Genomic DNA, 72,089 nt, shown 5'->3' with positions numbered 1-72,089 from the left:
GACATTGTCCATAATAATTACTGACATGGAGCATTTGGATGGGACTAAAATCACTGAGAAGCTCTGATAAAAATAGCTCTCTATGTAAAACTAATCCCGTCCAAATAGTACTTAAGTATCCAAGTATGTTCATAAGTTAGTCTTTATATACAGTGTAAAATGCATTTTACTGGAGCCTATCATTAGGCTATTTCTCAAACATTCAGAATAATGTAAAGCAAATAAAATCTGTCGTCTTACCTTGAATGTTTGTCAGTAGAATCAGTGATATGAATGCAGAGTTAAACTCCATGCTTTACTATTTGTGTATAATCTGACATAAATTTGACAAGTTGACAAAATATTTACTAACAAAATCTACAATAACAATAATAATGTTCTCATCTCAGTCTCGATTCAGATTAAAGGATCTCTCTCTAAGAAAGTAATTGCTGCACTGTGTCATTTTTAAAAATGTGTCAGTATATATATGATCTCATTTCCTTCCTTTTTCTTAAGATGGTGCATTGAAAAACAGCCTCCTACACTTTCTACCCACACGCTGTTGGGTTTAATTTTTTAAAAATAAAAATCCACATTACTCACTTTTTTGTCAACTCCCCTTTTACCCAACCATGTGCTTTTTTTCTTTTCATGTCTCTCTCACACCTGATTCAACTCATCTTATCATAAGGAGATACCACAAGACCTAAATCAGCTGTGTCAGATGAGTTTTGTCAAATAATTGCCTGCTGAACACGCATCAAAAACTCTGATTAAGATTATGTGAATATCCGGCAAACGCAACAGTCTCTTTTATCATAAACCCTTTAAGACGCATCTGCAGCAGGCACTTATTTTGACAAGACACATGATGCACACAGGATCTCTCGAGGCACAGAACACGTAATTTGAAAAAAGGAACCATACACATGAAAGGCTACATACATGTTGTGATGAACTTTGCATCAAGCAAAGTTACCGGCCGCCACTGACTATAAGTGCGTTTTAATAAAAGTATTTAATGTTGACTCTAAAAAATACAGTTTACAGAATCTATGTTAGTTTAAGTTTGTCACACGTAAGATTAACATCAAGAGTATAACAAGTGTTTTTTCTTAGACAGATAGTAAAGGTAATGGTTCAGTTAAAGGACTGTGTTAAAAGTACCTGCTGTAAATACTATTAATAAACCTGTTGCCAAGACATAAGAGATATAAATTAGCTATCATTTTGACAAATGGCTTAAATACACTGTATACACAAAACCATATCCGCACTTCCGTGGCAGGCCATCTTTAGTCCCGCATTTCAGAATGATAAATGTCTAGAGGTCTCATTTCTTTGAGTTCGCGCCCATGTAGGGGTGGAAGGAAACAAAATTGTTGATGGCTTGGCAAAAAGTTAAATAAAGCATGGAACAGTTGACATACAAATACCACTGTGTACAGCAGACATTAAAACCATTATAAAAGGACACACGTTCAAATTATGGCAGGAATATTGGGACATATCAGACACTGGGAGTATGAGCAGAGGCGGCCTTAACTCTTTCACCGCCATTGACGAGATATCTCGTCAATTAAGAGAAAACGCTTCCCCGCCAATGACGAGATTTTCCGTCTTTCTGCAATACCGCTATTATCCGCAACTTATACAACCCAGAAGTAGCGCCTCACATGAAAGAGAAAGAACTCTGTGTATATCTCTATCGTAAAGCGTGTATGAACGTCCGAGGGAAAAGAGCAGAAATTAATTGATTTAAAATGAAAGATACTGTATGTGATTGCTTAGCGCCCACTGGCACTGACACGTTCAAACGTTCTTGTGCCGGGGCTGGGGCCCCCCTTGAGGGCGGGGTCCGTTTCAATTGAAACGATTGAAACATAGGTAAGGTTGCAACATAGGTAAGGCCGTCTCTGAGTATGAGACAGGGCAGGAATCCAAAGGAACAGATGGTAATTACAAGACTAAAAATTGGACATACTTGCTTAAATCAATCATTGCACAAAATAGGGAAGCACCTTACTGGATCATGTGGTTACTGTAATGCATAAGAGACTGTACACATTTTTATACACTGCAATAAATATATAGAGACTAGAAAAGAGTTGTAATATCAAATTGGGCAACAAAATGTGACATTGAGGTTATTCTAGAAATATAGGAATTTAAAGGCAAATACAACAACAAAATTGTTGTTTACTCAGAAGTGTTCATACATTGAATGTATAAGAGCAGGATCAGTAATGAGAGTCTGGAGTTCACTTTGTAGAAAGTCACATTTACAATATAAGACATAAAGCAAGAACTTTTATTATTCCTGAAAAAAATTAAACACATTTAGTTTCCTTGTGACACTTCAGATCGGCCTCATTGCAGTAAAATCTAATTACAGTAACACACAACTGTTATAACAACTAACATAATTAAGATAACATTTTATTCTGTAGTTGCATGAAATTAAAATATTAAACATGCAAACATACGTACGTTGTTGTGCAATTATTTGTCCATTCGTAAGTGGTTTGTACGTTTCCATTTTAGTACCTGGTTGATGATCTCACTTCCTCCCTTTTTTCTAAGTTAAGTCAATGTGAAGAAAACTATCTAGTACTTACTTGCATGCTCCTTTAAGTGTGTACTAAAATAGAGTCTGACACAAAGAATGAAGTCATTTCTTTATCAGTAAGCGGTCAGTTTTACCTTAGTAACTTTTACAACCCTGTTAACTAAATTCTAGACATTTCTAAATACAGTATAAAACCCGGGCTAACAAACTTATAACAATAACAGAACAGGTAACAGCATATTTTGACTACATTTAGCTTTCACTTTGTACAGGCTATGCTTAGGATGGCTAAATGCACAGGAGGGGGTCCCGGGGCAGTGGGATAGCGAATGTACCTGATGTTTAAGGTCCTTTATCTTGAACTGGCAGTGCATGTTCCTGGTGATTGTCTTTCATGTGAAATAATCGATACACACTCAGAAGTGAGTTTCCTAACAGCTTTATTGTCCTATAAAGGGCTAAGGAAAACAAGAATTTTGGGTCCAGAAGAGTTGGCAGAGTTTGGATACTCATCATGGACTGTAAAGTTTCCTTGCCCTTGTTTTCACGTCAGCAGTTCAGGAGCTCCCATATTGGCTGCAGCATCTGTAACTGAACATGTTACTTTCATGCCTAAGGTGGTGTTTACATTAGAGCATTTGCATAAAAAAAACGTTTTAAAATGAAAACGACCCTCTGAGACGTTAAGCACCAGATCCCCCATGTTTTAAAGTCTGGATGAGTGAACTGATTCATGTTATACAATTGGAAAGGATACATTCTCTGGACCTTAAATCCCAGCGGCAATTCCAAAAAGTATGACAACTCTTGTGGAGCTCCTCAAACCAGGACAGTGATCTATGATCACTCATTTTGATTGTACTGTTTTTCTTTGAAATGTAATTTTATGCCCTTGCAAGATCATCTCCTGCCTTGTTTTTTTTTTTTTTTTTTTTTTTTTTTTTGCTGTTATTACTTGTTTATTTTCCATTATATGTTCTTAAATGTATAATGTAATATGCAAAATTCAAAATAAAATAATTTAAAAAAGAAAGAAAACGGCCCTTATCTATACTTTCTATTAAAGGGTACATATCATAAAATTTGACTTTTCCATGTTTAAGTTCTATAATCGTGTCCCCAGTGCTTTTATAAACCTAGAAATTGTGAAAAAGGTTTTGGTAAACAATTCTGTGCAAGCATGTAAAAAAAATGAAAATTGAAATTTGGCTCCTCTTGTGATGTCAGAAGGGGATAATACCGCCCCTTTTATTTGCACTATCCAACCATGGCACTGCCATTTAGTGCAGAGATCAGCTCATTTGCATTCTAAAGGACACAGGCACATTTTTGCTCACACCTACAAAGTGGCAATTTCAACATGTTATAATAAATTATCTATTGGGTATTTTGAGCTAAAACTGCACATGTACTCTGGGGACACCAAAGATTTATTTTACTTTTTAAAAAAGTCTTTTGAATTGTCCCCTTTAATGTTAACTTGGCCTTAGTCAAAGCTACTCTTTAAAAATATACACCTTCTTAAAGCACTGTGTTTGAGCAAGGCTTTAAACGTCATTGGTGACATCACTTCACTAAAACAATAAAACATCCGGTGTTCTGAAGTATTTGGTGTCTGAGATCGGTTTCCTGTTTCAGAATGAAATCACTATTTAGATCAATATTCAGCCCCACAGAAATACAAAAGCACATCATTGTATTGGTGCCTTTACTCACTGGCATTCAGTCAGAAGGGTGACCCAAATAGATATGAAGAAAAAGTTGTTTACAATCATAACATGAATGTAATAACAGTAAAATTGCAATGTCAGACAAATGTGTGTAATTCCTTATTTAATAGAGTAAAGCATGCTGCGGTTTCTGTACACACTAGCTGAGAAAAACATTTGTTCACTAGTGATTCATTTATATGCTACCTTTAGTGGTGAAAACTTTTAACGTTATGCCTGTGAGATTGTTTTGGTGTCGGTGATATGAATAAACACACAATGTGCTTAAAAAGACTGTCGGCTGTGTAAGCTTCAAGCTTAACTCTTAAACGTCTTTTAAAGACTTTATGCGATCAACCTCACATGATTAACCAATAAAACTAATAATTCATGTATCTGAGCATTAGATTATTTAATGCATCACTGATGTCACTGCTGAGAGACTGTTGCTAGTTGATGATGTCATAAAGAGAGTTGTGACATCACTCCAGTAGTTCTGATGGACAGACAGCTGATCTACTCACAGACCTGCAACATCTAAGAATGACAAACACACAGAAAGAGATAATGTTATAAAATCTGACCATTAGTTTATTTAACATACAGATATTCAGATTTTCTCACCTCTATTTGTTTGTCATCAGTTTTGTTTTTAGATTTTAATTTATTCATGCTGATGAAAAACCTGTAGGGACAGAATTCAAATTTTTACAATCTGAACTCATATCTGAATGTTTACTGTTGTTAGGCATGCATGTAAAAAGAGACGACTGGTGACTCAGAGAAACAAACAAAAAGATCAACTTTAATTATAAAGTAAAGAAGAAATAAACAGACAAAGGGAAAACACACACTAAACACGTCTGAGGGGAATAATGTTGGGATAATGAGGATGATGGCTGGAGTGATAACAAACTCAAAAAAGTGAAGGAGCCTGGAGGATGATGGGTAACGTAGTCTAGAGGAAGGTAATGGGTGAAAACGGGAAACAGACCAGACTGGGGGCATGACTACTGTTTGTTATGCAAGTTTTAGGTTTTAGTTGAAATTTTTACTTACCACATCCACAGAGCTACTATAATGAGAAACTGAGGCAGAAACACCAACAGAGGGAGAAACACTGAACTGTCCACTGTTTCTGAAGAAAAAAAAAACAAGAAAATTCAGAACATAACTTAAGGACTATTTTTATATAATTTCGTCAGATGTATGATGAGATGTTGTGTTACCTCTTACAGTACATGAAAACTGTTTTATCTCCTCACTGTTGATTGAGTCCAGGTACAGCTTGTTTAATAATCTCAATCCATCTGTTACCTGTTGTCCATTCTTATACCAGATGTAAGTATGTTTGTTATCCAGAGTGCATCTGGTTAAACAGCTTAATATCACTTTTTCTCCATTTATCACAGGGTCTGGACTGCTTCTCACCTTTGTACCTGATAAACACAAACCTATTACTTTACTGATGTGAACAATACGTGTCCACAGTGACGTTAGCTGAGAGTTGGTTATATTCAAAATAATAAATATTCCATATTAAAGCATTGTGACCCCCCAATATTTTCACCCCACCCCCAGTGACAACAGTCTAGATCCAGTCTTGGTTTTCCATATTTCAGTGAATCTACTGATACACAAATCATTATTATGAACCCATGTAGTGAAACAGATTACCTGTAACAGTGAGAATGACTCCAGGTGAACCAGAGTAAGAGTTTGTGTTAGTGATGATCCTGAATTGATATTCACCAGCGTCACTCATGTTGACATCTTTTATTCTCAGTGTGTTGCCCATATACTCCACACGACCAGCAAACTGATGATCCTCACGCAGGTCCTGAATTTTTTCTCTTTTTTTGTTTGGTAAATGCCAGTATGTTTTCTCTGCTGTATATCCAGTGGGATGTGAGTATGAAGAGTGAATATCTACTGTTGATCCCACTAAAGCACAAACTCTTCTAGAGTTTAAGTCACATCCCAACAGCTACTGTTAGAAAGACCTGAAAGAGTCATAAAGTGTATGTACACATAGGCTTATTTATATAGCAGTAATACAATAAAAATGTTTGTTCATACGTAAGTAAATGTCACACTCACACACAGGAGCAGAGAAGATTTCTTTACTAAGAAAACATGAGTAGGCAGCAGATGACCCAGTCTTTAAGATATTAGATTCAGGTTTTTTTAGATGTTGTCCATCTTTTCTCCAGTAGATATGTTTAGGTCTCGAGGGTAAAGTGCAGGAGGTGTCACAGGTAAGTCGTACTTTCTGATTTTTCAGCTCTGTAGATTCCTGATGTATCTTCACCTGAAGCACTGAATAAAGTAAAACACAGAGAAACATTAACATTTACAAATGAAGAAAATCTAAAAAAGAATGATGAGAATGTAAATGTACCTGTGACTGTTAGATTGACTGTGACTGAGCTGAGATGTTTAACTCCATCCTTCATAATGAACATGAGCTGATATTCTCCACTGTCTCTCTCTCTCAGATCATATATTTTGAGTTCTGAGTGATCTTCATTGATCCACTGATCCACTCGTCCTGAGTAATCTGAATCTAAAGTCAAATCTTCAGGTTCATCTTTGTTTCTCCAGTTTGTACTCTGTTTCTGACTGAACCAGGACACTGTTGTGATGTTGATGTTTGAGTAAAAACACATTAGTGACACACTGGCCTCCCTTAATGCACAAATGTTCTGTGGTTCACACTTCGCTGTTAAAAAAAGAAAAAAATAACTTAATTAAGACCAACATTTTCAAAGACAAGATGGGTCACTTTGTCAATAACGTAAGTATACAAGTATGTTCATAATTAAGGAAATAGTCTTTTTATGCCGTGTAAAATGCATTTTACTTGAGCAGTAAGGCAAATCCCACCACATTTACATTTTGACTAATATGGTTTAACATTAGGTTACGCTTAGTAATTTCCCAAAGATTCAGAATAATGTAAAGCAAATAAAATCTGTTGTCTTACCTTGAATGTTTATCAGTAGGATCAGGGATATGAATGCAAACTCCATGCTTCACTATTTGTGTATAATCTGACATAAATTCTCAATTCATAAAGTTGACAAAATATTTGCTTAGAAAATCTACAGTGACAATAATAATGTTTTCATCTCAGTCTCGATTCAGATTAAAAGATCTCTATGTTCTCTAAAAAAGTCATCACAACATTGTGTAACAAAAGTGATGTTCATTTTTAAAAATTGTCAGTATATATATACTGTATATGATCTCATTTCCTTCCTTTATTCTGAAGCTGCTGCAATGAAAAACGCCACTTTCCCACTCGCTGTTAGGCTTCATTTTTTTATATAAATACATTACATTCCTCACTTATTTGTTGCCTCACCTGTCATGTGCATTTATTTTTTTATGTCTCTCTCACACCTGATATAACGCATCTTCTCATAACTAGATACTACAAGACCCGAATCAGGTGTGTCAGATGAGGATGCTGCCGAAATAGCCCTATATAACCTCATTTACTATTCCCTACATTAGTCCACTAATATAGGTCAATTGAATAAGTGAATCACAACGGATGGGTAATTCGGACACTTGAGCTCACCGGAAGCACTGCAGCGTGGGCGGCAGTGGAGTTGAATGAGTGCACTTAATAATGTCCACTCCCTTACGAAAATTAACCATGGTTTTACTACAGTTCAAACCAAAAAAACATGGTTACTGTAGTAAAACCATGGTTACCACAAAATAACCATGGTTTGAAAACCATAGTTAAATCATGGTAACTGCAGTTAAACCATGGTTTTGCTCATAGTAATCAATACAACAAAAAAACATGGTTACTGCACTTTTACCACAAAAAAACATGGTTAATTTCCGTAAGGCTATGATTTCAAACACCACTCAAATGGATGTTCCTTCAAATAGTGCACTATTTAATGATATAGGGAGCTATTTTGGACATGTGTATTAAAATGTGTATTAGGTCCTCCAGGACTGGAGATGAAATGCACTGCACTAATTAATAGTGATTTCATAATGGGTGATGATGTCATAATGGGTTGTGATGTCATAATAGATGTTGATGTCTTAATATGTCACAATAGGCTTGTTTTTGATGAGCTAATTCTGCAAAGAATCGATCACCGGTGATCACCATGAGATGCAAGCCAGTTAGAAAAGTGTCGAGTATGTCCGACTTGTTCTGATTCTACGCTGACATGTGCCAAGAAACTCTCGCGATGGAGAGGCGGGCTCATTCGGATTCTGCAGCTGGGCGCAGTTGCCCTCCACCGACTGCGTTGACAAAAACCACGATGGGAAAAGACTTGCTGACGACACAGCTAAATGCTTATTGGCCCGGGAATGTCAGCTGATGACTTCTTACTTCTAAAAACTCCACTACGTATAGCAGTTTTATATTATTTCAACTTATTATTGACTTTTGACTTTTCTATTTTAATAACTTTTGTATTAGTGCTGAATTATTTGTACTGTGAGCTGTTAATATTTCACACAACAGAAACGAATTTGTATTACCATAGACTCAGATTCATACATCCCGACATTAACTAAGTAGTCTTTTCCAGTTATGAAGTTCAGTTCACCTTCGATGATTTTTCTTTATAAACATCTTCATGTAAATGCATTTATTGGTATTTCATTAGCATCTATTTAATCCGCGATAAAATATGCAAACACGATCTCTGCCTCTTCTGACGCCTGTGGTTGACCGGACTGCCAGAGTGGTGAAGTGTCCTACTTCTCTTTTTTTTCTCTTTTTTCCCCCTCACTGCAACTGTCTGCTCTCGGCTAAATATCAGGCGAGGCAAGCCGCATCTCAAACAAGCCTTACGTATGATGACATCATAATTGGGATATGATGTCACAATGTCAATGTGGTCATAAAAGTATGGTGATGTCATAATGGGAATTTATGTCATAATGGGTGATGTCATAATGGGAATTTATGTCATAATGGGTGATGTCATAATAGATGATGGAGTCATAATAGATTATGTCGTAATAGGTGATGATGTCACAGTGGTGATGATGTTATAGAGGGTGATGATGTCACAGCGATGATTATGATAATGGCAATAACATTATAATGGATGATGACATAATGGTGCATAATTGGCCATGATGTCATAGTGCACAGCTTCCCTGTCAAACTAATTTATTTATTGAATAAAATATCAAAAATCTAAATATTGAGTGGTGATAAACAAAAGACTTACAAGCTACAAGTGCCCTGATTTTACAGCTAATTAGCTAAAAGATGAATACAGTTCTGTTTTGTCTTTATAACATGCATGACTCTGCAATTTTAAATTTACAATGGGGCCACAGACATGAGGTGGCTCCCGTGCCCACTGCCCATTTACCCTCACAGTCCGCAGTGCCCCCTTTGTTGATGAAACTGTGGATTGAATATAATTTAGCTAATTAATATCACGTGAGCAAAACTGCTTTCTTAAACACAATATCGTACATTTCGTTTAAAACATTAACCTTAAAATATTATTTATAAATTGACTAGTAACAGATTTATAGTGTCACACGTCATATAGATATATACATAGATATGTGAACATTTCTAACTTTATTCTTAACAAAACGTAAAGAGAAGGACTGGGATGTATTTTCTCGCTTGACAGCCTGCCCACCAAAAATGTCTGTGCACAGCACATGTATTAACCTTTAAACTTTTTAAATAACCATGTGTTACAGCTTACCTAAATGTATTCTGATTTGTTGAAAGCTCGTGTTATGAACTGTAGGGGGCAGAAAGGTGCAAAATGTGGATTATTTTTATCCAAAGACAAGTCACTTTTTTTGTTTGGATTTCCTGTGAATGCAGCCTGATCTCCTCAATATAAGATAAAACAAAGGGAAGCTGGAGCCCTGCTGGTATCCCTTGTATCCTCTGGTGCTCTTGGAAGGGTAAATAGTTCATAAAAAAGAAATTAAAAAAGAAATTCCAAGTCCAGGCACTCAGTAGGATGCAAAAGTTAAAAAGCCTTGATTGATTATCGAGGGCTAAAACATTAAAACACCAATATATATATATAATCTTATGCTGTTTTAGAACAAACCAGAACCATGATGGGTAACTCTATTCACTTTATTTTAAATTTTTTTTATATATTGTGTGGAGTACACTAGATGTTTGTATCTTTCCACTTAGAGATTTTTTTCTTTGTCTTGTATTTGTATGGTTTAACCCAGGGGTGGGCATTCCTGGTCCTGGTCCTGAAGGGCCATTGCCCTGCAAAGTTTAGCTCCAACCCTAATCAAACACACCTGAAAATCCCAATCAAAGGCTTCAGTATGACTTTAGAAATGACATTCAGGTGTGTTTGATTAGGGTTGTAGCTAAACTTTGTAGGACAGTGTCCCTCCAGGACCAGGAATGCCCATCCCTAGTTTAACCTTTGATATAAGACAGTACCTGAACTAGTGCCTCCAGTGGCCAAAAATTGTGTTGCAAGTGCCAGAGTGACACACCTGAAATCAATGCAACTATAAGTGCTGCCTAAGTTTTTAACAGATTGCATACCAGGAGTTGTTTTCAAATGTAAGTCAAACAATTCAACAGTAAATAGTTTTAGCTGTTGGTAAATGTTATACTTAATGAGGCATTTAAATGATATTAAATGTAAATGGGAACTTTTAAAAATGAATGTGTGTGTGTTGCTCACATAGTGTAATGTTAAGTATTCACACTACACATGTTATCATATAACTGATGTCTTTGTGTTATTTTTCACTTCTACAGAACAACCCATGTGTGCAAGAACAAGTTTTTTTATGTCTTAAAACAGGGAAATGTTATCTGCAACTTTGCAGTCTGTTTGTTTTTCCAAGCTAACACAATTAAGTTCCAAAAATGTTCCTTTAAATCTCTTATTAATGTTATGCAAATGTACAAACCTCCAGGTTTTACGTGGATATGTGAAATATAAGAGGAATGTTACATTTCTATCATTTTTAAACGTTATGGCAATGCCATGTGTTAATGTTTTCTCAACGTTTAAAACATCTGTTTTCTGTCAGTGTAAAGAAGTGCATCACAGGAGATTGATTTATACATTCACACTACTGTGTAGTTTTTAATTTTGTGACCATATGGTTATGTCTGCATTTATTATATTTAATGGTATGCTATTGTTTTAATGATATGTGCATGTATTTAATTATGTTATTGTCTCTCTTTTAAATAAGAATGTCTGAAAGAAGAGAGAACAATGTCAGTGAAAGTCAAGAGTCTCAAGAAGTGATGAGAAGCAACTCCCAAATCTCTCCCTACCAAATTGTTGAGGTTTTTCAGAATGGTTTGTCCTTTAGTCCAATCACTCTTAAACAGTCTGCGTTATTTTCGACCAAACGCTGGTTGAATATTGGACAGAACACATGTTGGGTTATAACCTATTCTGGGTTGTTGTTAACCCAACTATGAGTTGCATTATAACAATCTGGGTTTCTTTATTAACCCAAAATGTGTTCTGTTTTTATATTTAAAGTACCCAGGAGTGGGTTAAATATACCCCAGCAGAATTTATAGTAAATGGATAGTTCACCCAAAAATATTTTTAAATAATTTACTCTCATGTTGTTCTAGACCTGTGTGATATTTCTTTCTAAATAAGATGTTTTGATAAATGATAAGCACACAGCTGGTGGAAACCATTGATTTCCATATTAGGAAAAACAAATCCTATGGAATTAAATGGGAACCGTCAATTCTGTTTTTTACAAATTTTATCAAAAATATTTATCATTTATCACAATTTCATAGGATTTGTTTTTCATACTAAGGAAGTCAATGGTTTCCACTAGATGTGCAGATGTGTGTCCAAAAATTACAACTTTATTCCCAAGAACTAACAAAAAATAACTCGTTAATTGTTTGTTTAATAAATGTGCTTTACTCCTCATCAACAGGAACCAGCAGAATGCGGTCTTGGTTATTTGGCAAAGAAGATGAATATTTGAAAGAAGAACTGATAAGATCTACGCAATCCCTTCACCACTACATACACAAATACTTTAACATCACCAACAGACTGTCGGCGATCCTCAATACTCAGATGTATCAAAACATACCTGCAGTCTCTGCGAATAAAAGTGAAAGTATTGAGCAGAACTGTGTCAGGGTTAGACAGGTTATGAGCCAAATCCTTGGCCTATGTGAAAGGGAGGACAAACGTGTTCAGAAGAGCGTTGAACCTGCACATTATGAAAAGATCGCCTTCTCTGTTGGGTCACTGGAAGAAAAGGCTACAGTGATAAAGGACCTGCAAGATGAAAAAATGGGTGTCTTGGGGAATGTCTATGGTCCTTTAGTCACTGTTCAGCTGGCCAGAAGTAATCTGATGGATGTAATGCCTCCAGTGGAACTGCTTAAATCTCAGCCCGTTTCATCATTCGTCCTGTTGGGAAATCTCGAGCAGAGCAGTAAAACAATCACTAAGCTTCTGTGTGGATCGCAAAACCATCAAACGAGCCTTGATGAAGCCATACAGTTAATGCAAGATCTCCTTTCTATCCTGAGGCCGCCCTGTGACTCCTACAATGATATTCTTTGTGAAGTGGAAGCCTATGTGAAGATCATATCCAAGAAGATGTAGGAGAGAATTAAAAAAATTAAAAATAAAATGCTGTTAAAAAGTAAACCATTTACTTTTAATATGTGCCTCACTGCTTTTCACTTAATATTACACAACTCTCACAAATCTGCAAAAGAAAATTTAACTTGTTTGTTTTCCAGACATGGTTTATAGTCCCAGTTAAAAATGCATGTTTGAGGTGTCCTAATTAAAAAAAAATAGTGTATTTTAACATAAATCAGTGCCATTGTTTTGTCTCGAGATGCACTTTTTGTAAGGCATATTTGTAAAAATTACTTAAAGGGGTCATATTATGAGATTTTTTTTAAGATGTAAACTAAATCTTTGGTGTCCCCAGAGAGTGTATGTAAAGTTTTAGCTTAAAATACTCCACAGATAATTTATTATAGCATGTTAAAATTGTTAATTTGTAGGCCTAAACATAATTTAAAATGCAAATGAGCTGATGAAATGCAAACACTGATCACAATGATGGTGGTTTGTTGTAATTGAAACTCAATTGTGCTGTCAATAATTTTCTCTCTCTCTGCACTAAATGGCAGTACTGTGGTTATATAGTGCAGATAAAGGCGCGGTATTATTGTAATTCGCCCTACTTCACAAAACAGGCGAGTAGTTGTAACGGGCCACCATTCGTCAAACTTTTATGACCCCCTCCCCCACCCCGTTGACAGGTCGTGTTTTATGACCCTTTGACAGGGGGGCGGGACCATCAATCAAAATCTGTACAAGTTGTCAACTTTAGACAGAAAGTATTTAATGGTTTTATTGCCGGTCATTTAGAGTGATTGTTTTTCCTGAGTGTGTTTTATGTCAAGCGTATGGTGTCATGTTTAATGACGGCTTGTGTTTGTGACATTTGCTATCTATCACCCCTCCCTTTTCGACCCGTGCGCTTCTCACCACTGCGTGTCACACAGTGATGTGTGTGTTGTTGAATCTAAAGTTTTGCAACATCAAAAGTTTATTTAAAGGCAATCACTAATTATATATATATATATATATATATATATGTATGTATTAGATGTAGCTGGTTAAACTTAAAGGCCGATATTTTCTATCGAACTAGTCTATTTTCTGTTCAGACACAAAGTTTTCTGATGCTGATATTATGTCAGTGTGTGTTTGTGTGGGGGTCGTGTGCTGTAATCTTTGAAAGTTTATGACCGAACCTTTATTGGGGAGCGACAAGAGATCTCCCGGACTCAGTTTGGATGGAGCAGAGCTGTTATACTCAAGTCTATTGGTATGTATGTGTTTCGCTGTGTTCGTTCCAGTATTTTGTCTGATTTATTTAAAAACTAAAAATTCGATCTCTGGTATTGCAGCGAAATTGTCTAAACTGGTATTAACTATTCCTGGTAAATCGCGGACAAGAGTGGCCTGAACAAAAAAGTCAGCCCGAGACTAGAACCTCCCGCAGCGTAACAAGGAAATCTTGGAGCAAAGAGACGCCGAGTGGCTCGTGTTGTGCGGTGTGTATTTATTTAATCCTGTTACAATAGATTTAAACAAACTGGTTTGTTTTAATATTTTCTAATAACATGTGTTATCTGTTTTAAAGGTTTGGATATCTGCTGCAAAGCGAACGTTGTGTGTACTATTGCAAAATAGCGGATCTCCCCGGTACGTTTATGGTGCATAAGAAAAAGTTTGCTTTATTTAGATATTTGTCCTAATAACTTGTTTTTATCTGTTTACAGGTTAGGATACAGACCACAACGCTTTGGACGTATCTTTAAAAAAGAGAAAAATCAGAGACTTTTTGGATTTGTCTGGGGACATTTTAAACATTTTGTGTCAAATTGGATTTAAAACATTTCGGATACTGGATACCTAGTTTGATTTGTCCACAGATCTTGTTTAAGACGTTTTCACCTCATTTTAGGGTTTATTTTTAATTAAAGGCTTCTTAAAACATGTATGAAAATGTGTATATTATACAATGAGTCTTATATTGTCTGCTCTGACAAAAATAAATTATTATTTTAGATCTTAGGTCAAATGACTGCGTGTGTTTTATGTCAAGCGTATGCTGTTATGTTTAATGATCGCTCGTGTGTGACAGCTCGTGTTTTAGCATTCGATGTCAGCTCTCACCCTACCTCCCTACTGTCTCACAAGCCATGCATTCATTCACAGGGGTGCGTGTTGTAAAGCGAGTAAAGATTTCTAAAACCCAACGTGGGTAAAATAATTCCCCATTACGGGGGTCAAAAAAGTAAATGTTTATTTTAGATTTAGACAAATCATGAACAATGTTATAATTAAAACTTTTGTTTGTAACATCACAAGTTATTTAATTAAATATTCCGTATACGTGTATAGTTTAAGCAATGACCTGAGCCATATCCTTCGGCGCCGTCAATACTACAATATTTATACGATAGTCTAAACTAAATAAAATTTTTAAACGGTTTCAGGAACTCCGTGAATCTTTTCATAACCTGCTCTATAGTTTCACGCGTATTAAAGAGCCGGCGGTGCCTGACAAAGCGTCGGGTGATTGTTATCTGTCATTTAAAATAAAGTTAATAAATGTAATTCTGTCCACTATGGCAAAATAGGAGTTTATTTTAGATTTAGGGGAATCTTTAACCAAGGCTCTGATTAAGACATATGTATACGTGCACCGATGGTGACAGAGAAACTTATAGCTGACGTTAATAAACTTTTTAAATGTTTTTAAGACGTCTACAACTCATTTTAGGGGTTTATTTTTAATTAAACGCTTCTTAAAACATGTGTGAATAGGTGTATATTATACAAAGAGTATTATATTGTCTGCTCTGACAAAAATAAATTATTATTTTAGATTTTAGGACAAATGACTGTGTCTATCTTATAAATACAACTTGATATATACGTTTGTTTTGTCAAGAGACTTTTTTAAAGTCACGCAAGAATAAAATCTTTTAGTTGTAATTGGTTAACATTAAATGTACTATTATCTATTTAACTATAAGCTATATTTTTCTGATCAGATATTTTTCTGTTTCTGATGATGGTCTTATAACAGTGTGTGTGGGATGATGATGGCTGTTCACAGCAGGTGGCGGGTTGTAAACTAGGATCTTTTTAAAACTGTAGTGGTAAAAATGTAATAGCACACTGACAAAAATAAAGCATTTGGTTGTAACAAATTATTTAATGAAATATTCAGTATGTGTATAGCGATGAACGATGTCAAAACCCCAGTAGGTCGACATTTCTTTAGACTAAATCCTATTTATTTTAAACTATATAAAAGCTGATTCGCTTCACGAGATCTGTGAATCATTTCAAGCAGGGGGTTCTGTTCAAGCCATTAAAGATCGGGGGCTCCGGCGTTTACAATAGAACATACACGGATGCGGGGACATGGGCCATTAAGAAACTTTTAAACGATTAAAAACATATTCATATCATCTTCTGGGTTTTGTTTTAAATTAATGACATCTTAAAACCAACTGGGAATATGTGTTTATTACACAATAAAATTTAATTCTGTCCGCTCCGGTATAATAGGGGGTTTATTTTAGATTTGGGACTTTTTTTAACCAAGTCTCTGATTAAAACACGTGAATGCGTGTACCAACGTTGCCAGAGAACGTGCGCTGAGGTGCTCTTATGGCGTTAAGAACCTTTTTATTGTTTAAGACATTTTGACCCCATTTCCTGGTTTTGTGTCCGCTGTGGATCCCAACCTCTATGTGTTTATTATACAACAAATGCAATTCTGTCAGCATTTCTAGTTTAGAACGCCTCTGATTTAAACATGCGGGTTTTAAAATGAAACGGCCATGTGACTTTTATGACAAAAGCTATTCGATCTTAATTTTTTTGTTTTAACATCCAAAAGTTTTTATACACATTCCATAATTAAACATCTAGGTGTGTATGAGTAAGTTTATATCTAATGTCACACGAGCAGCACCAAATCGCGCTTGTGTCTCTGTGTGTGCATCCAGGCTGTTTATGTGGGGGCGTGTTTATGAGCCCGTGTCTTTGCAAGGTGTGTGTGCGTGTGTGTGTGTGTGTGTGTGTGTGTGTGTGTGTGTGTGTGTGTGTGTGTGTGTGTGTGTGTGTGTGTGTGTGTGTGTGTGTGTGTTTGCATGGTGGTCTATGATGTCTCTGTTTGTTACTAAAGTTTTGATATTAAGTCTGTGTCCTCATTGACAATAAGTATGGGTTTTTAGATGTAGGCTTCATTACACAGATACTCATTAAATCATGTTATCCATTATTTGCGATTTAAAGAAACTTAAAAGGTTTAAGACATTTTATCTCACATTGTGGTGTTGTTTTTTAATTAATGTAACCTTAAACCCCTCTGTTATCCATTTAGGGAACAATAAAATGTTAGCAAATATTATTTATCAAAGTTGACGATGTTATAAGCCAGGATGTCACTAACGTGACAACAAACATTTATTTAAAGACAAAACATTTTAACAAAATTGCCATGGCTTACAGAGACACACTAGACTTAATAATAAAAATAAAAATATACTATTCGAACATCCTAACCTGATATTAGGTTAGATTAGGTTTAAGGTCAATCAGAGTCTTTAGCTTTACAACTTACAGCACAAAACCCCCCCAATGACAGGATTTTTATGAAGTGGAGCAGACCCTTGGTATGCCTGTGGGGTTAGGTTCAACTAAGGTCAACATCTATCAGTGCATAATAAGCAAACATGAAATTATATTTTACCTATGGTTTGTTAATGATGTTGCTAGGTTCGCGTATTTTTGCTGAAACAAATTTTTCTTTTCAAACTTAGTTAGGATACACATGTTTGTCGCCTCAAACACCTGATCAAAGTTTTTTCTTAGCTAGCGACAACTAATGTCTGAGATTTTGTAAATTCAACAGATGTTTCTTACTTGTGTATTTTCTTAAACAAACTTTTCTTTACAATCTTAGACAGTCTTCATACGTTTGTCTTTCGATAAGTTGTTCATAGTTTTTCTTCGATAGTGTCAACTCATGTCTGAGATTTGTAAATTTCATCAGATGTTCTTACATGTGTATTTTCTAAAACAAATTTATGCTTTTCAAACTTAGGTAGTCATCATACTTTTGTCTTTCGATAAGTTGTTCATAGTTTTTTATGTGGTAGTGTCAACTTATGTCTGAGATTTTGTAAATTCATCAGATGTTTCTTACGTGTATATTTTCTCAAACAAACATTTTTTTGTTTTCCAAACATAGTTAGGATACACACTTTTGTCGCCTCAAACACTTGATCAAAGTTTTTCTTCGTTAGCGACAACTAATGTCTGAGATTTTGTAAATTCATCAGATGTTTCTTACTTGTGTATTTTCTTAAACAAACTATTCTTTTCAATCTTAGACAGTCTTCATAAGCTTGTCTTTCGATAAGTTGTTCATAGTTTTTCTTCGCTAGTGTCAACTCATGTCTGAGATTTGTAAATTTCATCAGATGTTCTTACATGTGTATTTTCTAAAACAAATTTATGCTTTTCAAACTTAGGTAGTCATCATACTTTTGTCTTTCGATAAGTTGTTCATAGTTTTTTATGTGGTAGTGTCAACTTATGACTGAGATTTTGTAAATTCATCAGATGTTTCTTACGTGTATATTTTCTCAAACAAACATTTTTTGTTTTTCAAACATAGTTAGGATACACACTTTTGTCGCCTCAAACACTTGATCAAAGTTTTTTCTTCGTCAGTGTCAACTAATGTCTGAGATTTTGTAAATTCATCAGATGTTTCTTACTTGTGTATTTTCTTAAACAAACTTTTCTTTACAATCTTAGACAGTCTTCATACGTTTGTCTTTCGATAAGTTGTTCATAGTTTTTCTTCGATAGTGTCAACTTATGTCTGAGATTTGTAAATTTCATCATATGTTCTTACATGTGTATTTTCTGAAACAAATTTATGCTTTTCAAACTTAGGTAGTCATCATACCTTTGTCTCTACATACATTTGTTCAAAGTTTCTTGTAGCTAGTGTCAACTGATGTCTGAGATTTTGTAAATTCAACAGATGGTCTTACGTGTGTATTTCTTAAACAAACATGTTGCTGTTCAAACTTAGGCAGAGGTCATACGTTTGTCTTTTCATAAGTTGTTAATAGTTTTTATTTGTTAGTGTCAACTAATGACAGAGATTTTGTAAACTCATCAGATTCAAACAAAACTCATTCATTTCTGTAGTTTATGTAACACCTTGTCAAACTCTTAAAGGTAGTACTAACTGTTTAAAACAACAATGCAAAGTATTTTAGATTTACTTGATAAATCTTTTACATCAAAACAAACTAGGATAGCAATATGTCTGAAACTGTAACAGGTGATACCACCAATAGCGTGTTGTACATAACAAAGTCTGCAAAATAATAAAGATTGATTAGGTTTTTATTTAGTAAACCTTTTAACATAAAGTGTAGAGTCTTTTGTATGTAACAACAAAGATGCGATGAAACAACGCAAAACAAGAGAGGATGCGTTTGTTAAAACACATATAAATTAAGATGCATACATCTACAAATGGGGCAATGTCTTTAATCTATTGGTCCCGAATTTAGATGCTATACGGGCAAACTATTTCAAACATTGCCCCATTTGTAGATGTATGCATCTTAATTTATATGTGTTTTAACAAACGCATCCTCTCTTGTTTTGCGTTGTTTCATCGCATCTTTGTTGTTACATACAAAAGACTCTACACTTTATGTTAAAAGGTTTACTAAATAAAAACCTAATCAATCTTTATTATTTTGCAGACTTTGTTATGTACAACACGCTATTGGTGGTATCACCTGTTACAGTTTCAGACATATTGCTATCCTAGTTTGTTTTGATGTAAAAGATTTATCAAGTAAATCTAAAATACTTTGCATTGTTGTTTTAAACAGTTAGTACTACCTTTAAGAGTTTGACAAGGTGTTACATAAACTACAGAAATGAATGAGTTTTGTTTGAATCTGATGAGTTTACAAAATCTCTGTCATTAGTTGACACTAACAAATAAAAACTATTAACAACTTATGAAAAGACAAACGTATGACCTCTGCCTAAGTTTGAACAGCAACATGTTTGTTTAAGAAATACACACGTAAGACCATCTGTTGAATTTACAAAATCTCAGACATCAGTTGACACTAGCTACAAGAAACTTTGAACAAATGTATGTAGAGACAAAGGTATGATGACTACCTAAGTTTGAAAAGCATAAATTTGTTTCAGAAAATACACATGTAAGAACATATGATGAAATTTACAAATCTCAGACATAAGTTGACACTATCGAAGAAAAACTATGAACAACTTATCGAAAGACAAACGTATGAAGACTGTCTAAGATTGTAAAGAAAAGTTTGTTTAAGAAAATACACAAGTAAGAAACATCTGATGAATTTACAAAATCTCAGACATTAGTTGACACTGACGAAGAAAAAACTTTGATCAAGTGTTTGAGGCGACAAAAGTGTGTATCCTAACTATGTTTGAAAAACAAAAAATGTTTGTTTGAGAAAATATACACGTAAGAAACATCTGATGAATTTACAAAATCTCAGTCATAAGTTGACACTACCACATAAAAAACTATGAACAACTTATCGAAAGACAAAAGTATGATGACTACCTAAGTTTGAAAAGCATAAATTTGTTTTAGAAAATACACATGTAAGAACATCTGATGAAATTTACAAATCTCAGACATGAGTTGACACTAGCGAAGAAAAACTATGAACAACTTATCGAAAGACAAGCTTATGAAGACTGTCTAAGATTGAAAAGAATAGTTTGTTTAAGAAAATACACAAGTAAGAAACATCTGATGAATTTACAAAATCTCAGACATTAGTTGTCGCTAACGAAGAAAAACTTTGATCAAGTGTTTGAGGCGACAAAAGTGTGTATCCTAACTATGTTTGGAAAACAAAAAAATGTTTGTTTGAGAAAATATACACGTAAGAAACATCTGATGAATTTACAAAATCTCAGACATAAGTTGACACTACCACATAAAAAACTATGAACAACTTATCGAAAGACAAAAGTATGATGACTACCTAAGTTTGAAAAGCATAAATTTGTTTTAGAAAATACACATGTAAGAACATCTGATGAAATTTACAAATCTCAGACATGAGTTGACACTATCGAAGAAAAACTATGAACAACTTATCGAAAGACAAACGTATGAAGACTGTCTAAGATTGTAAAGAAAAGTTTGTTTAAGAAAATACACAAGTAAGAAACATCTGTTGAATTTACAAAATCTCAGACATTAGTTGTCGCTAGCTAAGAAAAAACTTTGATCAGGTGTTTGAGGCGACAAACATGTGTATCCTAACTAAGTTTGAAAAGAAAAATTTGTTTCAGCAAAAATACGCGAACCTAGCAACATCATTAACAAACCATAGGTAAAATATAATTTCATGTTTGCTTATTATGCACTGATAGATGTTGACCTTAGTTGAACCTAACCCCACAGGCATACCAAGGGTCTGCTCCACTTCATAAAAATCCTGTCATTGGGGGGGTTTTGTGCTGTAAGTTGTAAAGCTAAAGACTCTGATTGACCTTAAACCTAATCTAACCTAATATCAGGTTAGGATGTTCGAATAGTATATTTTTATTTTTATTATTAAGTCTAGTGTGTCTCTGTAAGCCATGGCAATTTTGTTAAAATGTTTTGTCTTTAAATAAATGTTTGTTGTCACGTTAGTGACATCCTGGCTTATAACATCGTCAACTTTGATAAATAATATTTGCTAACATTTTATTGTTCCCTAAATGGATAACAGAGGGGTTTAAGGTTACATTAATTAAAAAACAACACCACAATGTGAGATAAAATGTCTTAAACCTTTTAAGTTTCTTTAAATCGCAAATAATGGATAACATGATTTAATGAGTATCTGTGTAATGAAGCCTACATCTAAAAACCCATACTTATTGTCAATGAGGACACAGACTTAATATCAAAACTTTAGTAACAAACAGAGACATCATAGACCACCATGCAAACACACACACACACACACACACACACACACACACACACACACACACACACACACACACACACACACACACACACACACACACACGCACACACACCTTGCAAAGACACGGGCTCATAAACACGCCCCCACATAAACAGCCTGGATGCACACACAGAGACACAAGCGCGATTTGGTGCTGCTCGTGTGACATTAGATATAAACTTACTCATACACACCTAGATGTTTAATTATGGAATGTGTATAAAAACTTTTGGATGTTAAAACAAAAAAATTAAGATCGAATAGCTTTTGTCATAAAAGTCACATGGCCGTTTCATTTTAAAACCCGCATGTTTAAATCAGAGGCGTTCTAAACTAGAAATGCTGACAGAATTGCATTTGTTGTATAATAAACACATAGAGGTTGGGATCCACAGCGGACACAAAACCAGGAAATGGGGTCAAAATGTCTTAAACAATAAAAAGGTTCTTAACGCCATAAGAGCACCTCAGCGCACGTTCTCTGGCAACGTTGGTACACGCATTCACGTGTTTTAATCAGAGACTTGGTTAAAAAAAGTCCCAAATCTAAAATAAACCCCCTATTATACCGGAGCGGACAGAATTAAATTTTATTGTGTAATAAACACATATTCCCAGTTGGTTTTAAGATGTCATTAATTTAAAACAAAACCCAGAAGATGATATGAATATGTTTTTAATCGTTTAAAAGTTTCTTAATGGCCCATGTCCCCGCATCCGTGTATGTTCTATTGTAAACGCCGGAGCCCCCGATCTTTAATGGCTTGAACAGAACCCCCTGCTTGAAATGATTCACAGATCTCGTGAAGCGAATCAGCTTTTATATAGTTTAAAATAAATAGGATTTAGTCTAAAGAAATGTCGACCTACTGGGGTTTTGACATCGTTCATCGCTATACACATACTGAATATTTCATTAAATAATTTGTTACAACCAAATGCTTTATTTTTGTCAGTGTGCTATTACATTTTTACCACTACAGTTTTAAAAAGATCCTAGTTTACAACCCGCCACCTGCTGTGAACAGCCATCATCATCCCACACACACTGTTATAAGACCATCATCAGAAACAGAAAAATATCTGATCAGAAAAATATAGCTTATAGTTAAATAGATAATAGTACATTTAATGTTAACCAATTACAACTAAAAGATTTTATTCTTGCGTGACTTTAAAAAAGTCTCTTGACAAAACAAACGTATATATCAAGTTGTATTTATAAGATAGACACAGTCATTTGTCCTAAAATCTAAAATAATAATTTATTTTTGTCAGAGCAGACAATATAATACTCTTTGTATAATATACACCTATTCACACATGTTTTAAGAAGCGTTTAATTAAAAATAAACCCCTAAAATGAGTTGTAGACGTCTTAAAAACATTTAAAAAGTTTATTAACGTCAGCTATAAGTTTCTCTGTCACCATCGGTGCACGTATACATATGTCTTAATCAGAGCCTTGGTTAAAGATTCCCCTAAATCTAAAATAAACTCCTATTTTGCCATAGTGGACAGAATTACATTTATTAACTTTATTTTAAATGACAGATAACAATCACCCGACGCTTTGTCAGGCACCGCCGGCTCTTTAATACGCGTGAAACTATAGAGCAGGTTATGAAAAGATTCACGGAGTTCCTGAAACCGTTTAAAAATTTTATTTAGTTTAGACTATCGTATAAATATTGTAGTATTGACGGCGCCGAAGGATATGGCTCAGGTCATTGCTTAAACTATACACGTATACGGAATATTTAATTAAATAACTTGTGATGTTACAAACAAAAGTTTTAATTATAACATTGTTCATGATTTGTCTAAATCTAAAATAAACATTTACTTTTTTGACCCCCGTAATGGGGAATTATTTTACCCACGTTGGGTTTTAGAAATCTTTACTCGCTTTACAACACGCACCCCTGTGAATGAATGCATGGCTTGTGAGACAGTAGGGAGGTAGGGTGAGAGCTGACATCGAATGCCAAAACACGAGCTGTCACACACGAGCGATCATTAAACATAACAGCATACGCTTGACATAAAACACACGCAGTCATTTGACCTAAGATCTAAAATAATAATTTATTTTTGTCAGAGCAGACAATATAAGACTCATTGTATAATATACACATTTTCATACATGTTTTAAGAAGCCTTTAATTAAAAATAAACCCTAAAATGAGGTGAAAACGTCTTAAACAAGATCTGTGGACAAATCAAACTAGGTATCCAGTATCCGAAATGTTTTAAATCCAATTTGACACAAAATGTTTAAAATGTCCCCAGACAAATCCAAAAAGTCTCTGATTTTTCTCTTTTTTAAAGATACGTCCAAAGCGTTGTGGTCTGTATCCTAACCTGTAAACAGATAAAAACAAGTTATTAGGACAAATATCTAAATAAAGCAAACTTTTTCTTATGCACCATAAACGTACCGGGGAGATCCGCTATTTTGCAATAGTACACACAACGTTCGCTTTGCAGCAGATATCCAAACCTTTAAAACAGATAACACATGTTATTAGAAAATATTAAAACAAACCAGTTTGTTTAAATCTATTGTAACAGGATTAAATAAATACACACCGCACAACACGAGCCACTCGGCGTCTCTTTGCTCCAAGATTTCCTTGTTACGCTGCGGGAGGTTCTAGTCTCGGGCTGACTTTTTTGTTCAGGCCACTCTTGTCCGCGATTTACCAGGAATAGTTAATACCAGTTTAGACAATTTCGCTGCAATACCAGAGATCGAATTTTTAGTTTTTAAATAAATCAGACAAAATACTGGAACGAACACAGCGAAACACATACATACCAATAGACTTGAGTATAACAGCTCTGCTCCATCCAAACTGAGTCCGGGAGATCTCTTGTCGCTCCCCAATAAAGGTTCGGTCATAAACTTTCAAAGATTACAGCACACGACCCCCACACAAACACACACTGACATAATATCAGCATCAGAAAACTTTGTGTCTGAACAGAAAATAGACTAGTTCGATAGAAAATATCGGCCTTTAAGTTTAACCAGCTACATCTAATACATACATATATATATATATATATATATATATAATTAGTGATTGCCTTTAAATAAACTTTTGATGTTGCAAAACTTTAGATTCAACAACACACACATCACTGTGTGACACGCAGTGGTGAGAAGCGCACGGGTCGAAAAGGGAGGGGTGATAGATAGCAAATGTCACAAACACGAGCCGTCATTAAACATGACACCATACGCTTGACATAAAACACACTCAGGAAAAACAATCACTCTAAATGACCGGCAATAAAACCATTAAATACTTTCTGTCTAAAGTTGACAACTTGTACAGATTTTGATTGATGGTCCCGCCCCCCTGTCAAAGGGTCATAAAACACGACCTGTCAACGGGGTGGGGGAGGGGGTCATAAAAGTTTGACGAATGGTGGCCCGTTACAACTACTCAGGCGAAATCTGAACTACCTAATTTTTCACATGTTTGCAGAAAATGGCTTACCCAAAGAAAGTCACTGGGTTTTCACGCTATGACCCCTTTAAATGTCCTGCACTGAAAAAAAGATTTATTCAATTTACTCTATTTTTTTTTTTAAGGTAAGTCGTCACAATCAATTAATTAAAGCTACATTTAAACAAACAAAAAATAGAAATACGAAACAAAACAAAAAAACTTTTGTTTAACTGTAGCTTAAATTAATTAATCGCGACCACTTACCTTAAAAAATTGAGTAAATTGAATGAATAACTTTTTTCAGTGGGAAACTGCCCCATAGTGTGTGGAATCTCTTTTATAGAAAAAAACTTTGAAAACAATATTTAACCTTTTGCATGTTGTTGTAGGAGTCCGCTAATGCAAAAACATTTTTTACATTTTGGTAAGTTTTTAAAATGTTGTAATATTACAGCATTGGGCCTTTGGTGTAGCAGAATTGCTGTGATTTCACTCACTGTCTTAACAAATGTTAACAACATCTACCTGTAAGAGTTACTCTGCAGGGTGTACGGATTATGTAGCCCAATAATAGTATCCTATATATCCATATACATAATCACACAATACATAATAACCAGACAAAACCATATTTTTATGAAAAATCATTTATTATAAAAATATACTCCGTTTGTATTTACAAAACCAGATAAACTGAAAGAAAACTGGTATTTACTGTGTTTACAGACATGTTCAATGATAGTAATCCCATTTTGTTGTTTATGAAAACTTCTCTCTTTTGGAAACTGTACTCATTGGTGTTATCTGTCAGAGCCGTGATCATGTCTTCTGACGCAAACCTTCGGAGGTACTTCAGTGGTATATAAAAGGAGATGGCATCATTATTGATGCCAGTAACAGAAATATTAGTATTGAGACTGATAAAATCCTTGTTCAGACAGTCATACCTGTCATGGGGCAAGGTCATGTTCTTGAATGGGTTGGTTTTGTTGCCGTCTTGTCAACATAATCAACATATGGGCATCACCACATTCCTCCTCATCAGTTATATCAGAGTCCCATTTCAAAGTCACTTTTTCCAATTTTGGATGATATAAATGACATCATACCACATTGTAGTTCTGAAAAAAAAAACACACTGATTTTTCCATGCTTATTCATCTTAATGCAAATCAATTCCAATCACATTCATACATTTCAAAGGATTCACACATTCCACAGAATTCACACAATATTGTCTGGCAAGCTTACTGTCCTATAATGCTAATATCACCTATTCCCCCCACCGCAAGTTCCAGAAAATTATCACCTGTCCCTCGTGCAGCAAATAGATATTTGAGCAAAAAAAACCCAGACAAGAAAACAGGACTAAGTATATTTTATGAACAATAAGATACAGATAGTTTCAAATATTGCTACATAAATACTTTCAAACTCTCAAATATATAATTTATTTACTTTAAACATATTTAATCATCTTAAAACTTAGATTAAAACCCAAAATGGTATCAAAGACATTTAACATCAATATTATATTTTGTTGCTACAAAAAATGATTAAAAAAAGTAAATTTTTAACAGTTTTAAAGTACAGCAAATTCAAGGTGCACAGGTCAATTTTTCTACCCTACAGACCCAACATTGTAAAATTACAACAGGCATCATAAGCTCAAAATCTTATATAATCAAAACATTCGGCTGTATCTTAAAATCTACATGAGCTAGACAGATAACTGATTACAAAAAAAATATTTAGGCATTTGACTATACGTGATTGTTGATTTATTTAGGTTGTTCTTTAAGGCAGGTTTTGTAAGTTCACGGCCTGGAAAACAAACCAATTTACAAAGTCTACCATTCAAAATCATTGCAGGTTTAAACATTAGGACTTTTTAGTTGTGTAAATGTGAAGAGAAAAAAACATACAGGTGTACTATGTTGGTTCAGCAGCGAGTTAATTTGTTGTTTAGGAAACGCACCCCAGTTCAGTTCATGGATCTCTCTCCTAACGAGCTGATGATCTGAATCAGGTGTGTTAAATAAAGGAGACACACAACATGTAAAAAACACTGATCTAAACCACCAGCAGCACAAACTACACCAGAGATCTTTAGTTCTTCAGAACAAACCCAGGTGAGCAAAAATAAGTTTTTTATGTATTGCTTAAAACAGGGAAATGTAAACAATTCAACAGTAAACATTCTTTGTTTTAAAATCATAAATATAACATCTAAATGCATTACATTTAAAACAATATTAAATGTTGACTAAATAAACATATGTTTATTTCATAAAAGGAACCCTTGTGATATACTGTCAGGATCGAACACACTGCAAAAATGCAGTATTTTGTCAACTCAACATATATTTTGTGTTACTTAAATTAAGGCTAACGATTTCAACTTGTTTATGTTAAGTTATGTCAAGTACAAAACTTGAAATATTAGGTTGAATTGACTTGCAAAGCAAGTTGTTTTAACTTTATGCATTTATTGCATTTTTTTTTACATTGCAGAGATTTAAAGAAATATGCCCAGAACATTAGCCCCTCCCACCCCCAGGAGATTTTTGTTCTGCAGTTGGGATTGTCATAGTGAAAGTGTTATTTTTTGTAATGTGTACAAATTTGGGAAATATGTAGGGGTGAGCGAGGCACAAACTAACGCGGGGTTAATTGTAGCAAAGTTTCTTAAAATATTTATACAGGGCCGAGCAATCTGTGCTTGTGGTCTTTTTCTCTTACTGTCACAAGATCTCCTGTGAATATGTGAAAGTTTTGATGTGTTTCGGTTAAGATCATAGACTCTAAAAAAGATGGCCGACGGCTGTTCGCTCTTCCATTGGTGAAAAGTGAAGCCGTCAGTGGCCCGATACGGCGCTGACATTTTGGGTCTTGAGTCTGCGCAGTAGCGATTTTGGGACCATTCCTGCCCAGTAGTGAGCAGGAAGTAAAGCCACGATTACAAAGTCTGCTCTTGCAGAATGCCCACAGCTGTCAATCATTACGTGACACCACTGTTTTTATTGCATTAAATAACTAACTAAAAACAAACTTATTTTGAAAACAACCGCTTGAATTTACTTCAACGTGATAAAAACTACAGTAAATGACATAAGAATCTTTGATTGTCTTTAGACTGTAATTATATAATCCTTAATTCATTATCTCTCTTTTTTCAAGACTCTGACACAAAGCACAATGAATTTTGCTGATTTCTTCTACACTGAAAATCCTAAAATGAGGGAGACGCTTATCCGCAAAAGTCAAGAGATTGCAGAACTGATGAAGAACAACTTCAGAGCAACCAACCAACTCATTGATGTTCTGCAAAAACACTTAGGATTGCGCTTCAATAAAATCACCCTGAATGAGAGCGCTACTGTTAAGGCCAACTGCGATGTATTAATTCAACGCATCCGTGAGATCCAGGATCAGCTAGAGAAGATTGACAAGGAGCTGATGTAGATGCTGGAACCTGACTTATATGAGAAACTGAAGAAATTAAATCTGTCTATTCCTGAATGTGCAAAAGTTTCAGGAGTTCTTCGTGGAATTCAGTTTGGTGTTGCATTCCGTGCAACCCCTTTTGTAGTCGGTTGGCTATTTCAAATGATACCGACTCTGGCAAACATATCGGGCACATGTGGACTCATTGCAACAGGGTTATTAGGCTGTGTTGTCTTTGGGGTGCTATTCATGGGGATCGATATGATCTTTCAGGGCATTCTAGGCGGGAATTGAGCGTTGTCGGCATAAGCAAGCTCTAAAAGAGTATGAAGATGCTTTAGAGGATTTCAGGCCGGCTTCTGAAAAATATCAAGATGGCATAATCGAAGTCAAGTTGACTATTCAACTTCAGGAGAAACGGAACTTATTTTCTTAAACATCAGCATCATTGGCTTTTCTTGTATGATTTTGTTTTGTTTTGTTTTGTTTATATTGTCAGAAATGTTGGCTTGAATAATAAGCAAGCAAGCCAAACCTACTGCATGACTGTTAAAAAATATCTGAGTTTAAGTTTAAATGAACAATTTAGTAAATATGTGAAATGTAGACAAACGCTTATATTTGAATACTTAAATAAAAGCACAAGTGTTATTTGCACTAAACATCCATGAATACTTCACAGATAATTAAACAGTTAGTAAATGATTATATAATTTATAATCAACTTGGATGAAAGTTTAACAGTGCCACTGTAGACAAACTTTCCCTGCCAAGAGCTAAAAACTTTACATTATAATATAACAGTATACAGTCACTTCATGTTTGAGCATTTGCCCTGGTGGTGTCATCAGACTCTTTGTCTCAGAAATGATCTTCCTCTTCTCTCTTCATCTCTTAATTTTCTGACTGTTTTACAGTACTGTACTGTTTTACACATATTGTAAATATATCTTAGCAACCATCCAAAGCACCTCGAGATCTACCTTAGCAACCACTATAGTATCTACCTAGCAAGCGTTCACAACAGCGAGCATTTTAGGATGTGGTGAGCCATTCAGATCAGACTGATGGTGATGACGATGATCGGCATGAGTTTCTCGCTGCAGATGTGTCTATGAAACCGAGGCTTGTGTAGCCCCATCTGTACTGGATTTATTTGGTAAGTTATTTTTTGTAACCGTACTGCAGCACCACCTTAAAACATTCATATACACGTAACTGAGAGAGATTATCTGATATTAACACACGAGTGTTCATGTACGTAATTATTCAGATCAAAGCAGCAACATGAGGATTATTCAGATTCAGCTCTGTAAGTTTATTAAATTTTTAAATATTTGTTTTATTTTCACTGTTTAATGCATTGTTAATATTTGTATTGTGGCAGATTTTTATACAAATTATTTACAGTGAATTTATACATTTTAGTCAGTCCATGTGTTATTATAAATGTGTGTTTTTCATGTTTTTTTATCTTGTAGATGTGTTAATGTGGTGTCAAGCTGCAGTTACTTTAAATCGACTAACAGATTTGGGACAAAATGTGACTATAAACTGTGATCTGGACTCAAATGAAGTTTATTGGATTTTACTGAAACAATCAGATTCTCATACAGTGATACTGCGCTCATTTTCAAACCCAACATCTGCTTTTCCCTTAAATAAAACATTTAAAAACAAATATTCAGTACAATCTAAACACCGTCTGGTGATATATAATATTACTGTAGATGAGTTAGGAGTTTATTACTGTATGAACACAGATACACCTCCAAAACTCAGTACCAGCACAAGACTGCACATCATTGGTTAGTGTTTATAATTAATTGCAAAGTTATTTAAATACTTACTTAACATCATTTACCAATTGTTTTGAAAAAAGATTAAAGTGTTGACAATCAATCATTATAAAAAATTATGTCCTTTCAGAGCCGACTGAACTGAATCTGAATGAGACTTTAGTGAAGTGTAGTCAACACAATGAGACACAATGGCACTTTATCATCATTATATCTGCTCTTCTGATCATTGTCATCACTGGTGAGTTATTTTTATTGAACTCATACAATTATATATACAGTAATGTGATTGTAATAATATTTATGTTATACTGTTTATTTCTCCAGTAGTTAGTTGTTACTCTAAAGAAAGATTAAAGCTTCAGGATACTAAACATGTGTATCTAAAACAACATGAAGAGATGAGCCGAGTACAGGTAAACTATCTTAATATATACAAATTAACATATTTATAGTGCAAGTGTTTTTGATTACTTGATATCTGTAAGTCTATTGTAAAATAAACCACAGTATTAAACTTTTATAATGTAATTATTTTAAATGTTTATATTGCTGTATGTTCAGTACACTGCAGTGAGATTTTCAACATGTGAGGAGTCTGAAGACACTCGAGTCAACTGAACCTCTGCTCTTCTACCGGTTTCATTTCTTATAATGTTTAATAAAGTATCAATGTTATCAGTTAATGTTGCTTATAAAGTCATATATCATGAATAAATCATCTTTGTGAAATCTACCATGATTTACTGTTGTAACTGCTATAGAGGTGGTGATGTCTTTTGTTTTCGATTATTGATTGACAACAGGAATTTGATGGTTGGACTCGATGTTGTGGGTGTTTATATAAAGTCTAAATAAAGATCAGGTGTTGATATTCAACAGAAAACCACTGAAGACAAATGACAGAAATATACTATGACTAAATTATTCATGTGAATGTTTTGCATCGACCCTTTGTTGGGTTTAATCTTTGTATCGGTCTCTTTTGCTATCAAAAATGAACAAAATAATAGGCAATATAAACTTATCAAGTGTAAAGGTTTATTTGATATGAAACAAATGTGCAACACTGAATGTAAAGGTCGAGGTTTACAAACAATGAACATCTCTTCATGAAGTATAAGACAAAGTTTAAACCACAGCAGCGATACTGAAATACTGCCCTGTTTCCATTTGAGGTTTAGAAAACCATGAGTGCTGTTTTACAAACACGTTAAAAGATTTCAGCAAAACACCAAACTCGGTTCAAGGTTAAACCACCGGTCTAGTTAAAGGTGAGACTCTATTAGTAGTTTTAAAGTCACCAAACCAGTGGAAAACATCTCTGGGTTTGGTTAAACATGTTGAGTTTTGTTGCCTACTTTTGGCTTAAAACAAAACAAACAATAACATTTTTATGATCATCTGCTGTTACAATTACAGTTTTTCTCAATTGCTAAAACACAATTTTTGAAACCTTACTCCATTTTCTGAAAACATTAAACACAAAACCTCATTTTCAAGCACTGTATTTGCAAAACCTCTGACTCCTCTTGCAAAATGAAACAGACTTGCCATTTTGATGGGACTGACATGTTCACTGATGTAAAAATTTACTTTTGAGGGATGATTTTTACCCCTATTTTTACAGTACTGTACCCTGCATCTCACAAACTTGTCCTTTGTTTTTGTGATACTGTAAAACTGTAAAGCAGTCAGTACTGTTAAGTACAAAAAAATAAAAATAAAAAATAAAATAGAAACACAGAACAATGTTTATTTTGTTTGGCAGAGTTTCCTTTTTTATTGAAATAAACATTAATTTGACTATTTTGTACAGAAAATAAACTTTAAACAATACTACACAATTGCTTTAACTATACAAAACTACCAATAACCAACAACAAAAAAGTTTAAAGTCTTTCTTTTGTGACAAAAAGACACTCAAAAAGATGAGTTCAGTGTGTGCAGAGTGAAATCAAATTGTTAGGTTTCCAAGATGTTTTCTAGCTAATTTAGGTTATATAATTCATACTTGATATTAATTGTAAGTGTATAAAATCAAGAATATTATTTTGTTTATGTTTTTGGCATCCTTATAGCATAGGTACTGTTGTGTTGGCTGCGTTGAGTTTTTACACCGCTTGGTAAACCACCGTCACAAACTGAAAGATCAACAGGAGAATCACTATTAACATTTAAACAACAATTGTGCCTTAAACTAAATGTATGTTTCACAATGTAATCAAACCAGTAGTTTACGGTGGTTTGTTTGCAATCATTTAATGTAATGAATATAAGTAATGATAGTTAATGGTCTTACCTGTAGTTGGTTTGGGTCTTGATGTTGTTGCTGTTTTATAAAATCAGTTTTATAAAGTTGTCCTGAACTGTTTCCAGATCTGATCCAACAACTATTATTAATAGCACAAACAGCCGTCACCAGACCTGGTTTTGCACAATTTTATCACATTTTTAGATAATAAACAATGCATGCATAATACTTATAAATTAACCAGGAAAATGATGTTATATTTTTAAACAGAAAGTATGATGTAACTTTGCAGGTCATCTATGCCTAAAGTTATGGATGAGCCTCTTGTGAATTATCTTTATTTAGCCCCTCTTAAAAATATTTTTACACAATTACCTCTAATAAAACAAAATCATTATAGTTTAAAATCACATGACTGTATTGAATAGCTAAAAATATCACCTGTAATGAACAGCAAAACAATCATCAGACCAGAATTGAGGATGACAGTTGTGTATTCTTTTGAGTTTTGCTCAATTACAGTTATCTGATTGTTCCTCTGATGTATTGTTGGATGTTGTGTGATTGTTGTACAGAATTCACTCGGTTGAGTCGGTTCTGTAAATAAAGTTTGTTTTGTTACAGCAGTCACTGTTAGTGTCTACTACATTAATATATGAAGTGTTTGGTTCCAAAATGAGATAACTCCGCTTTAAACATTTTTGTCAAAACATGTTTATTATCATGTTATCATGTTTTTATTGTGTTTTATTGTGCTAATTATCTGCATTTTATTAGTTACGAAGGCTTAAATCAAAACTAATCAACTGCAGTTTGATTGATTGGAATGCACAATTAAAAAACAAGATTTTGGAAAATAAAAAAAATGGAGGTTATCTCATTTTGGAACCAAACATTTACATAACTAAAATGTACTTACCAATGATGTGCAGTCTTGTGCTGGTACTGAGTTTTGGAGGTGTATCTGTGTTCATACAGTAATAAACTCCTAACTCATCTACAGTAATATTATATATCACCAGATCATGTTTAGATTGTACTGAATATTTGTTTTTAAATGTTTTATTAAAGTAATGGGCAGATGTTGGGTTTGAGAATGAGCGCAGTATCACTGTATGAGAATCTGATTGTTTCAGTAAAATCCAATAAACTTCATTTGAGTCCAGATCACAGTTTATAGTCACATTTTGTCCCAAATCTGTTAGATGATCTAAAGTCACTGCAGCTTGACAGCACATTAACACATCTATAAGATAAGAAACACAGAAAAACACACATTTACTATAATAGCACATGGACTGACTGAAATCTAAAACATCTGCCACAAATATTAACAATGCATTAAACAATGAACATGAAACAAATATTTAACACGTAATAAACTTACAGAGGTGAATCTGAATAATCCCCATGTTGCTGCTTTGATCTGAATAATTACGTACATAAACACTCGTGTTAATATCAGATAATCTCTCTCAGTCACGTGAATGTGTTAAGTTGTGCTGCTGCATTGTTTAGTAAAACAGATTACCAAATAAATCCAGTACAGAATACACAAGACTCGGTTTCATCTGCAGTGAGAAACTCACGCTGGTCATCTGACTGTCTCACCACATCATAAAAACAGCATATGTGTATGCATGTCACCAGAATATGTACACTGTACTCCCAATTGCTGTTTTAATTTGTTGGTTTAGGTGCTCACTCCTCATCAAATGTATTTCTGCATCAGGTCAAGTTTAAGTTTATCAGTAGATGCCGCCAGACAACAGAGAGACTAATAAACAACACATGACTCCTATTCAATACATGAGGATGCTAAAGGGAGTCTTAAAAGCCGTCTGTCAGTCTGTGAGTTTGACTTCCTCTCAGTGGTTTGTGTCAAATGTCTCTCACTGCGGTCTGAAGTACTGCTGGCATCTCAGTGTATTTGTGGAAAAAAAACAAGAAACCTTCATGTGAAAGCATTTTAACCAAGAGATCAACATGAAGATCATTCAGCTTCTAATCTGTAAGTCTACGAACTATAACTGTTTAAAAATAAATTATTTTGTGTAAAATTTATAATACTTTTTTAAATTATTTTGACTCTAGATCTGTTCATATTGTGTCAAACTGTAGAGACTTTGGATCAACTCACAGATTTGGGTCAAAATGTGACTATAAACTGTGATCTGGATGAAGAAGAGATTTATTGGTTATTACTGAAAACAGCAGATCCTCCTGTGATGATATTACGCACTTTATCATCAACAGCTTTTCTCTTCAACAAAACATTCAGACACAAATATTCACTTCAATCTAAAAATCATCTGTTTATAAATAACATCACTATTGATGAATTAGGAGTTTATTACTGTATGAAGAAAGATACACCTCCAAAATTCAGCAGTGGCACCAGACTACATGTAAATGGTAAGGGCCTGTGATTCTTCTGAAATTATTTTGATTTTTTTTTTAACAGCTTAAAGCTCAACACATAATAATAGCAGTCATTCGATTTGCCTTTAAATCTTTATTCACAGAGGACTCATCAGTTCAGATTGCAGTTATTGATTATATTCATCAGAATCATACAGTAGTCAAATATATTGAACCGAATCAAACACAATGGATGATTATTATTCTCATATCTTCTCTATTAAATGCTCTTCTGGTCATTGTTGTCATTGGTGAGTTATTTACTTTAACTTGAATAAAATATTCAGTAATGTGCCTCCATATTTAAAAGAGTTTAACACAACATCTCTGTTTGTTAGCTTGTGTGTGTTATTACTGTAGAGAAAACACAAAACCTCGAGATAAAAGATTACAACAGAGTCAGTTTGTGTCTCCACATCAACAACAAGAGTCAAAGAGCTTTACACTGGTAAATCACACAAAACACATTAAAACTGTCATGTACATAAATCATGTTTGATTATCAAGTTTCTCACTGTTAAGATAATCAGTTGGTTATATATGTGCTCATACTAACACTAGTACTTCATCTATGACTCTTTCAGTACACCGCTGTGAGCTTTTCCTCATCATGAAGCGTCTGAACACAGTCAAGTCAACTCTTACAACTTGTGGTTAATTTAAAGATGTGCTTGATCCTGTTGGTTGTAAAATGTTAGGAAATAAAAAAATTAAGTTGTTCAAAATAAACTGGGTATAAAAGAGAAAAACTTTAAACTTTTACTGTTGTGATTTGTCAATGCACCGTTATAAAACACTGTTACCAAAATCTGAAATATAACACTCAAATAAAAATGCTTAGCGTCTTTTGCCAGATAACTGTGGATGAATAAAATGGTTGCAATCCTGTAAAGACTTATACTGTTATAATGGACATTTACTTGCACTTCCTCATTTTTGCACTCCTCGTGTGGTTTAATACCACAACTAAAACAAAAGGTTTAAATTTCCTATTTGTAATTATTCACAACCCTGAAATTAACACAATCTGTGATATCTCTAACATTAATCATTTATTTAAACAATACATTTCTTTACACATAATAAACCAAAACCCTCTGACTGACAGCACTTATCTGTGTTGAAATCACTGGTTTAAAGTTATACTGTATATTATTATACTGATTATATTTTTCCTGTAGCTCATTTAGTTGACCATTGGTCATTTGTTACATTGAAATATATGGAAACACTTTACAATAATGTAGTATTTGTTAACATTAGTTAATATATTTGTTAACATGCACAATGAACTAACATGGACAATTATTTTAGCATTAACTATAACAATAACAAAGATGAATAAATGATGAATTTTTTTTTATATCTGCCAAATGCATAAATAATTAAATAGGTATTTAGAAATGACCAGGAGTCTGTTTGGCTTTTATAAGTCTGTTTTTAAAGTGTCATCAGTTATTTGGTTAGTAATAATAGTCGTGTTCATTTACCACAGATATGTGCTGATACCACACAGAGGTGTTTTTCCTGTCAGGTCTTTGCAGTGGAGGTTTTATTTAAACGCTGTAGAGAGAAGTGGTTTTGAACTAAACAACAACATGAGGATCATTCAACTTCAGTTTTGTGAGTTTATTATAAATGTTTTGACTATCTTTTTATACATTTGTAAACTTGAAAATTTTTGTTATAAATTGTTTTGTACAGTCGTTTTAAGACGGTGATCGCATGATGTTTTTTATTATCTTATAGATGTGTTCATTTTGTGTCAAGCTGCAGTGTCTTTAGATCAACTAACAGATTTGGGACAAAATGTGACTATAAACTGTGATCTGGATATAAATGATGTTTATTGGATTTTACTGAAACAATCAGATTCTCATACAGTGATACTGCAGTCATTCTCAAACCCCACATCAGCTTTTTACTTTAATAAAACATTTAAAAATAAATATTCAGTGCAATCTAAACACCGTCTGGTGATATATAATATTACTGTAGATGAGTTAGGAGTTTATTACTGTATGAACACAGATACACCTCCAAAACTCAGTAACAGCACAAGACTGCACATTATTGGTAAGTACGTTTTTAGTAATGTAAATATATTAATGTAGACTGACAATAACAGCGACTGCTAAACTGTACAAACTTTATTTACAGAACCAAATCAACTGAGTGAATTCAGTACAACAATCACACAACATCCAACAATACAACAGAGCAACAATCAGACAACTGTAACTGAGCAAAACTCAACACAATGCACAACTTTCATCCTCATTTCTGGTCTGCTGAATGTCTTTCTGATCACTACAGGTGATACATGTGATTTTAAAACTAATGATGTTGTTTTATAACATTTTGAAAAATAAGGTAATTGTGTAAAAATATTTATAAGGGGGGCTAAATAAAGATAATTCATAAGGGGCTAATTTATAACTGTAGGCATAGTTGACCTGCAATGTTACATCATACTTTCTGGTTAAAATATAACATCATTTTCCTGGTTGATTTATAAGTATTATGCATGCATTGTTTATTATCTTAAAATGTGATAACAGGTTTGGTTGCAGCTGTTTGTGCTGTTAATAACAGTTGTTGGTTCAGATCTGGAAACAGTTCAGGACAACTTTATAAAACTGATTTTATAAAACAGCAACAACATCAAGACCCAAACCAACAACAGGTAAGACCATTAACTAGCATTACTTATATAAGTACAAACATACCACAGTAAACTACTGGTTGGATTTCATTGTAAAACATAAATTTAAGGCACAATTATTGTTTAAATGTTAATATTGATTCTCCTGTTGATCTTTCAGTATGTGACGGTGGTTTACCAAGCGGTGTAAAAACTCAGCCAAACCACGACAGCACCTATGCTATAAGAATGCCAAAAACATAAACACAAGAATATGCTTGATTTTATACACTTACAATTAATAACAAGTATGAATTATATAACCTAACTTAGCTAGAAAATATCTTGATTTCTGTCTGAAACTAACCATCAACTAACCACACACTGAACTCACAATACAGTACATTAACCAGATTAAATTTCAGTCTTTTTATCACAAAAGAAAATAGTTATTGGTTATTGGTAGTTTTGTACAATTAAAGCAATTGTGTAGTATTGTTTACAGTTTATTTTCTATACAAAAAAGTAAAATCAATGTTTATTTAAATAAAAAAAGGAAACTCTGCCAAACAAAATAAACATTGTTCTGTGTTTCTAATATACTGCTTTTTATTTTTTGTATTTTTTGTACTTTAAATTGTAACAGCCAAATTAGGCATAACTCAACATGTTTAACAAAACCCGGAGATGTTTTCAACTGGTTTGGTCACTTTAAAACTACTAATAGAGTTTCACCTTTAACTAGACTGGTGGTTTAACCTTGAACCTAGTTTGGTGTTTTGCTGAAATCTTTTAACGTGTTTGTAAAACAGCGCTCATGGTTTTCTAAACCTCAAATGGAAACAGGGCAGTATTGCTGCTGTGGTTTAAACTTTGTCTTATACTTCATGAAGAGATTTGTAACATATGAAATACAGTAAACCTTTACACTTGATACATTTATATTGCCTATTGTTTTGTTAATTTTGACAGAAAAACACAGACCAATACAAAGATTAAACCCAACAAAGGGTCGATGCAAAACATTCACATGAATAATTTAGCCATAGTATATTTCTGTCATTTGTCTTCAGTGGTTTTCTGTTGAATATCAACACCTGATCTTTATTTAGACTTTATATAAACACCCACAACATCGAGTCCAACCATCAAGTTCCAGCTGTCAATCAACAATCAAAAACAAAAGACATCACAACCTCTATAGCAGTTACAACAGTAAAACATGGTAGATTTCACAAAGATGATTTATTCATGATATATGACTTTATAAGCAACATTAACTGATAACATTGATACTTTATTAAACATTATAAGAAATGAAACCGGTAGAAGAGCAGAGGTTCAGTTGACTCGAGTGTCTTCAGACTCCTCACATGTTGAAAATCTCACTGCAGTGAACTGAACATACGGCAATATAAACATTTATTAAAATAATTACATTATAAAATTTTAACACTGTGGTTTATTTTACAATACTCTTACAGATATCAAGTCATCAAAACACTTATATTATTATAACTTATAGTACATTTACAGTACTGTGCATAAGTCTGAGGCCACCATGCATGTCAGCAATAATTCGTTGTTTTTGCATTGGTATAGTGATCATCTATAATTATTTGTCAGTCTCTTAATACAACCAGAAAATACAGGACCTTTGTTTGTAATATTATAAACAGTATAAAAGTATAAGCTAAATGTTGAATATTTAGGATAAACTTCCACTTCAGCAATAGTAGGCAACTGTAGGATCTCTTAAACCTAAATGAAATTAAATCCTAATTTCTAATCAAACGACTTCATGACTTCAGTCTGTTTTAAAAAAGCTCAAGATGTATTTCATGCCAAGAGAGGTCAAAATTAAATACTGACTGATGCATGAAGAAGAAAATAATGTTTACTGTATTTCTGTTTGTATCTTAATAAAAATAGAGAAAAATAAATAATGATTGACATTAAAACTTTGCTAAAACAACAATGCTGGTGGTGGTGGCCTAAAACTTTTGTACAGTACTGTATTAAAATTATATATAAAGATAGTTTACCTGTACTCGGCTCATCTCTTCGTGTTGTTTTAGATAGACGTGTTTAGTCTGCTGTAGATCTGTATCCTGAAGTTTTAATCTTTCTTTAGAGTAACAACTAACTACTGGAGAAATAAACATGAATATTATTATAGTCACATTACTGTATATTTAATTGTATGTGTTTAATAAAAATAACTCACCAGTGATGACAATGATCAGAAGAGCAGATATAATGATGATAAAGTGCCATTGTGTCTCATTGTGTTGAATACACTTCACTACAGTCTCATTCAGTTTCAGTTCAGTCGGACTCGGCTCTGAAAGGAAAATTTTTTTTTTTCTAATAATGACTGATTGTCAACACTTTCATCTTTATTCAAAACAGTTGGTTAATGATTTAAAGTGATGATTAAAATAACTTGGCAATTAATTATAAACACTAACCGATGACGTGCAGTCTTGTGGTGTTACTGAGTTTTGGAGGTGTATCTTTGTTCATACAGTAATAAACTCCTAACTCATCTACAGTAATATTATATATCACCAGACCATGTTTAGATTGTACTGAATATTTCTTTTTTAAATGTTTTATTAAAGTAATGGGCTGATTTTGAGAATGAGCGCAGTATCACTGTATGAGAATCTGATTGTTTCAGTAAAATCCAATAAACTTCATTTGAGTCCAGATCACAGTTTATAGTCACATTTTGTCCCAAATCTGTTAGTTGATCTAAAGTCTCTGCCGCTTGACACCATATGAACAGATCTAGAGTCAAAATAATTTTATAAAAGTATTATAAATTTCACACTGAATAATGTATTATTGTTTAAACACTTATAGACTTACAGATTAGAAGCTGAAAGATCTTCATGTTGATCTCTTGCTTTCACATGAAGGTTTCTTGTTTCTTTCACAAAGACACTGCGATGCATCTCTACTTGAGAACAAAGTGAGAGAGATTTCACACAAACCACTGAGAGGAAGTCATAATGAAACACTACCTTTAGCATCCTCATGTTTTGGGTTTTGTATTTTCTTCATCAATCTAATACAGTCAAACAATTACACTGACAGATTCCCAGAAACTGAGTTTTAGTTTGAACTGCCAAAATAAAGTCTGCATATGTTTTATCCCAAACCACTGACCCACACAGTTTTATTAAGACATTAAATGTTGAACAGCCGGGCGCAGTTGCCCTCCATCGACTGCATTGATGAAAAGCACGATGGGAAAAGACTTGCTGATGACACAGCTTAATGCTCATTGGCCCGGGGATGTCAGCTGATGACTTCTTACTTCTAAAAACTCTACTACCTATAGTTGTTTTTATATTATTTCAACTTATTATTGACTTATGACATTTATATTTTAATAACTTTTGTATTTTGTATTGCAACCGTCTGCTCTCGTCTAAATTTCAGGATCTCAAACAAGTCTAACATATGATGACATCATAATTGGGCGATGATGTCACAATGTCAATGTTGTCATAAAGTATGGTGATGTCCTAATGGGAATTTATGTCATAATAGATGATGGAGTCATAATAGATTATGTCATAATGGGTGATGATGTCACAGTGGTGATGGTGTCGTAGTGGGTGATGATGTCACAATGATGATGATGATGATGATGATAATGGCGATTACTTTATAATGGATGATGATGACATAATGGCGCGTAATTGGCCATTATGTCATAGTGCACAGCTTCCCTGTCAAACAAATGTATTTATTGAATAAATATCAAAAATCTAAATATTGAGTGGTGATAAACAAAAGACTAACAAGCTACCAGTGCCTTTATTTTACAGCTAATTAGCTAAAATATGAATACAGTTCATTTTTGTCTTTAACATGCATGACTCTGCAATATTATCATGGCCATATAGGCTGTACTTAATGGTAAATTTTTAATGGGGCCACGGAAGTGAGGTGGCTCCGGTGGGTGAACCACAGCCTGTTTGCCCTCACAGTCTGCAGTGTCCCCTTTGTTGATGAAACTGCACTGTAAGACTGTGTAACTGGATTGAACATTAACCTTAAAATATTATTTATGCATTTAGGAAAGTGCGTAATGCATTCATGACCCTCTTGCTGCATTAAACAGTCTATGTTCAGTCTTCAGATGCTGCTTTTGGTCTGCAGTGAAAAGACTAGTAACAAATTTATAGTGTCACATGTCATATAGATATATAGATCTAACTTTATTCTTAATAAATCGAGGAGTGGGGTGTATTTTCTCACTTGACAACCTGCCCCCCCCCCCAAACGTCTGTGCACAGCCAATGTATTAACCTTTAAACTTTTAAAATAACCATGTGTTACAGCTTACCTAATTGTATTCTGATTTGTTGAAAGTTCATGTTATGAACTGTAGGGGGCAGAAAGGTGCAAAATGTGTTTTTTTATCTAAAGACAAATCATTTTCTGTCTGGATTTCCTGTGAATGCAGCCTCTCGTAATAAGTTAAGATACCTTTTACATACAAGGAGTTGTTTGCTAAAGTAAGTAAACAATTTAACAGTAAACAGTTTTAGCTGTAACTTAATGAGGCATTGAAATTATACTAAATGTAAATGAAAACTTATAAAAGTGAATGTTTGTGTGTTGCTCAGTGTCACATTCAGTGTAATGTTATAGGTAATCACACTGCGCAGGTAACAAATGTTTTTTTTTTTTATAAGAATAAACTCATTGCACTTTAAAGAGACAGCAGTGACATATCCTGTATACCCAGAGGATTACTTTGGCAGATCACTGATTAAGACGAGAACCTCCTCCCTCTCCAAAGTTTGGAGATTTTAGTCTGCTGATTACACAGTTTGGTGCAGCACAATGAAAGTGAAAGTAACATAGTGCCATATAAAGCTGTAACGGTTTTATTCGTGTCCAGTCCAACACTTTAGCTGAATGAATGAACATCAGCAGTGTGTTAAAGACCTGAATAACAAACAGCACAAAATACACCACAGATCTTCAGTTCTTCAAAACAAACTCAGGTGAGCAAGAACAATATTTTAAGGTCTTAAGGTTTTTTATGTATTGCTTAAAACAGTGATTTTATATGCACCTTTCTTTGTTTTTCCCAGCTAACAAAATGAAGTTCCAAGAATGTTCCTTAAAAGCTCCTATTAATGTTATGCAAATGTTCAAAACCTCCAGGTTGTACTTATGCGAATATTAAAGGAATGTTACATTCTATAGCAATGTCATGTTTTAATGTTCTCTCAACGAGATTGATTTATAAATCCACACTACTGTATACTAATTTTGTGACGCATATGGTTATCTCTGCATTTATTATTATTTTATATTTAAGGGTACACTGAAAAATGATTATGTGCCTTAGTAAATTTAACTTAAAAAATTAGTAAATTCTATTAAAAAGAAAATTGTAAAAACAAAACAAAAATGTAAGTATTTCTAAATTAATACATTATTGAGAAAATAATAAAAAAAAACTCTTAATAAAGTAAGAGTTGAAAAAATGCTTTATGCTTCATTTGAATATTAACGAAGGTAAAGATAGAATAAGAGAATAGAAAACTATTGGGTTAAACTTAATTTTAGTATATAGAAATTAAACCATTAAATTGTTCTGGTTGCACATAATTTAATTCAGTGTACTGAACATAAAAAATAGTAAATTATACTCAAAATAGTTTAGCAAAATTCTGAATATAATTAATCTGAAATAACTTAACAAATATAAGTACAACCAACTTAAAAATATATCTGGAAATAGAAACATTTATTTTGTGCAACCCCTTGACATAATAAAAATTAAGTAAATTCAACATAACATTTTTTTAGTGTATGCTATTGTTTTCAAACATTTACCTTTATTACTTGAAATTCCTATTTTATTGTCTCTCTTTTAAAGGAGAATGTCTGAAAGAAGAGAGAACAATGTCCGTGAAAGTCAAGAGTCTCAAGAAGGGATGAGAAGCAACTCCCAAACCTTTCCCAACCAAATTGTTGAGGCTTTTCACAATGGTTTGTCCTTCAGTCCAATCACTATAAATAAATATAAATATTGGTTGGGTAATAAATAAACCTATATCGGGTTATTGTTAACCTCACCTTGAGCTGAAACAAACCATCATTGCATTACATCCCAGGTTTCTTTATTAATCCAACACTTGTTCTGTCCGATATTTTAGCCCAGTCGTACAAAATTTTGTGATATAGTCACGTAACTTTTTGATTATTTTTTAATGATATTTTCACGAATTTCCGAATTTTTTTGTGATCGTATCACGAATTTCTGTGTGCAATTGTCACGTATTGGTTTCACAATTGTTTTGTCCTATTTTCTTACCATTGTCGTTTCGGTTTAGGGTTAGATTTACATAAAATGACATCCAAACCCAACTAACCTAACGTCAGGTGACAATGGTTTAAAAATCAGAAAATATAAAAAATAATTCAGAAAAAAATTGTATAAACCAATACTTAAAGTGACATCCTAACGCAAACACCAAATCTAACCCTGAACCGAAGCGACAATGGTTTGAAAATAGGAAAAAGCAGTTGAGTAACCAATACGTGACAATTACACGTAAACAGAAATTTGTGATACGATCACGAAAAAACGTGGAAATTCATGACAATATCATGAAAAAAGAATCAAAAAGTTACATTACTATATTACAAAATTTTGTGAGATAGGGTAGGATATTTACAGTACCCAGTATTGGGTTAAAAATAACTTAATTCCCAAGAACACAAGAACTAACAAAAATGTACCGTGTTAATTGTTTGCTTAATAAAGGTGCGTTACTTCTCATAAACAGGAACCACCAGAATGCGGTCTTGGTTCTGTGGCAAAGAAGATGAATATTTGAAAGAAGAACTGATAAGATCTACGCAATCCCTTCACCACTACATACACAAATACTTTAACATCACTAACAGACTGTCGGCGATCCTCAATACTCAGATGAATCAAAACAACTTACCTGCAGTCTCAGCGAATGACAGTGAAAGTATTGAGCAGAACTGTGTCAGGGTTAGACAGGTTATGAGCCAAATCCTTGGCCTATGTGAAAGGGAGGACAAACGTGTTCAGAAGAGCGTTGAACCTGCACTTTATGAAAAGATTGCCTTCTCTGTTGGGTCACTGGAAGAAAAGGCTACAGTGTTAAAGGACCTGCAAGATGAAAAAATGGGTGTCTTGGGGAATGTCTTCTGTCCTGTAGTCACTGTTCAGCTGGCCAGAAGTAATCTGACAAATGTAATGCCTCCAGTGGAACTGCTTAAATCTCAGCCCGTTTCATCATTCGTCCTGTTGGGAGATCTCGAGCAGAGCAGTAAAACAATCACTAAGCTTCTGTGTGGATCGCAAAACCATCAAAAGAACCTTGACGAAGGCATACAGTTAATGCAAGATCTCCTTTCTATTCTGAAGCCGCCCTGTGACTCCTACAATGATATTCTTTGTGAAGTGGAAGCCTATGTGAAGATCATATCCAAGAAGATGTAGGAGAGAATTAAAAAAGTTAGAGAGTAAATAAAAGAGTTAAACATAGCAAATGTACTTTTAATATGTGCTACACTGCTTTTAACTTAATTTTACAACACTCTCACAAATCTACAAAAGAAAATTAAACTTCTTGTGTACAGTAAATGTGTGTGAAGTCTTTTTATCTGGAGTAATGTGCTGTCAAATGAAAAAATGGTTCCAGGCTGAGGCAGTACCCTTTAAAACGGTCCTAATATGGACCAGTTAGGTACAGATATATACAGGGTTTCCCGCAGCACATTTCAGTTCAGGCGGACCGCCTAAGCTTGGAAACCCTACCGCTTTAAGTAGGTCGGCCAAAAAAATAATAATTCGTAAGCACATAGTTGATGGCCCTTATTGACTTTCATGGAATTAGTTTTTTATTTTAGGTGACTATCCCTTTAAGCAGTCTTAAAAGAATCAGGTAGCACCGTTAAAAGACTCCATACTGTTCAGTTTAATCTGTGATTCATGATTCATCTATGCAAGTGATGGACAGTGATCATGTTATGAATCTAAAGTAAAAGAACCCAGGCACAGGCTTAGATGAACACAAGCAGACTTTATTTAAAGGGGACATATTATGAAAATCAGACTATTTTCATGTTTATCAGAATCATGACTGATCATACTGTATAACCATCATTGTACAGTTATGTTCAAAATAATAGCAGTGTTCTAATAAAAGTGAATAAAGTGCAAACATTTTAAAATTAATATTAAAAATAATAATACATTTTATTTGTATTGTGCCTTTCTTACACTCAAGGCGCTACAACAACAATTAAAGAAACAACACTACCCCATAATTACAACACACTAAACAATGACAATAACAGCTATTAGATTATAAAATAGATTCATTAGAAATATGTGTTTTAAGTAATTTCTTAAAACAAGTAAAAAATAGAGCATTCCTAATAGAAAAAGGCAAAGAATTCCACAGCTTAGGCACACAACACAAGAGAACGACCTCCCACCCATAGTTTTGAGTTTGTAGCGAGGCTGATGCAAAGTTAGAGAACACGCGGAGCGGAGAGACCGGGTTGGTAGAGATACTGTAACCAAATTACAAATATTATCTGTAGCCAACCCATGTACAGCTTTATAAGTTAAGATAAGAACTTTAAAATCAATGCATGCTTGAACTAGAAGCCAGTGTAGTTGAGAAAGCACAGGGGTAATATGGCAGCGTGATGGTGTATAGGTCAAAACACGAGCAGCTGAATTTTGCACATATTGCAGTCTCTTAATAAAACTTGCAGGTAACCCTTCAAATAGAGAGTTGCAATAATCAAGCCTAGATGTTATAAAGGCATGGATGAGCTTTTCTGCATCAGGCATGGCAATAAATGGTCTTATACGTGCAATATTCCAAAGATGATAAAAAGTGTCACAAGGTGACGATCTTTTAGGGGGGCGGAACCAAAGTTGGGAAAGTTTGGTTCCGCCCGGAAGGTTTCCGCCCGGACCGGAAAGGAAGAACACCGGACTTCCGGTAGCGCCGTAAGAGGGAAAATCGGCGAATTGGATGCACCTGTGCCTTGTTAAGAGGAGCGGTTGGCGATTGGAAGACACGCTAAACAGGACAGTACTTAAGGCTGAGTTTATTCACAGTCCGGGAGAACCTTTTGGGTGTGTAAGCACTGTGTTGTGCCCGCTGGTACGCTGTATTGTAGCTGTTTAACTCTCTCTCTCTCCCAGGCTGGAACAGTCAATTGTGGGGACATCGTGAATCTTAAAGGTTATGAGGAGAACGAAGATCGGACGGATTGTGTCGAAGTGAAAGTGGATATTTAAAACGTCAACGCTGTGAGTACCAGAGTAAGCTAAAAGTGATTGTGATATTGACCTGGTTTATGCTAACTCCCTTCAGGAGGAGGAAGACGGCCCTACCCCTCATACCCGTGGGTGAGCTGAGGAAGTATTACCGTAGCAGACACAATAACGACATCACTAGCTGGGCCACATATTTCCACCACCAAGCCTGAACTGAGCGAAGTGAGAGAAGACGGGCGTCCTTTTTGTACACTTGAAGTGGTGGGTGAGCCTTTGTGCTGTGGATACATTTATTTTTGACGTGGTGCTGTCTATTGCTGTGGGTTGCTGTGTTTGGCTGTGTGTGTGTTGTCAGATTTACCCCCGCCTTCACACACTTCGTCAAGAGAAGGCAAAGAGGCTGCTGGCGTAGCTAGTACAGTACAGCATATGTTGTGAGCGTGCTTCGGGCTTCCAGAAATAATACGGTGCCCAGAAAACGAGTCTTTCCCCGGCCTAGCCATTGGGCGGATGGGAAGAGCGGTGGTGGAGAGCTGAAGAAGCAGCAGAGGTGTGAGTACGATTTGGGGCTATTCTTGTTGATGCTTTCCAATGCATAAACGTTGTTGTTGCAGAGAGAGAGGTGACGTAATCCCTTCGTCCCGTGGCCTCTACAAGGGGGCGCCCCTGTCCAGAATTCGAACACCTGACGCGACGAGGAAAGGGCAGCGCTCGGCCCAGTGAGACGTTGGGATTTCCGCCCCTCTGCTACCACCTACTGGTCGTGAGGGTTCGCCCCCGACACTACTTAGGAATCACTTACCCCAGCACACGTCGCGCCGACTGCTGCGAGTCCGCCACTGTGTTTCTGTGTCCAAGTTGAGACCTGTGGAGAGAAGAGGAGAGAGCGTGATTATTCTGAGGAGAAACAGAGTGAAACCTGTACTTACGGTACGTTGAGTCCAGCCAAGAGGTGAGAGCCATCGCAAAGCAAATTAACTGTGTTTCTGTGTCCAAGTTGAGACCTGTGGAGAGAAGAGGAGAGAGAGTGATTATTCTGAGGAGAAACAGAGTGAAACCTGTACTTACGGTACGCTGAGTCCAGCCAAGAGGTGAGAGCCATCGCAAAGCAAATTAACTGTGTTTCTGTGTCCAAGTTGAGACCTGTGGTGAGAAGAGGAGAGAGAGTGATTACTCTGAGGAGAAACAGAGTGAAACCTGTACTTACGGTACGCTGAGTCCAGCCAAGAGGTGAGAGCCATCGTAAAGCAAATTAACTGTGCTTTGTGTCCAAGTCGATACCTGTGAAGAGAAGAGGAGAAAGAGTGAATATTCTGAGGAGAAGCCGAGCCAAACCTGTACTTGCGGTACGCTAGTCCAGTTAAAAGGTGAGAGCCATCTCAAAGCAAGCTAACGGTGCTTCGGTGTCCAAGTCGATACCTGTGGAGAGAAGGAAAGGAGTAGTGAGTAACCCGACGAGAAGTGTGTAACTACAAGGGAGAGCCTCCCCGAGGAAGATTCAGGTACGCGACCAATATCATAATCCCCCACACTCATACTGGTTCTGATTCTGCCTCCAGGAGGAAGAAGGAGCGCGCCACGGATTACCAAGGCCAGGCCGGAGCCTGAGTCCCACGTCCTGGACCCCGTTGGCCCCTTGCTTCCCGTTACCCCCGGCTGAGGCCTACCTGGAGTGCAGAGCCCGATATTAGTTTTAACTTCCCTTCCCCATTTTCCCTACTACCTTTTAAATATTTAATAAAGATTGTTTTATTACTTACCTGTTCTCGTGTTGTCTGGTCATTGGGTTGGCTTTGGGGACCTCCTCGAGGTGGAAGTTGAGAAGGGGCGTGGCTTAGTATAGTAACGCCAGCCCCTTGGCCGTGACAAAAGCTCCTTTAGTGACATTCTAAAAATGAGTGTTAAAAGTCAATTGTGCATCAAGAGTCAGATTACAGACCTGTGCAGAAGGAGGAATCAGGCACCTATCCACAGTAAATCTAAAGTTATTACATTTATTTACAGTAGTTGAACTGCCAATCAAGAGAATTTCAGTTTTTGAACCGTTTAATTGTAGGAATTTCTGTTTCATCCTGACCTGTATTTCCAATAAGCAAGCTGATAAAATTGTAAATGCTGATGTATTTACAATGAAATATCCTAGACTATATTTCTAAATAATCTGCCCAAGAGGCAACATATAGATACTGAAGAGAGTAGGACCCAACACCGACCCCTGGGGTACACCTTGCCGTAAATGAACAGTCTGAGATTTATTTGTTCCAGAATAGACAAACTGGAAGCGTTCTGAAAGATAAGATTTAAACCACTTTTAAGCTATACCAGAAATACCTTTCCTGAGTTTATTTCCATATTTCAAATGTATTGAAAACATTACACATTCAATTACAAATCAAAGCATTAACACAATTTACAAGTCTGTCTTGTTCTTTTAAAGGGAAGCAAATAAAATTAATATTAAGCTGTTAAAAAATAGCAGTGTCAACATTTTTCTCTGTAGACACTTAAAACTGTTTTTTTTTAAAGATTTAACTTCACTTTAAACTATTGAATTGTACACTCTAAAAACCGTTGGGTTTTTAGAGTTTTTAACACGCGTTTTTAAGCCATCATAAAGGTAGAAAAACATCGCAAATTATTTTAATACTAAACAGCACCAACAGCATGACCCCTTACGAAAATGAATCATGTCTTTTTTTTAGTAGTATAACGTTAGTTTCATGGCGTATTGATTGCCATATTGCTTTAACCATGGCTTCTAACAGACAATGCTTTTTTGTTTAAAGTGTAGTAAAAACCGTTTTGAACTTTTGTAAGGGATGCAAACGGCTGTTTTTTGCTCCAAATATTTTTTTAGCCGGTCTGTTATAGAAACAGAGCTGTAATATAAATGTGCTTCTGAATGGAAATGTATTAAGAAATGACTCGATGGCATTTTATTGTCGTTTTACCTCAGTATAACGTCTCGGTTACTATCGTAACCTCGGTTCCCTGAGAAACGGGAACGAGACATTGCGTCAGTAGCTGACGCTATGGGAGAGGTCCTCCTAGACCTCTCCCATAGCGTCAGCTACTGACGCAATGTCGAGAGACCGTTCTCGAAAGGGAACCCCTGATAAAGCGCTGTTTAATCCTGCACGTCTGTTTACGGTTACCCCGGTAACGGTTGAATTTGCAATTCAGCGCCATCTACTGTCAAAGTATTTATTCAGCGTGCCAGATGTGTTTGCTTTGAGATTTAATACATTATTCTTTTCTTTAAATGTAGACATTCTTGGAGATGTTGCATTAAAAACCCTACAAAATGGCCAGCAAGATGGTTCAGCCTTCCTTCAGTAGCAAGAGCCAAAGCAAACATTTAATAATTTTCAACCTGTAAGTATCATTTATGACACTTGTTTTTTTTATCCTGTTTATGTGTGCATATTTACATTGTGAAAATTCTGTCTTAAGGTCAGAAAACAAACATAATTCAGTATTTGGAGGAGGAGGTATGACGAAGACCCCATGTCCTGCTATGGGATGAATTCGACTAATCACAAGTCTTTGTTATTGTGGGGAGGCATGGCCCTGGAGCAAGACCAGCAGTTGACACATGCTTTAATATTCCCAAGCCTTTCACTACTGTTAGGTAGTTTCTGTAACACACAATACATTTTGTACCAGGTGATGTTTCCTTAACACACTGTCACCTGCTTAAAGGGATAGTTCCCCCCAAAATAAAAATTATGTCATAATTTTCTTCCTCTCCTGTTGTTACAAACCTGTATACATTTCTTTGTTCTGATGACCACAAAGGAATGTTTGAAACCAAGCAGATCATGAGCCCCATTGACTGTCATAGTAGGAAAAAAGAATACTATGAAAGGGAATGGGGCTCATGATCAGTTTGATTTCAAACATTCTTTGAAATATCTTCCTTTGTGGTCATCAAATTAAGACTTTTATACAGGTGAGAGGATGAAAATGATGACAAATGTGTGAACTATCCTTTTAAGCAGTTTTTACTTGGATAAGATGGAGTATTTGTTCTGTTCTTATATGTTTTTGTATATTTATGTATGTATATATCTATGTGTGTATGTATGTATTTATGCTTCTATACATGTATGTATTTATACATTTAAGTGCAGGTGCAAATGACTAAATGGAAATAAATGTATTTGTAAGTTTTGTATTATTTATTTATAAAGCAAATAATAGTAATAAATATTAAATAATAATAGTAATAATAATAATAATAATAATAATAATAATGGGGTTAAAACAGCATTGCAAAAATAACCCAACTAATTGGGTAAAACTTTCTACCCAATGCATTGGGTTAAAATAACCCAACAATGGGTCGGTGCTATAGTAACCCACCATTGGGTTATTTATTGGGTTATTTTTAACCCAACTGTTTTTAGTGAGTAACTATTTAGTTGCATTACCATTGTAGTTGATATCTGCTGCACATCTGTGTCAAATGAAGTCAACCAACTTCTGTCACCCAGAAACAGGTATTTTGCCCTCTTGCTGTGTTTTTGGGGTTGTTGTCTTGAAACACCCATTTTAGGGGCATTTCCTCTTTGGCAAAGGGCAAAATAATCTCTTCAGGTATTCTGATGTATTCAAACTGATACATTTTATCTTGTGTACAATAAATAGGCCCAACACGGTAGTATGAAAAACATCCCAATACCATGATTTTTGCACCACCATGTTCAACTGTCTTTACAGTGTACTGTGGCTCAGGACACAAAATGTCACGTCATTTTTCTTTGGGTCAGTTGATGTGATTCTGCTCATGACTTTATTTAAACAATGGTGCTTAATGGGGGCTTCTTGCAACAGCTTAGCTTCAATCAGATGTCTTCTGACTGTTATAGTACTTACAGATCATTTTAGATCATCTTTGATGTGATGAAAGGCTGAATCTTTGCGTTCCTGACTATTTTTCAATCTGTATTAACCGTAGTTGCTTGTTTTTTTCCATGTGCTTTGAGCTTTTGTTGCCATTTTAAAGCATTTGAGATCATTTAAAGCTGAGCATCATAAACTTTGCTGCATTTCTTTATACGTTTTCCCCTCTCAAATCAACTTTTTAATAAAATTGCATTGTTCCTCTGAGAATGGTCCATTTTACTTAGAAATTCAGCAGCAGATATATTTTATAACAATGGGTGAAATATTTGCTTCCACTCTTTCCTAATAAAGGACAAAAAGAGATGTTTTTTTCACATAATGAACTCATTTTCCAATTAAACTTCACACTGCTATTATTTTGATCATGTCACTTTCAATAAATGAGTCTATAACTCAGAACAAGTAGTGTGGATATCATTTCAGATGGGTCTATTGTTTTTCTATTACACTACTACATCTGTAAGTAGATCATTTCCAATGCAGAAATATTACTACTACGAATAACAGTGGTTTAGCAAGTTACCTGCAATTACTTCTTACAGGTGTGCCACTGCTATTATTATGAACATAACTATTAACCTATAAACTGGTTAACTCATTTTTTTCGTATTCTGCGATAGTTCATGTTATCGACTGTAAGGTGCAGGAATGTGCTAAATCAAGTTAAATTTAATCCAAACCCCCAAATCACTGTCAGTCTTAATTTCCTGTAAATGCAGCGTGATCCCGTAAAGACCACATCAGGATCTCAGTCTTTTTATAAATTACATACAGGAAGTTCTTCACTGAAGTAGATAAACAATTCAGCAGTAAACAATCTTTAAACAAACCCAGCCAGAACATGAGCCCCCTCCCTGTCCCTGGGGATTTTTTGTGTGCAGTTAGGATCGTCGCATTAAAAGTGAAAGTAACACAGTGCAGTATAAAAATGTAACGGTTTCATTCCTGTCCAGTCCAACATTTAAGTTGAATGAATAAACATTAGAAGTGTGTTAGAGACTGAGATCTGAATCACCAACAGCACAATCTTCAGTTCTTTAGAATAAACCCAGGTGAGCAAGAACAATTAACTTTTATTTCATTTCATTTATTTCAATTACTTCTTACAGGTTAATACAGTACATTTAATAGTTAAATGATTGTGTAAGTGTTAAATGTTGCACATTAACATTGTTGCACAGATTTACAACTGTAAATAGCAAAAGGCATATACAAGTTTTTTGTTTAAGACAATATTTTATTTTCCAAGATCAGTGAATTGTTTGAACAGTTTGTTGTAAATTTACTCTAATGCAGCATAATGCATTCAGCACTGAACACAAACCTCAACTGTGACAAATAAATAGTTGAGAAAACAAAAATATATAAAGCAACGTCATGCAGTAAGATTTTTGAGTTCCCTTAATGATAAGGTTTTGATATTTAGTGAACCTAAACTTGTTTCTTTTTTCTTTCTTTTGCTAATCAAGTTGACAAGTTCATATATACTGTATACATTTATGTCACTTTTGTCATTTAACAAATTTGACTGCAAAACCCTCTAAGTGCATGCAAAAAAATCTACTTCCTTTTGACCAGACATGTTGATAGATCACGTGACATACGTCTTCATAACAACAAGTTATGATGATGTTAAACAAGTGCAATTTAACCACAAGGGACAGCTGTTTAATATATGTATTTGCATTTGAATAGAGGCACTTTACTGCTTTCGGGCATTTTTGAATAAAACTACGTCCCTCCGTCTTTTTTTCGTTGAATAACTCCTCTCCTGGTAGGTCATCCAGGTAATTTTTGTCTACTGTTTTTCGAATACTATGAATTTGGACAAACTACTTGCCTCTCCTACTATATAATAAGAAAGTATGCGGACACAGCCAGTCACTTTGTAGACTGATGCAGATGTAGTACGTCCGAATTCATTCATACTATCCATATTCATACTACTGTTTTAACAATCAATGAGTAGGTACTTCATCTAATTCAGTATGTACTGCAATTTCAGATGCAGGCTTTGTCTGCTCTCCAAGAAGGTGTACAGACTCTCTCCCTTGCTATATACAATTACCCAGACTACAAACGGCTTTCCTGTGTACTCACAATCTCCATCTACAGTACAGCACATGCTTCAAAAAAAATTATTTGACTGTAGACTTGTTATTCCTGTCATGCAGCATCAAGAGTAAATGAAAAAAAAAAAAATTATAATGGCTCATCAAAAATTGATTTTGATTTTTTTTTTTAAACAGAATCACCTGTTACACTGTTATCCTTAATTCATTATCTCTCTTTTATTCAAGACTCAGACACAAAGCACAATGAATTGGGCTGATATCTTCTACCCTGAAAATCCTAAAATGAGGGAGACGCTTATCCGCAAAAGTCAAGAGATAGCAGAACTGATGAAGAACAACTTCAGGGCCACCAACCAACTCATTGATGTTCTAAAGGAACACTTGGGATTGCGCTTCAGTCCAATCACCCTGAATAAGAGCGCTACTGTAAAGGCCAACTGCGATGTATTAATTCAACGCGTCCGTGAGATCCAGGCTCAGCTAGAGAAGATTGACAAGGAGCTGATAAAGATGCTGGAACCTGACTTATATGAGAAACTGAAGACAAAAGATCTGTCTATTCCTGAACGTGCAAAAGTTTCAGGAGTTCTTCGTGGAATTCAATGTGGTTTTGCAGGCTTTGCAGCCCCTTTTCTGGTCGGTTGGTTATTTAAAAACGTGGCGATTCTGGCAGGCATAACAGGCACATGTGGGGTCATTGCCACTGGGTTATTAGGCTGTGTTGTCTTTGGGGTGCTATTCATGGGGATCGATATGATCTTTCAGGGCATTCTAGGGAGTATTGAGCGTGATCGGCTTAAGCAAGCTCTTAAAGAGTATGACGATGCTTTAGAGGATTTCAGGCCAGCTTCTGAAGAATATCAAGATAGCATAACCGAAGTCAAGCTGACAATTAAACATATGGATAAAATTAACTTATTGTCTTAAACATCAACATCAATGGCTTTTCGTGTATGATTTAATTTTTTGTTGTTTATATTGTCAGAAGTATTTGCTTGAACAATAAGCAAGCAATTCATAAATTCAAAAATATCTGAATTTAAATTTAAATAAACATTAGAGTAAATATACAAAATGTAGAGAAACGCTTATAATTTGTGGAGTTGAATACTTAAATAAAAGCACAAATGTCATTTGAACTAAACATCCATCTGTCTTTCTTAATTCAGATAAATAAATGCATGCATTATACTAACTGTAAGATATAAACATGGCTGAATTTTAAACTTCTTACATCTTATTGACTGTCTGTTAAAGGTGCAGTGTGTAAATTTTAGCGGCATCTAGTGGTGAGGTTGCGAATTGCAACCAACGGCTTAGTCCACTGCTCACCCCTCGCTTTTGAAACACATAGAGAAGCTATGGTAGCTGCCACTGGAAAAAAAATGTCATTGACAGACAACTTAGTAAAAAAAGTTTGTCCGTTAAGGGCTTCTGTAGAAACATGGTGGCACAAAATGGCGACTTCCACGTAAGGGTATGTAGATAAAAACGTCCCGTTCTAAGGTAATAAAAACATAACGGTTCATTATGAAAAGGTCTTTATTCACCCCTGATACTATAGTTTTGTATATTATTTTGCATTTCTGTCAAGAGGTCCTTCTAAAAATTACACACTGCACCTTTAATGAAGCAAAAGGCTTCTTGTTAACTGCAGTAACTTTAGTAAAAGTTGTTCAGGAAATCATAATAAACCTTAAACTTACTTCAAATAGCAGAGCTCATTAAGAATTTTTGGGCAAAATAAGTAATTTAGTAATAAAGTAAATATGGATTAATCTTTTTTACGAAGTTACAGTCAGGACCAGTCATTTAATTAACATTTAATGACTTTAACAGGTATACTGTTTATTAGGCTTTGAGACCGAATACTTATACAAAATGTAGACAGTCAAACAGTAATTCAGCCAATACACTAACTTTGCATTTCATACAGTATATTGACACAGTTGTACCTAAACACTTTTAATGCTTTTATGTTGGCCTAATTTTAGTTACATTTACATATTAGGCATTGAAGTTTTGATTTTTATTTCTTTTTAGATTTTGTGTGGACACCTTTTAAATAGAAATGCATATAATAATTTTTTGTTGCAAATAAAAAACTCACAGTCCATAACTACTGTAGATTTAACAGTGTTTAATATATACATTTTAAATCATTAAACACTTGTATGACTTGCCAGTGACTTGCTTGACCCAAGCTGCGACTTGACTTGAATTGCTTGCCATAAAGCAGTGACTTGACTTGATTCTGACAAAGATTGACTCGGACTTGCTTGAGAGTTGAAGGTTAAGACTTGAGACTTACTCCCACCTCTGCTAAATATACACTAAATGTATGTGCTACAATACAAAAGTTAAGTTTTCATAGAATTGAATCTATTAAATAAACAATTTATGTACATAAAAAATAAAAAAGTTATGTTTTTTCCTACAATTTTATTTTAAATTAAGTTATTTAGCATAGTAGGGTCAATTTAACCCCAAACATTAAAAGTGATGCTAAAATTTAACAAGAGGGTTAAAAGTGTTTCATCTCTTTCAGTGCACATTATCTTCCTTAGGCAGTTTGTACTTTTAAGTGTGTAATGGATCTGAATTCTTCATTTAAAACTTAATTTTTAAGCTTGAAAGGTTTTCTGAATGCAATGGGAGTAGATGGTGACCGAAGTCTGGAGAACAAACAACATTCTTCACGCGGCTTATCCTAATGTATCAGTAGTTCCTGTTATTCTGTGGATGTTGTTTATCTGTACTCAATCCCTGGTGTATTTCTGCTTTGCAACCCTTCCTGCTGAGGGATGATCTCCTTTTCTGGCATATCTGTTGCAAGTTAAAACTAGAATTCAGTATAAAAATCCATATTATTCCCTGTGTAGTGTAGGATAATATCATTAAAATGCTGGACTTTTTAAGCACACGTGCTAAATTGTTCGCTTTAATGCTTATATCTTCTTTATGCAAATGTTGATTCATACCAAAATGCTTTTTTGCATAGTTGTGTTTGACACATGAAAACGTCTCGGGTTACACATTTAACTGTTGTTCCCTGAGAAGGGAACGAGATGCTGCGTCTCCCTTGCCATACTTTCTGCCCCCTGTCTTTGTTGTTAAGCCTCACCATTAGTTGTATTTGATATAAACATTCAAATGCACTTACCACTGGAGACGTATCCAAAATGTCACCGTAGTGACGCAGCGTGAGTTCCCTCAAAGGGAACTGTAACAATGTATCTTAAAAGGTAAGGTAACACGATGTAACCTTGCTCGCACTTGAAATGTGTTCCCGCATTTAGTCCTTGAATTTGAAGGTATTGGACCTGAAAAGTCCTTGAATTTGAAGTTAGCTAAGGTGTGGGAACCCTGTATACTGCTACTTGTACTATAAGGAACACATTTTGTAAATAATAAAATATATATTACCATTAAAACTACACAAATTTACTGTACTTATTTGCATACTTACAATGAAAATACCATTTAAAATTAATTTCTGTGAATAACAACCAGTGTAAATTAGTGTGGGGTGGCTTCTGTGTTTCTCATGTGTTGTGTGAATGCTTCATTAGTCTATGTTGTGTGTCGCCCTCTAGTGGAACAAGACATGATGCTTTAAAGTGGTTAAGTTAAAGTGCGTCATGCCTTTATAGTTAATTGGAAAGTTAATTATTTTATAATTCATAATCAACCTGGATGAAAGTGTGTGTCACTGTAGACAGAATTTTCCTTCAGAGAACTTAGTCAACATTTAAAGTGGATTAAAAAACTTTTAAAGACAACTTTTATGAAAGGTAAATTATCTTAATATATTTATATATATATATATATATATATATATATATATATATATATATATATATATATATATATATATATATATATATATATATATATATATATATATATATATATATATAAATATGTTAATAATTTAAGTGTTTTGATTACTTGATATCTGTAAGACTATTATAAAATAAACCACAGTGTTAAACTTGTATAATGTAATTATTTTAAATGTTTATATTGCTGTATGTTCAGTACACTGCAGTGAGATTTTCAACATGTGAGGAGTCTGAAGACACTCGAGTCAACTGAACCTCTGCTCTTCTACCGGTTTCATTTCTTATAATGTTTAATAAAGTATCAATGTTATCAGATAATGTTCCTTATAAAGTCATATATCATGAATAAATCATCTTTGTGAAATCTACCATGATTTACTGTGGTAACTGCTATTGAGGTTGTGATGTCTTTTGTTTTTAATTGTTGATTGACAACAGCAACTTGATGGTTGGACTCGATGTTGTGGGTGTTTAAATAAAGATCAGGTGTTGATATTCAACAGAAAACCACTGAAGACAAATGACAGAAATAAACTATGACTAAATTATTCATGTGAATGTTTTGCATCGACTCTTTGTTGGGTTTAATCTTTGTATCTGCCTGTTTTTCTGTCAATTAAACAAAATAATAGGCAATACAAACTTATCAAGTATAAAGGTTTATTTCATATGTTACAAATGTGCGACACTTAAAGTCGAAGTATACAAACAATGAACATCTCTTCATGAAGTATAAGACAAAGTTTAAACCACAGCAGCAATACTGAAATACTGCCCTGTTTTCATTTGAGGTTTAGAAAACCATGAGTGCTGTTTTACAAACACGTTAAAAAATTTCAGCAAAACACCAAACTAGGTTCAAGGTTAAACCACCGGTCTTGTTAAAGGTGAGACTCTTTTAGTAGTTTTAAAGTCACCAAACCAGTGGAAAACATCTCTGGGTTTGGTTAAACATGTTGAGTTTTGTTGCTAAAAACAAAAATACAAAATGTATAATTTGCTGTTACAATTAAAAGTACAAAAAATACAAAAAACAGTATATTAGAAACACAGAACAATGTTCATTTTGAGTTTCCTTTTTTATTGAAATAAACATTAATTTTACTCTTTTGTACAAAAAATAAACTGTAAACAATACTACATAATTGCTTGAACTATACAAAACTACCAATAACCAACAACAAAAAGGTTTAAAGTTTATTCTTTTGTGACAAAAAGACTAAAATTGAATCTGGTTAATGTATTGTGAGTTTAGTGTGTGGTTAGTTGAGGGTTAGTTTCAGAGAGAAATCAAGATATTTTCTAGTTAAGTTAGGTTATATAATTCATACTTGTTATTTAATGTAAGTGTATATAAATCAAGATTATTCGTTTGTTTATGTTTTTGGCGTCCGTGCTGTCGTGGTTTGGTTGAGTTTTTACACCGCTTGGTAAACCACCGTCACATACTGAAAGATCAACAGGAGATTCAATATTAACATTTAAACAATAATTGTGCCTTAAACTAAATTTATGTTTTACACTGTATTCCAACCAGTAGTTTACTGTGGTTTGTTTGTACTTATGAATATAAGTAATGCTAGTTAATAGTCTTACCTGTTGTTGGTTTGGGTCTTGATGTTGTTGCTGTTTTATAAAATCAGTTTTATAAATTTGTCCCGAACTGTTTCCAGATCTGAACCAACAACTATTATTAACAGCACAAACAGCTGCCACCAGACCTGTTATCACATTTTAAGATAATAAACAATGCACACATAATACTTATACAGTAAATTAACCAGGAAAATTATGTTCTTTTTTAAACAGAAAGTTTTATGTTTTCAAGTCAACTATTTTACTAAAGTTATCAATTAGCCCCTTATGAATATTTTTTATTTAAATATAATTAAAAGGCATCTTGTTAAAAAAGATTTTACACAATTACCTCTGAAAAGACAACATCATTAGTTTTAAAATCACATGACTGTATTGAATAGCTAAAAAATCACCTGTAGTGATCAGAAAGACATTCAGCAGAACAGAAATGAGGATGAAAGTTGTGCATTGTGTTAAATTTTGCTCAGTTACAGTTATCTGATTGTTGCTCTGTTGTATTGTTGGATGTTGTGTGATTGTTGTACTGAATTCACTCAGTTGAGTCGGTTCTGTAAATAAAGTTTGTAGAGTTTAGCAGTCGCTGTTATTGTCAGTCTACATTAATATATTTACATAACTGAAAATGTACTTACCAATGATGTGCAGTCTTGTGCTGGTACTGAGTTTTGGAGGTGTATCTGTGTTCATACAGTAATAAACTCCTAACTCATTTACAGTAATATTATATATGATGATTGTTTCATTAAAATCCAATAAACTTCATTTGAGTCCAGATCACAGTTTATAGACACATTTTGTCCCAAATCTGTGAGTTGATCTAAAGACACTGCAGCTTGACACAAAATTAACACATCTATAAGATAAGAAACAAGAAAAACACACATTTACTATAATAACATATGGACTGATTAAAATCTAAAACATCTGCCACAAATATTAACAATGCATTAAACAATGAACATGAAACAAATATTTAACACGTAATAAACTTACAGAGCTGAATCTGAATAATCCTCATGTTGCTGCTTTGATCTGAATAATTACGTACATAAACACTCGTGTTATTATCAGATCATCTCTCAGTCACGTGAATGTGTTTAGTTGTGCTGCTGCATTGTTTAGTAAAACAGATTACCAAATAAATCCAGTACAGAATACACAAGACTCGGTTTCATCTGCAGTGAGAAACTCATGCTGGTCATCTGACTGTCTCACCACATCATAAAAACAGCACATGTGTATGCATGTCACCAGAATATGTAGACTGTATACTCCCAATTGCTGTTTTAAGTTGTTGCTATAGGTGCTCACTCCTCATCAAATGTATTTCTGCTTCAGTTCAAGTTTAAGTTGCTCAGTAGAGGGCGCCAGACAACTGAGAGACTAATAAATAACAAATGACTCATCTTCAATACATGAGAATGCTAAAGGAAGTCTTAAAAGCTGTCTGACTGTCTGTCTGTCTGTCTGTCTGTCTGACTGACTGTCTGTCAGTGGCGGAGCCAGAGGGGTGTCCAGGGTGGCACTGGACACCCTTGACAGGTCACTGGCCACCCCGTGTGCCACCCCAAATTTAATGCGCTACTTTCACTTAATCGCTATGTTTATCGGCAGTGCAGCACATTGTTAAAAACATTATGAATATTAACCCTCCCTGCGGTCGCGGCGCAAACTCTTTATTTTTCAATCACTGCGCAAAGAGACTTGGATTACTCTGCTGATTTTGGACATGCAGATATAATTTATACATCATTTAAAACGTTAAGGTGTCATTTTTTGTAATTCTATAAAAGCTGAATGTTGTGCTTTTCACAAAATTAAGAAAATATACATACTGCGTGTTCTGTTATCTCTCCATCGTGATGTCTTTTCAAAAACACGTCAGAAAAATTACTGTAACTTAACGAATACTTTTCATACCATCAGAAGATAAATGTCATGTATAATTTGAATCTCTTTAAAATGATGTAAGTGAAGTCGTACTTCACTAATGCTAATACTACATGATTTCACCGTATGCTGGAAGTGTGGTAATTTTCTCGTGGACTTAATAAAGTCTAAGATTGCCAATTCTGTTTACAACAAAACCCAGCACCATGTTTTCATTCTTGATGTGATATTTATAGGCTACTGTATGATTGTTAATTCGACTGGATTGCCACATTGAACTTGAAAGAGCGTTGCGCATATCTGATAAAGCGCGTGCACAGCAAGAGCTTACGCCTTCATGCTCGCAACTTCGCGTCTTTTTGGTTTAAACGGACAAATGCTCATATGTCAAAATAGCTGTCTTGGTGATTTTCATACTAAACATTTGGTTACTGTACGTCTTAAACGAATAAACATTGTATTGCATTCGGATCTTAGCCTAACCTGTTGAAGTCTCTCTGTAGCAGACACATTTAAATGTTTTCCTTGTTTTGTATTTAATTTGTTTGAATGATAATTTGACATTTTTTGAGTTTTTAGAGCTATATTATAATGTTCCGGTTTGGTGGGACTTTTATTTTGAAAAGCGGCAGCATCCATGGCAGTCACGGTTGTGAAAGTCATATCGGCATTACGGTTCATCAGCTCCTTAAGTTTATATTTTGTTAGCACCCCCCTAAAGGGCATAAGGTGTGTATGTTTATATATCTAAACTGTTAATTTAAGTAAATGCTGTGTTATATTTTTCACGATGATGCAGTTAAAGTGTTAATGAATGTGGAGGCTGATACGCATTTTCTACTTGTCTGTTAGCTCTTACGGTGGATCTGTTGGAGTTATCAAGGCATAATAAAAACTACATAAAGACCATCAGTAAAGTTTGGCCATTATTAGGATGGGGTCCGCTACAGTAAGAGCTTCACCCTCGCTGTTTCTGACGCCGCTGCACGTGCTTCTCAAAAGACGACGGTAAACGGAACGCAGCCACGCGGAACCGGTGTAATGGTTAACGGAGTTTAAAAGGCATAAAAGTAAGCTCATTATGGAAACGGACACGGAAAAACAACGGTTTAAAGGCACATCTCAAACAGAAACGGAAGGTAAAAGAGAGATGGATGCAGAAGGAGCTGTTAAAGGTAAAGATAAAAATGAATCTGAGCAACAAAGTGAAGTGCAAGATAGTGCAGAGCTCCCTCGACGTTCAGAACGTCATCATGTTCCCACAGAAAAAATACTTTCATATAGAAAGGAGGAATGCAGTAAGAAAGAGAAAAGATTAATCAATATGTATGAAGAATGGAAATTACAAGCACGCAAAGCAAGACATGACTTAAAATCAGACATTTCAGAAAAACAGTTAGCAGAAATTGCAGACTCTCTGGAGGATAAAATGAACTGCATCATGAAAATCTTTAGTGAAATAAGGAAGCATATTACACCTGCTGCTGATTTAAGACGTAAAATTGATGCATGTGAGGCTGTTACCAAAGATATCATGAAAGTTATTTTGGAAAGATTGGCAACAGTTGATGGTGAGTTTGATGAAGACCGAGAAAGAGGCCGTCTTCGCGAACTTTTAGCACATAGTTACGCTCGTTCTGTATATGGCTCAACTGCTTCAAAAGGTATCAGCAGCCATTCTGGATCATCTTGTACAACAGACAAACGAGCAGATGCTGTAGCAGAGCTGGTTGCTAAGGAGACTGAATATAAAATAATGCAACTTGAAAGGCAACAAAAGGAAAAAATAAGATGTCTAGAAGAGCAACTAAGGATAGAAGAGGAAACTCATAGGTTTGAAATAGAAAGATTACGGATGGAAAAGGATTTAAAGGTTGCTCGTGCCAAAGTAAATTCATATGATGATGAAGTAAAACAAGAGATAAATAGTCAGTCAATCCTGAATGAACATGAAAGTCAGAGAAACTTACTCTCTTCAGTGACACATCAACAAGAGAATGTTGTTCAATCAGCACATCTTAGTGAAGTGACTCAACTTGCACAAGCAGTTCAGGACAGCATAGCAATAAATAGACTTCCCATACCTGAGCCTACAGTGTTTAATGGAGACCCAATTCAGTTTGTGGAATGGAAATCCTCATTTATGTCACTCATAGACAAAAACAGTATCTCCACAGCTGATAAACTCTATTATTTGAAAAAATATGTGAGTGGACCAGCACACAAATATCTAGAGGGCACTTTTTATCGAAGTGATGAGGCGGCTTACAAAGAAGCGTGGAACAAACTAAACCAGAGATTCGGCCAGCCTTTCATAATTCAAAGAGCTTTTAGGGAGAAGCTTTCAACATGGCCTAAAATACGATCTAAAGATGCAGAAGGATTAAGGACCTTTTCAGATTTCCTAAATGCCTGTCTTCATGCTGTACCTCATGTCAAAGGCCTGGAAATATTAAACAACTGCGAGGAAAACCAAAAGCTGGTACAAAAACTTCCTGACTGGATAGCATCCAGGTGGAACCGTCAGGTTACAGTTTCCCTCATGGAAGGTAAAGATTTTCCAAGCTTTAAAGATTTTGCTGAGTTTATGTCTACTGAGGCAGAAATTGTATGTAATCCCATCACTTCTCTACATGCTCTTCATTCACGTGAACTGCCTTCTGAAAAGGTAATGTCAAAGGAAACGAGAAGAAATAAAGCAGTTGTTTTCCATACTCAGTCCTCTGTAAATAATGAAAAAACACTCACAGTTAAAGGACAGTCAAGAGCTGCATGCATGTTGTGTCAGGATGATAATCATCAGCTTTGCAAATGTCCAAAATTCATGGAGATGTCTCTGAAAGACAGAAGGGTCTATGTCAAAGACAATAAACTGTGTTACGGCTGTATAAAACCAGGACATAGTGCAAAGGAGTGTCGTCGTCGTCACACATGTGATGTATGTAAATTGCGACATCCCACATGTCTTCATGATTACAATTATGTGACTAATGCAAACAGAGAAAGATCACTGCCCATGGTGAGAGATGTGTATGCACAGGAAAGAGAAACTACTAATGCCATGTCACTTAATGTCACAAGTGAAGGTCAATCAATCACTTCTTCAATGATTGTACCAGTATGGGTGTCATCTTGTAAAAATCCATCTAAAGAACAACTTGTATATGCTTTGTTAGACACTCAAAGTGACACCAGTTTTATTGATGAAGCAGTGAGTAATGAGTTACAAGTAGATACTCACCCAGTAAAACTCAAGCTTACCACTATGCTGGGAGACAATATGGTCATAAAGAGCAAGAGAGTATCTGATCTTCGAGTGAGAGGGTACAATTCTTCAGTGCATATCGATCTTCCTCCTGCATACACGAAAGAGTGCATTCCTATAAATCGTGACCACATACCGACACAGGAAACGGCAAAGAACTGGAATCATTTCAAGCCAATCACAAACGAACTACCACCTCTTCTTAGTTGTGAAGTGGGCTTGCTTATTGGCTATAACTGTCCTAGAGTACTAGCTCCTAGGAAAGTCATACTGGGTAAAGATGATGAGCCTTACGCCATTCTAACTGACCTAGAATGGAGTATTATAGGTTGCTCCACACCAGGATTTCGTGAATCCACAATCAGTCTTTGTCACAGAATAACCACGAAGGAGATGCCAACTTTGACGCCTTTAGAGGCAATTCATGTTCTTGAATCAGATTTTAAGGATGTCACTACGGATAATGCAACAGTTTCACAAGAAGACATTATGTTTCTAAATAAACTCAGGGAAGGCATAAACAAAAACGCTCAAGGACATTATGAAATGCCCCTTCCATTTAAACAAAGACCATTCTTACCTGACAACAGAGAGCTTGCCATTGTCAGACTCAATCATTTGAGAAGAAAATTCTCTAAGGAGGAGAAATACAAGTCAGACTACATTACTTACATGAATGACATCATTGAAAGAGGTGATGTAGAAACCGTGAATGATGATGGAACTAATGGGGAAAAATGGTATATACCCCATCATGGCATTTACCACCCAAAAAAGCCAGACAAATTACGTGTCGTGTTTGATTGTTCAGCGAAATATAAAAACACCAGTCTCAATGAACATCTGCTTACTGGACCCGACATGATAAACAACCTCACAGGTGTCCTCCTAAGGTTTAAAAAAGCATCCTATCGCTGTAACATGCGATATTGAGAAAATGTTCCATCAATTTCATGTACCAGAACGTGACCGTGATTATCTGCGCTTCTTATGGTGGACAAATGGTGACACACATTCAATACCTCAAGACTACAGAATGAGAGTACACCTTTTTGGTGCAGTGTCTTCGCCTGGTTGCGCGAACTATGGCCTAAGACACATAGCTAATGAGTACAGTCTTTCACATCCACTGGGTGCACAATTCATCACCAGAGATTTTTATGTTGATGATGGAGTGGCAAGTGTAGAGACTAGGGGTGTAACGGTACGCAAAAATCACGGTTCGGTGCGAACCCCGGTTTTGAAGCCACGGTTCGGTTCATTTTCGGTACAGTGAGGGAGAAATGCAAACATTAAACTGCAGGTTGTTTATTACTACTTTTTTTTACAATTTGTTTACACTTTTTTAAACACTTTATTAAAATATAACAGATAAAATATATATAAAATGAAAAAATAATAAATAACATACTGCTGCAAAGTTATTTTTTACATTATTTTATAACAGAAGGTAACTCTTATCTTAACCTTCTCTTAAACTTTTTCTACTAAAACCTTGAACTAACAAATTCAATTCCTGAATACATTTATGAACTATTAGCCTACATTTTTGCCACTAAAAATTTTCTGTTTTGATTTATTTTGGATTGTTTAACTCACAGAATTGAATTGGCTATGTACCATCTCTGTATAAAAATAATATTACTGCTCTATGTGTAACTGCATAGCAAGCAACATGATGATATACTTATTATACACTCATTTTGAGATTAGTGAGCTGCATACATAGCCATCTTTGATCTTTTGCACGTTTCTCCTAATCTTTGCTTGTGTCATCAATGTAAGCTGTGACTTTACTTACGAACCCATCCGCAGCTGAGTAACAGCTGAGTAAGCCCGCAGCTCTTCTCTGTCCCGACCAGCTGATCGCATTGTGACAATGATATGATTGACGTGATATGCAGATGAAAAATCTCATCACGCATTCCTTATTCTTGCTGTCACAGAAAGCGCGTCTCATGAATGCGTAGCAACGAAAGACGTGCATCCTCTCACGCACTTTTAAAAGAACAAAGCAGCGCGTTGACACGCGTTTAACATGCGCTTTTAGATACGACACGTAAACGTTTACATCAATAATCAAACGGATATACAACTAAGTAAATAATAATCTTTCTGCGGGCCGAATTATGTTATATGTTTGACAGAAGACTTGCGCTGAACGCGGAGACTTCCGCCACTTAATATGTTCGTGCGGAAACGCACGTATTATGTTCCGCACAGGCGCACACAAAATGCATTCGGCCTTTCGGTGCACGTGCGCACCGTGCCGAAAGCCCTGAACCGAAACGGTCCGGTTCGAATACACGTACCGTTACACCCCTAGTAGAGACTGTGGAAAAGGCCATTCAGTTAACAAAAGAAGCACAGGAGTTGTGTGCTAAAGGTGGTCTTAGACTGCACAAGTTTATATCGAATGACAGCACCGTTCTGCAAAGTATACCAGCATCAGAATGTGCAGTAAGTTTTGGAACAAAGGATCTTACATCCAATGACATGCCACTGGAAAGAGCATTAGGAATTCATTGGAGCATACAGGCTGATAGTTTCAGATTCCATGTTCCACTAAAGGATCAACCTACAACACGTCGTGGCATTCTGTCAACCATTGCCTCCATATACGATCCTTTGGGTTTCGTAGCTCCATATGTTCTTAATGGAAAAAAAATCCTGCAAGAAATGTGCCGCCTGGGTACAGGCTGGGATGACTCGCTTTCTCCTGCACTGAGCCCTCGATGGGAGAAATGGCAAGATGACTTCGTCAATCTGGAAAGGGTAAACATACCACGATGTTATATACCTGCTGAATTTGGTAAGGTTGTAAAAACAGAAATACACCATTTCTCAGATGCAAGTAACTGTGGCTATGGTCAGTGTTCTTACCTGAGAGTAATGAATGAAAATGAAAACATCCATTGTGCTTTTCTCATTGGCAAAGCTCGAGTTGCTCCCACAAAAGTGGTCACAATACCGAGATTGGAATTAACAGCAGCTGTTGTATCGGTCAAAATGAGTGACATCCTCAGAGAAGAGCTTGACCTCTCCAATGTGAACGAGTTCTTTTGGACAGACTCTAAAGTAGTTTTAAGCTACATAAATAATGAAGCTCGTCGTTTTCATACGTTCGTAGCCAATAGAGTTCAAAGGATACGACAAAGCACGACTCCTAAACAATGGCTGTATGTTCCTTCGAATGACAACCCGGCAGACAATGCCTCTAGAGGAAGAACTATAAGTGAGCTGCTCTCATCTAACTGGCTCTCTGGTCCACCATTCCTGTGGAAAAAGGAAATCGTTGCTGCAGATGTTGAGCTGGAACTTGCAGTAGGAGATCCAGAAGTCAGGAAAGTGCAATCATTTCAGGTAATAACCACAAAAGGCAGAGATCTTATTGACCATCTTTCCAAGTTCTCATCTTGGCCCAAAGCTGTCAAAGCCATTGCACGCCTTTTGAGACTAAGTAGAAAGGATAAAACAAATTCACCTGTAACTGTGAGTGAACAAGAGGATGCAAAACATTTGATCCTAAAGGGAGTGCAAAGGCAAGTCTATCAGAAGGAGATAGATATTTTGAATCAAGGAAAACAACTCCCAGGCCATAATAAATTACACCACCTTGATGCTTTCATTGACACAGACAATATGGTCAGGGTGGGAGGAAGATTAAGTCATTCATCATGCACTCACTCATTCAAACATCCTTTGATTATTCCCAGAGAACATCACATAACCAAATTGATAATTGCACACAGTCATGAAAGAGTGAAGCACCAAGGCAAGGGATTCACAATCAATGATATCAGGTCTTGTGGTTATTGGATACCTGGAATAAACAGAGCTGTCACTTCATATATCCACAACTGTGTAAAGTGTAGAAGGCTGAGAAAATCTGCTGAAGGTCAAAGGATGAGTGATCTCCCTACAGAACGTGTGGAACCTTCCTCACCTTTTACGTACTGCGGCATGGATTGTTTTGGTCCTTTTATGACTAAAGAGGGCAGAAAGCAACACAAAAGGTATGGTCTGCTTTTGACTTGTTTTTGTTCAAGAGCTATTCACATTGAGATGTTAGAGGACATGTCTACAGATGCATTCATCAACGCCCTACGATGCTTTATTGCTATTCGAGGCACAGTGAGACAAATCCGATGTGACCAAGGTACCAATTTCATAGGTGCTAAAAACGAACTGAATTGTGCATTACAGGAACTTGACCCTGAAAGACTTAGTGTTTTTCTTGCTGACAAGCAATGTGACTTTATTTTGAATGCTCCCCACTCCAGTCATGCTGGTGGCGTATGGGAGCGCCAAATCAAAACTGTACGCAGTGTTCTAAGTTCAACTGTATCACTTTCATCAGGCAGACTCAGTGATGCTTCATTGCGCACCTTGTTTTATGAGGCTATGGCAGTAGTCAACAGTCGGCCCCTAACTGTGGACAACCTGAATGACCCTAAAAGTCTAGAACCGCTCACGCCTAACCATTTAATCACCATGAAATCCACAACAGCTTTACCACCACCAGGAAAATTCACAAAAGAGGATGTATATGGAAGAAAAAGGTGGAGACGGGTACAATACCTTACGGAGCAATTTTGGAGTAGATGGAAAAAGGAGTATCTACACACTATTGCTACACGACAGTGCTGGCATGCTCCTAAAAGGAATTTTCAAGTTGGTGATGTAGTTATGGACATGGATGAATCTTTGCCAAGAAATCAGTGGAGAATTGGAAGGATCGTGGAGACTGTTTCAAGCCCAGATGGATTGGTTAGGAAAGCCAAATTAATACTTGGTGACAGGAAATTGTCCAAGAAAGGAGAACGGATAAATAAGATATGGTAGAAAGGCCAGCTCAAAAGTTGGTTTTGCTATTGGAAGCCGAGTGAACTGATTTACATATGGACTTCATATTACTTTAAACACACACAAAGGTTAAAGAAACAAATGGAAATTATTTATGTTTAAAGGACATTTATAATTTGGTGGGAGTGTAGCAGACACATTTAAATGTTTTCCTTGTTTTGTATTTAATTTGTTTGAATGATAATTTGACATTTTTTGAGTTTTTAGAGCTATATTATAATGTTCCGGTTTGGTGGGACTTTTTTTTGAAAAGCGGCAGCATCCATGGCAGTCACGGTTGTGAAAGTCATATCGGCATTACGGTTCATCAGCTCCTTAAGTTTATATTTTGTTAGCACCCCCCTAAAGGGCATAAGGTGTGTATGTTTATATATGTGGCCAGATGGCAGAGGGAAGGTATGAGTTAAATAAATTTGAATAAGTTAATTAACCAAAGGGTTAATAATGCCTGACTACGCCACCCTGGGAGTCTCACCCAGGGAATTTATTGAAAACAATATGCACAGGTTCCCCACTCTGTGGCAAAAAGGCAATGGAGACAGAGGTACTGGTATAAAAATAGAGTATTTATTGTATTTGCAAAGTCAGAAGAAATTTAAAATGCATTCACAAGATGCATAAACTGGGACCACAATCACACAAATGGTCCAGAAGGACGACACAAGGAGCTGCAGCCTCGGCTAAATGACCGGCCGTACAGGCCTTTACTCTACGTACACTGCAAACTCACACCACTCCAAAAGCCCCAGTGCACACGGCAAATCACAGCACTCCGTGAGGAAACACCATCACCACCTAAAGAAAGACTTTATTTAGCCCTGCTCTTCATCAAAGGTCTGCAGCTCCTGTAAAACAAAATAACACAGCACACACACAAACACACACACTCAAACAGAAACAAAAAGGATTTACAAAATTCAGGCAAGCAACACAGCTGACACTTAATGCCTGTCGAACACACAATAACAAAATTAACCAAATTAATTTGAATTAAAGAATAAAGAAACAAAACCAATTGTCACTTAAACAAACAGAAAAAAACATATGTTCACGCCAGTACGCTGGCAATAATACAAAAATTAACCCAAAACAACAAGTAAATCAACTGAAAACATAACTGGACCATATAAGTGCAAAAGCACGCCCACCGCATTAGCGGATTCACAAACGTATCAAAATGGGATTCACGTTCACGAACGCGAATATTCAACCCGGAACAAGACAGCGGTGACGTCACTGCATACCCCTATCGCTCTATAAAATAGGGGAAAACTAATCATGTTAATCAGTCGTCACAATCCATTTCTGTAATAAACCCACATGAGTGAGACATACCGAATAACAGGCACAGGGACCTGGGAATCAGTGGAGGTGAAGATAATACTCCATAGTGGCAATGCAAAGTTTTAGTTTCAGTTTAATCACTCAGTTGGTGGAGCTCAGGATACACAAGGAGAATAACTTGGCATATACAGTCGTCATCCGCCCATACGCAGCATCGTATTGACTATGATAAAGGCATAAGTTACTAATGAAATGCAAGTCAGTCAACACGCCATTAGAACACAACGTTACCTGAATGTGATCGCATAAACAGATGAGACACGCCGCCGACAAGTCAAAGCCACAATATCTGCAGCCACGGAGATGTTTACAGTTGCAGCAATCGTCCTGCACAGCTGCAGAAAACCGACATGTATAATCCATGTTTTAAAGAGATGCACATAGCGGTAATAGTTTCACATACCCAAGATAACAACAGCCCTCAGTCCATACGCCGGAAGCGAAACGGGATACCGGGAAGTGACGCTCGTCTGGGTCACACACACGTATGCTGTTTATATATGCGTAATCCAACCCCCTCTATCGGCCCCAACCAATGAATAAACTAATACCCAATAATGACCTCCCGATCTCTACATGCCACAGTCCACCCCCAAGGTCTTGCATCGTCGCCCCGACGATCAACTTAATCCCATGGCCTAAAAATTGCTGAGGCTACAGTAGAAGCTGTATGGGCCTCCGACACTACCCTACCTACAGGCCGGGGAAGGCGGTAAACATTAGAGTGGTGGCCAGCGGTGGTTCGTCGCGGCCGTCGACCCTCATTCTCATCCCTAACAGACGGAACGCTTACCAACAAGTCTGCAGATAACTCACTGGCTTCTCTTACCCCTAAATCAGGCGCAACGGAAGATGTTGGCACAACTCCTGAAGGCGCTAACGAACCTGTGGAAGATGGTTCTACACAAGCTAGTTCAGCAGAATGTGATACTCCTGGTACCTGGTTTCCCCCTGGAATAACCAACAACCATTCTGGTTCAGACTCGTCCTCCTGCACACTCGCTTGTTCCAGTGGAGGGTTAACTTCAGAACCTTGATGGGTCTGATTACCCTCAAATACCAGTGA

At 35.4% G+C, this 72,089-nt stretch overlaps 2 protein-coding genes and 5 long non-coding RNA genes across 11 annotated transcripts; 4 read left to right on the top strand and 3 right to left on the bottom strand.

Annotated features, from left to right (window-relative positions):
- Positions 1-11,472: 11,472 nt before the first annotated feature.
- Positions 11,473-45,494, top strand: LOC135741095 (uncharacterized). 3 transcript variants are annotated; one of them, XM_065259760.1, is made up of 3 exons: positions 42,811-42,945; positions 43,830-43,942; positions 44,743-45,494. In XM_065259760.1, exons 1-3 carry the CDS (start codon positions 42,857-42,859, stop codon positions 45,429-45,431), a joined length of 891 nt encoding a protein of 296 aa, XP_065115832.1. In that variant the 5' UTR covers positions 42,811-42,856; the 3' UTR covers positions 45,432-45,494. The 3 variants fall into 3 exon arrangements, with proteins under 3 accessions (XP_073669604.1, XP_065115833.1, XP_065115832.1); XM_073813503.1 differs by lacking the exons at positions 42,811-42,945; positions 43,830-43,942 and adding an exon at positions 11,473-11,579 and having other exon boundaries at positions 44,743-45,490; XM_065259761.2 differs by lacking the exons at positions 42,811-42,945; positions 43,830-43,942; positions 44,743-45,494 and adding exons at positions 11,473-11,579; positions 12,190-12,902.
- LOC135741107 (uncharacterized) lies at positions 13,752-14,873 on the top strand. Of its 2 annotated transcripts, XR_010529332.2 has the most exons (4): positions 13,752-14,121; positions 14,204-14,350; positions 14,440-14,501; positions 14,579-14,873. It is a non-coding gene; the product is annotated as an uncharacterized lncRNA (long non-coding RNA). The 2 variants fall into 2 exon arrangements; XR_012335974.1 differs by having other exon boundaries at positions 13,757-14,350.
- LOC135741106 (uncharacterized) lies at positions 23,959-25,270 on the bottom strand. 2 transcript variants are annotated; one of them, XR_010529331.2, is made up of 4 exons: positions 24,711-25,270; positions 24,482-24,628; positions 24,331-24,392; positions 23,959-24,253 (listed from the first exon to the last, which is right to left on the bottom strand). It is a non-coding gene; the product is annotated as an uncharacterized lncRNA (long non-coding RNA). The 2 variants fall into 2 exon arrangements; XR_012335968.1 differs by having other exon boundaries at positions 24,482-25,266.
- LOC135741098 (single-pass membrane and coiled-coil domain-containing protein 3-like) lies at positions 27,349-29,248 on the top strand. The gene is given in 3 exon segments (XM_065259763.1): positions 27,349-27,482; positions 28,531-29,082; positions 29,084-29,248. Coding segments are annotated over 2 exon segments (684 nt in total). The 5' UTR covers positions 27,349-27,482; positions 28,531-28,548; the 3' UTR covers positions 29,234-29,248.
- Positions 32,918-34,090, bottom strand: LOC135741117 (uncharacterized). The gene is made up of 3 exons (XR_010529344.2): positions 33,770-34,090; positions 33,292-33,447; positions 32,918-33,023 (listed from the first exon to the last, which is right to left on the bottom strand). It is a non-coding gene; the product is annotated as an uncharacterized lncRNA (long non-coding RNA).
- On the top strand, positions 34,712-35,709 carry LOC141281633 (uncharacterized). Its single transcript, XR_012336004.1, has 4 exons — positions 34,712-34,861; positions 34,945-35,265; positions 35,376-35,522; positions 35,610-35,709. It is a non-coding gene; the product is annotated as an uncharacterized lncRNA (long non-coding RNA).
- Positions 39,187-40,270, bottom strand: LOC135741118 (uncharacterized). The gene is made up of 3 exons (XR_010529345.1): positions 40,143-40,270; positions 39,961-40,064; positions 39,187-39,313 (listed from the first exon to the last, which is right to left on the bottom strand). It is a non-coding gene; the product is annotated as an uncharacterized lncRNA (long non-coding RNA).
- Positions 45,495-72,089: the final 26,595 nt, after the last annotated feature.

The sequence above is a fragment of the Paramisgurnus dabryanus genome, chromosome 24 (assembly GCF_030506205.2).
Source record: "Paramisgurnus dabryanus chromosome 24, PD_genome_1.1, whole genome shotgun sequence".
Lineage (NCBI taxonomy): Eukaryota > Metazoa > Chordata > Actinopteri > Cypriniformes > Cobitidae > Paramisgurnus > Paramisgurnus dabryanus.
This window is presented reverse-complemented; position numbering and strand designations above follow the sequence as displayed.

What these genes read in the sequence shown, in the direction of transcription:
- LOC135741095 (XM_065259760.1), top strand. Translation starts at nt 42,857, where the DNA reads ATGAATGAACATCAGCAGTGTGTTAAAGACCTGAATAACAAACAGCAC. An exon ending in GTTCTTCAAAACAAACTCAG is followed by an intron (nt 42,946 to 43,829) that starts GTGAGCAAGAAC and finishes TCTCTTTTAAAG; the next exon opens with GAGAATGTCTGAAAGAAGAG. An exon ending in TGTTGAGGCTTTTCACAATG is followed by an intron (nt 43,943 to 44,742) that starts GTTTGTCCTTCA and finishes TCTCATAAACAG; the next exon opens with GAACCACCAGAATGCGGTCT.